Source organism: Ornithorhynchus anatinus, chromosome X1 (genome assembly GCF_004115215.2).
Source record: "Ornithorhynchus anatinus isolate Pmale09 chromosome X1, mOrnAna1.pri.v4, whole genome shotgun sequence".
In the NCBI taxonomy this organism is placed as follows: Eukaryota; Metazoa; Chordata; class Mammalia; order Monotremata; family Ornithorhynchidae; genus Ornithorhynchus; species Ornithorhynchus anatinus.
In genome coordinates, this window is record NC_041749.1 from 100,483,216 (window position 1) to 100,555,304 (window position 72,089).

The following is a 72,089-nucleotide window of genomic DNA, read 5'->3' on the forward strand; positions in this document are numbered from 1 at the left end:
GCCCTCTATACACACCCTACCCCAGCAGGTCTCTGTAAGAGAACCCCAACAAACCCCCGCCCCTCCTCTATTCCAGAGTTATCTTAAATACACAGACCACTGTGTACTCCAAGCATCCCCCAAACCTTATATCACCACTGCCCTCAATAGTGACGAACAGTTAAATGATGTCCAAGAAGTTAGACTTATAATCAAGTCTAGCTTGTCCTTTAGGAGGCCAAAAGAAAGAGTGTGGCACCAAAGGCCAACAGAAGTTTTATGGAGAAAATGTGGTTTCTAGCCTTCCATAATACAGTTCTGAGTTCTGGAATTACCATAAATACCACATCTGATTTTTAGAACTGGTCCCACATGGTTACCTATAAGACATATTCAACACCAAACGGCAAGACAGTATCACACATAATGAAGTCCCAGAGCACCACCAATCACCAGCATTGAAACAATGTTTTTAACATCACTCCTTTGTTTGGTCGGACATGTGAAGAGAATGGAGGCCAGGAGGATCCCCATATATCTGTTATGTGGGGGACTGCAAACAAACGTTGAGGTGAAGAGGTGCTTTCAGAAATTCAGAAGACAATACAAACAGAAATCAGAAAACCTTTGAAAGCAACATTAAGGGGAAATCAAATCAAGTTAAAGAATGTGCATGTGGGATGCCAGGACTGAGGAAATCAAAGACAACACAGAACAAAACCAAAGTAAGAACTTTTATGAATCTCTGAAGGCCCAAACACACCACTACAGCAACACTAAAGAATATAGATGGTCCCACCCATAACACAGACAAGGAGATAATCTTAAAACGATGGTGAGAACAGTGTTCTCTCTATTCTATCACCAATGATATTATTGATTCCCAGAAAATAGCCTGCCAGTATAGTCTTCACCTCTAAACTACAGTTAGAGACATCAAAAATGGTAAAGCTCCCAACTTAGACAGTATTTGTAGACCTTAGGGAGTATCTGTAGACCGTATGAAAGCATGTGCCACTATTAGCAGTCTAACAACTTCTAAAATACTTTAAATGAACTGATTATTAAATGAACTATTTGCCGTTATGGCAAAGTGGGGAATGTCTCTCATCATGAAGATAACTCAACCACGAACCTATTCTTTCAAACTATAAATTTGGCATCATCTCAGAGTCACTCCTCATTGAAAGTGAAGTTAGATCAGTTTTACACCATCGTGCCAAAAATAAGGCACCTGGCTTTGATGGGTTTCTTATTGAGGTGTTTCAGGCAGATGGAGAGGAATCAGTTAAAGTCCTCACCAGGTTATGTCAACAGGTATGGCTAACCACTCAGTGGCCATCTGATTGGAAGAGATCAGTTTATGTTCCAGTACTGAAGAAAGGAGATACAAATAAATGTGATAATTATCATACAGTTTCTTTGATCTCACATGCCAGCAAGTTACACAGTTACACAGCATCAAATGAAGACCTACATGGAGCATGAATTGCCCAGTGTTCAAACAGGATTCTGGAAAAGATGAGGGATGTGAGACATTATTGCTGATGTCCGTTGAATAACAGAAAGGGCAAGAGAATATAAAAAGGAAGTCACTGTGTGCTTTATTGATTATAGTAAGGCCTTTGACTGCATGGATCACGAGAAAATTTGGAGCACATTCATTCATTCATTCAGTAGTATTTATCGAGCGCTTACTATGTGCAGAACACTGTACTAAGCACTAGGAATAGGAGAAGCAGCGTGGCTCAGTGGAAAGAGCACGGGCTTTGGAGTCAGGGGTCATGAGTTCGAATCCCAGCTCTGCCACTTGTCGGCTGTGTGACTGTGGGCAAGTCACTTAACTTTTCCGTGCCTCAGTTCCCTCATCTGTAAAATGGGGATTAAGACTGTGAGCCCCACGTGGGACAACCTGATTCCCCTATGTCTACCCCAGCGCTTAGAACAGTGCTCGGCACATAGTAAGCGCTTAACAAATACCAACATTATTATTATTATTAATGCACAATCCGGCAACAGATAGAGACAATCCCTGCCCAATGATGGGTTTACAGTCTAATCGGGGGAGACAGATGGACAAAAACAAGACAACATAACCATGATAAATAGAATCAAGGGGATGTACACCTCATTAACAAAATAAATAGGGTAATAAAAATATATATAAATGAGCACAGTGCTGAGAGGAGGGGAAGGGAGAGGGGGAGGAACAGAGGTAAAGGGGCCTTAGCTGAGGGGAGGTGAAGGGGGGAAGGGGGAGGGGGCAGAGAGAGGGTGGAGGGGGAGCAGAGAGGGAGCAGAGGGCGCAGAGGGAAAAGGGGAAGCTCAGTCTGGGAAGGCCTCTTGGAGGAGGTGAGCCCTCAGTAGGGCTTTGAAGAGGGGAAGAGAGTTAGTTTGGCGGTGGTGAGGAGGGAGGACATTCCAGGACAGCGGTAGGATGTGGACCAGAGGTCGACGACAGGATAGGGGTGAACAGGGGACGGTGAGGAGGTGAGCGGCAGAGGAGTGGAGCTTGCAGGGTGGGCAGTAGAAAGAGAGAAGGGAGTTGAGGTAGGAAGGGGCAAGGTGATGGAGAGCCTTGAAGCCCAGAGAGAGGAGTTTTTGTTTCGTGTGGAGGTTGATAGGCAACCAGTGGAGGTTTTTGAGGAGGGGAGTGACATGCTCAGAGCATTTCTGTAGAAAGATGAGCCGGGCAGTGGAATGAAGAATAGAATGGATTGGGGAGAGACAGGAGGAAGGGAGATCAGAGAGAAGGCTGACACAATAATCCAGCCGGGATATTATGAGAGCCTGTACCAGTAAGATCGCGTTTGGATGGAGAGGAAAGGGTGGATCTTGGTGATATTGTAAAGGTGAGACTGGCAGGCGTTGGTGAGGGATTGGATGTGTGGGGTGAATGAGGGAGCTGAGTCAAGGATGACACCAAGGTTGCGGGCTTGAGAAATGGGAAGGATTGTCATACCGTCCACAGTGACAGGGAAGTCAGGAAGAAGACAGGGTTTGGGAGGGAAGATAAGAAGCTCAGTTTTGGATATGTTGAGTTTTAGGTGGTGGGCAGACATCCAGGTGGAGATGTCCTGGAGGCAGGAGGAGATACGAGCCTGAAGGGAGGGGGAGAGAACAGGGGAGGAGATGTAGATTTGGGTGTCATCTGCATAGAGATGATAGTTGAAGCCATGGGAGCGAATGAGTTCACCAAGTGAGTGAGTATAGATGGAGAACAGAAGAAGGCCAAGAACTGACCTTTGAGGAACCCCTACAGTTAGTGGATGGGAGAGGGAGGAAGAGCCCGCATAGAAGAGTGAGAATGAACGGTCAGAAAGATAAGAGGAGAACCAGGAGAGGACAGAGTCCGTGAAGCCAAGGTGAGAAAAGGTGTGGAGGAGAAGGGGATGGTCGACAGTGTCAAAGGCAGCTGAGAGGTCGAGGAGGATTAGGATAGAGTAGGAGCCATTGGAGGTCATTGGTGACCTTTGAGAGGGCAGTTTTGGTGGAGTGGAGGGGATGGAAATCAGATTGGACGGGGTCCAGGAGAGAATTGGAGTTGAGGAATTCAAGGCAGCGAGTGTAGACGACTCGTTCTAGGAGTTAAGGAAAATGGGCATGCCAGACCATTTAATTGCATTAGTATGGAACCTATATGCCAAACAGGAGGCTACAATAAGAACAGAATATGTAGAAACTGATTTGTTTCCCAGTTAGTAAGGGGGTAAGACAATGTTGTATCGTATCGCCTTATCTATTCATCCTTTATCCTGAACATATAATGAGAGAAGCCGGACTGGATGAAGACGAACAGGGAGTAAAGATTGGAGGGATGAATATAAACAACCTTTGTTATGCTGATGATACTACCCTACTAACAGAAAGTGAAGAAGATTTGAAGGGCTTATTATTAAGAGTTAAGGAACAGAGCAAAAAGATGGGCCTACATTTTAATGTCAAGAAAACAAAGATCATTACAACTGGAAGTTTAAACACATCTGTAGTGGATGGAGAAAAAATTGAAATAGTTGAAAATTTTTCTCTCCTGGGATCGATTTTCAATAATAAAACAACTAGTAGTCAAGAAATATGCCAAAGATGACAGGAAGACTTGCTATGAAGAGCCTGGAAAAAGTCATGAAAAGTGCTGATGAAACAATTGCTGCAAAAATACAAATTGTCAGTTCTATGGTGTTTCCAGTGATCTTAAAGTGTTCAGTGATCTGAAAGCTGGACAGTGAATAAACAGGATAGAAAGAGCATTGGTTCTTTTGAAATGTGGTGTTGGAGAATGCATTTGTGAATACCATGGACTGCCTGAAAAACAAATGGATTTTGGAGCATTTTGAATCACTGGTAGCATCCATTTTGGTTTTTGGAGGTTGGGTGAAGTGAGCCTGTGGCATGTCATGAAAATATAACTTTTTTTCCATTAGTAACTGTCATTCCATTCTATAATAGCTTGAGGGGTTTATTTTTGGTACTGTACTCAAAGCCACCCTATCCTTGAAAAAATAGAAAAATAAATATGAAACTGCATTTGAGTGCAGGAAAACTCTAGGCTGCAGCTAACCTGCAGTGTATACAATCCAGGCATACATCCAGTAGTGTTTGATGCCTTAGTCTACCTAAAACCTCCCCAAGATGCATCCTGTGTTTTTCAGTGCCTCACACTATGCCAAAGTCCAACTACCTAATTTGTCGGCTAACCTCTACAGGGAAGTAAAGTCCATTCTTCCTCTTCCCAACCTGAGATGAGGATAAGCAATCACCAATGAATAGATCTTGGAGGAAGTTCTGCCCATAATTTGTGACAGATTTTCAAGGCCTAAAAAGAGACATTTGAGTAGATAACCAAAGAAGTTGTCTGCTGTACTGTGCTTTCCCAAGCATTTAGTAGAATGCTCTGCAGACTTAAAGTGCTTGACAAATACTACTGATTGAGGCAAGTGGCAGAGTCAGGATTAGAACCCTTGTCTTCTAATAATAATAATAATAATGCTATTTGCTAAGTGCTTACTATGTACCAGGCACTGTTCTAACCACAGGGTGGATACAAGCAAATCAGGTTGGACACAGTCCCTATCCCATGTGAGACTCGCATTCTCAATCCCCATTTTACAGATGAGGTAACTGAGGTACAGAAAAGTGAAATGACTTCCCCAAGGTCACACAGACAAATGGCAGAGTCAGAATTAGAACCCATGACCTCCTCCCTCCTAGGTCCTTGCAATATCCACTACGCCATCTGACTCCCAGCCCTGTGCTTTTTCCACTAGGCCTTGGTGCTTCTCTATAGCTTCTTCTATAGTGCTTGTAAAATGACTTTATACTCCTTGTACATAGGTTCAGGAATTTATAACATGTAAGTCCATGAGAAAACAGCTATGGGAAAATGCAGTGCAGCTGACATAATACAGCCACTGTAGTGTGGGATTGGCCTGTATTAATATAGTGAAAATCCATTCCCAGCTGTTGCCTACTTTCATTCTAAAGTTAAAATAAGAATGTTGACAAGAAATGGACTTTAAGGCTTTGGAATTGCCCCCCCCCATTTTTCTTAAGTGTGATTTTGCTTTTACTCCTTTAGAGAAGCTATATGGAAATTAGAAGGTTGTTCACTAACAACAGAGAAAATCTCAACCCACAGCATTTCCTATTATAGAAATCTTCAGGATAGAAGCTCTTAAGGGAATTCTCTGTTGAAAATTATGAACTGTTTCTGTCTGACAAAGTGACATTTTCTTTATATGTGTGTTCACACGTTGACTTGAAGCAACATTATTTACTGATCATTCAATTTTCTTTCCATAAATACAAGTTCAGTCAATTATATAAAATTTCTCTTCTAAAAGTCATTAGTGCATTCTAGAAAAAACTTAAGATCCCTAACAGAATTCAAGGCTTTTCAAGCAAGATTGGTATTCAAAGATTCAATGCCATTAGCCATTAATGGAGGCTCTGTAAAAGCTAAAACAATTGACAGAAGAACTTTCAGCACTAATGCTGAACTTTCCAACGCTGTATGAAAGGAAAATTGCAAACAATTCTCTGAATAGTTAAAATGAAGTGAACAACTTGTCTACAAGAAGTATAGTGTACCAGTTTGAAAATATCAAGAATGACTACTATCCCCTTCTGAATGCCCTTGCAATTCCAGCCTTCTTTTCAACCCAATGAAAGGGTGTTTAGGGAAATAGCATTTGATCAGGATTGCACCTGGCTCACAACATATGCTTAGTTGGACTCTTTGATGAAAGTCAGCAAGTTCAGGGTACCCACTTTCTTGTCGTGCCTTTGGATTTGCCTCAGTGTCCCTCAAGATGGTATTCGCAGCCATGACTTTACACAAATCAATACAACAGTGGAAACTTAGTGGAAAAAGTATGGACCTGGAAGTCAGAGGATCTAGGTTCTAGTCCCAGCTTTGCCACTTGCCTGTTGTGTGACCTTGGTAGACAAGTCATTTAACTTCTCTGTGCCTCAGCTTCTTCATCTATAAAATGGGGATTCAATGCCTGCTCTTCCTTCCACTTAGACAGTGAGCCCCCTGTGGGATGAGGGCTGGGTCTAAATTAACTTATATCTCTGTTCCAGCACATAATACAGTGCTTCGCACATAGTAAACACTTAACAAATCTTCTTTTTTCTCTTCCTCTTTCTCCTCTTGCTCCTGTTCCTATTCCTCTTCTTCTTCATGAAATTCTGTTTGTCAATGAGGGAAATAACATTAGGATTAGAGGGTGGGGATTGTGATTAGGGCAAGTGGTGCGTACCTTTCTAACCAAATGTTGGATCTTCACAGACTACTAGTGATAGCTTAGTGATGGGTATCCCATATTTCCACTTCACAAAATCAAAGCTTCATGATTTGATGACACATAGGCATAAGTCATGAGTTAATTCAATAGAGCTAATAATGTTGATAAAACCACTTGATTTTATTGATGAAAAAACAAAACTAACAACAGCAAAACACTGCTTTAGATTGTTGCCTGGCTTGTATATGCAACTTTAAACAGATTTGCCCTGCCCTCAGCTTCACTTGGACTAAATAGTTATGATCACAGTCACACTATTAAAGACCAGTGGGAATCCGGTCTGTATTGGATAGAGCCTGGGCCTGGGAGTCAGAAGGCCATCGGTTCTATGCTAGCTCCATCACTTGTCTGCTGTGTGACATTGGGCAAATCACTTCACTTCTCTGTGCCTCAGTTACCTCATCTGTAAAATGGGGATCAAAACTCTGAGCCCCATGTAAGGCAGGGGCTGTGTCCAGCCCAATTTGCTTGTATCCACCCCAGCACTTAGTAAAGTGCCTGGCAAATAGTAAGCACTTAAGAAATACCATAATTATTATCACTACTATTCCTTTCTTATTTTCTGGCTTCCCTCAAATTGGTACATTCTCTCAAGTTCTGACATTCATATTGTTAGGTAATAAGGCATTCATGGAAGGAGAATTCATAAAGAAAACACTCAAATGGACACCTACATTTTAAGCAATGTTTTGTATGCCAGTCTCTGAAGAGGATAAGAAATTACTGTGATTGTGAATGCATCAAACAAGAATTGGAAAGTAAATACAGCATTCCCTTTTTCCAATGCTCTCCTTCAAGCTCTCTTTCCAGATAGTGCTATTGAATTTTAGGTATTACAATCGATCAATGGTATTACAAAATTCTTACTTCAAGATAATACTGTATACTTTACCTTGACGTAAGCAGTCCCTTTCAAAGGATTTTACTGACAAACTCATTTCAATCTAGCAAAGACAATGGAAGATCTATTTAGCAAAGATCTGAACCGTTATAATAAAGTGTCCCAGTGACGAATAGGATGTGAAAGCTAACACTTTCAATTATTGATATAGGGGGCTAAAACAGAAAAAAAAATCTGCATAATCAAAACTGTTTTAATGGACTAACAGCCACCAGATGCCTCAGTTTTCCAAAAGTGCAACTTCAGTCAGATACAGCTGTTAGACAACAACAAATCCAGGGGACAGTTTGACTGTCTTTTTCTGGAAAGAAAGGAATATTTGAGACACAGGGCCTTTCCAAATCAAATAGATGATTAGATACAATACCAAAGCCTTAAATGGAATAAACATATCTGTTATTTGGGGGAAAAAATGTGGGGAAAAAGTCCAAGGACAGGAAACAGATGAAAACATCAGCCTCAGTTGTGATTTCTCTCAAGCATGCCAGCCCTATAAAAAGCTGAGCAATCTGTCAATACATTTCAAAGGTTTGCCAGGAACGCACTGCCCATTTGCTACTTTGATCAATATCCAACAGTTAATTAGGTCTACAACCTTACTCCCCCCAGCTTAAGACTGTGGAGGAAGGAGCTCTCCCCATGATGGGAGCTCCTGGCTAGCCAGGCCCTCTGCTTTAAAGTGGGAAAATTAAATTTTGGCCAGAAAAGTTGCAATTCAGATTTACAGGATTCTGCTTCAGCCAACCAGGTGAGGGAATTGCTGCCCTCCTCCACCCATCCCCTCCCTCCAACTGTTCTTCACAGTTTCTTTCATAGTCCAAGTCATGTCTCTTGTGTTCCTCTGTGGGAAAATAAGGTGTAAAGGGGAAGGAAGCCACACAAGCTACAAAAGTACTTTGGTAGAAATGACTGTACTTCTGCTTTTCAAAGTGGTTTGGTTTTCATCAACTGAAAAATAGAGCAGACCTGAAGGGAAACTCTAGGAACATATATTTTTAAGGGTTAAGGAAAGGAAGTTTAAAGCTTAAAACTCACCTCCTACATTAAAGCTCACTTCCTCCAAGAGGCCTTCCCAGACTGAGCTCCCCCCTTTTTCCCTCTCTTCCCTCTACCCCCCCTTCACCTCTCCACTGCTAAACCCTCTTCTCCCCCTTTTCCCTCTCCTCCTCCCCCTCTCCCGTCACACCCCCTCAGCACTGTACTTGTCTGCTCAACTGTATATATCTTCATCACCCTATTCATTTTGTTTAATGAGGTGTACATCACCCTGATTCTATTTATTTGCCATTGTTTTTATGAGATGTTCTTCCCCTTGACTCTATTTATTGCCATTGTTCTTGTCTGCCTGTCTCCCCCGATTAGACTGTAAGCCCGTCAAAGGGCAGGGACTGTCTCTATCTGTTGCCGATTTGTACATTCCAAGCACTTAGTACAGTGCTCTGCACATAGTGAGCACTCAATAAATACCATTGAAGTTTATTGTCATTTTTTAAAAATTCCTTGGGAGAAGGTGGAGGAATACCTTTATCCCTTAGAATGTTTTAAAATTCAATTTAAACTTGGGGGTTGTAGGAGTGGCTTATTTTCTGAAGTTGATCTTTTTGTCATTCCCCCCACCTTCAAAGCCTTATTCATTTTTTAAAAAAATTGTATTTGTATTATGTGCTAGGCCCTGCACTAAGTGCTGGAAGAGATACAAACTAATTGGGTTATTTATCAACTTTTTATTGAGTGCTTACTGTGTGCCAAATATAATACTAAGCCTTTGGGAGAGCACAGAATAACAGAAGGGGTAGATGTGGTCTCTGCCCACAGTGAGCTCACAGTCTGGAGTGAGAGACTGACATTAATATAAATGAATTACAGGTAGGTACATAATAATAATAATGGTATTTGTTAAGCACTCATTTTGTGCCAGGCACTGCTGTAAGGGCTGGGCTGAATACAAGCAAATTGTGTTGGACACAGTCTCTGTCCACGTGGGGCTCACAGTCTCAATCCCCATTTACAGATGCGGAAACAGACACAGAGAAGTGAAGTGACTTGTCTAAGGTCACACAGCAGACAAGTGGCAGAGCGACAATTAGAACCCATGATCTTCTGACTCCCAAGCCCATGCTGCTTCTCGTAAATGCCATGGGGCTGAGGGAAGGGTTAATAAAGGGTGCAGATACAAGTGCAAGAGTGATGCAGAAGGGAGTGGGAGAAGAGGAAAGGGGGGCTTAGTCAGGGAAGGCCTCCTAGAGGAGATCTGCCTTCAGTAAGGCTTTGTAGGTGGAGAGAGTGATTTGTCCGTCAGATATGAAGAGGGAGGGCAAACCAGGCTGGAGTCAGAACATAGGCAAGAGGTCAGCTGTGACATAGATGAGATCAAGGCACAGTGAACTAGCTGGTGCTGGAGGAGTGACATGTGGTCCCCTTCTGGTCTCCTTCTACACTCATTCCCTTGGAGAACTCATTCTCTCCCACGGCTTCAACTACCATCCCTATGCGGACGATACCCAAATCTTCATCTCCCCCCCTGATCTCTCTCCCTCTTCCAGGCTCGCATCTCCTCCTGCCTTTGAGACAGCTCTACTTGGATGTTCTCCCGTCGCAAGAAACTTAACATGTCCAAAACCAAGCTCCTTATCTTCCTACCCAAACCCTGTCCTCTCCTGGACTTTCCCGTCACTGTAGGCCTCACAACAATCCTTCGCGCTTCAGACTGTGAGCTCATTGTGGGCAGGGAATACACTTACCACTTCTGTTTTCCGTCCTGTCTCACAAGCCTGTAACCTTGGCATTATCCTTGACTCTTCTCTCTCATTCAACCCAGATATTCAATCCTCACCATATCCTGCCAGTCCCCCCTTCACCACATCGCTAAACTCTGCCCTTTCCTCTCCAAACTGCTACCACGTTAATACAGTCACTCATCCTATCCCACCTAGATTACTGCATCAGCCTCCTTGCTGACCTCTCAATCCCCTGCCTCTCCCAACTCCAGTCCATACTTCACTCTGCTGCCCAGCTTATCTTTCTACAGAAACAGTCAGGACATGTTGCCCCCCTCCTCAAAAATCTCCAGTGGTTGCTTATCCACCTCCATATCAAACAAAAATGCCTCACCATTGGCTTTAAAGCACTCCATCACCTTGCCTCCTCCTACCTCACTTCTCTCCTTCTACAACCCAGCCCACACACTTTGCTCCTCTGATGCTTTCTCACTGTGCCTTGATCTCTCCTATCTCACTGCTGACCCCTGCACCATGTCCTACTTCTGGCCTAGAACACCCTCCCTCCTCAAATCTGTCAGGCAATTACTCTCCCCACCTTCAAAGCCTTACTGAAGGCATATCTCCTCCAAGAGGCTTTCCCAGACTAAGCCCCAATTTTCCTCATCTCCAACTCCCTTCTGCAGCCCCCTGATTTGCTCCCTTTGCACTCCCCCCGGCCCCATAGCACTTATGTATTTATCTGTAATTTTATTTATTTGCATTGATGTCTGTTCACTGTACTGATGTGAGATAGGAAGCATGGTGGTGTTCTTTACAGTGACAAGAAAATCAGGGGGAGGACAAGGTTTGAGTAGAAAGATAAGGGATTCTATTTTGGACATATTAGGTTTGAGGTGTCTGTGGGACATACAAGTGAAGATGATCTGAAGGTGGGCAGAAATATGAGACTTCCGTTAAGGAGAGAGATCAGGGTTGGATATGTAGAATTAAGATTCTGAAAATATCGCATCTCCACTGCATCCAGCAAAAACCAGTTACAAAATGGGTAGCCCTGGTAGCACAGTGTCTTTCGGTTTTCAGTACATTGTCTTTTATTGCACACAACCCTTTTAAGAGTTAGGGTCACACGGAACTCAAAGCTATACTTTGGAATGTTTGGAAGAATCCTATTAAACACTTCCTCCAAAGCAGTAATCCAGTCTTTTGAGAATCAGCATGACACTTATATGAATTATTCATAATACTCTGCAAGTTTCCTGCCAAGAGATGCACAGCAAGGGGTGTTATAAAACTGAAATTGGCATGTATAGGGGACAACTAATGGAGAAGATTTCAAAGGATGATCTCGCTGTTGAAAAACTTTAGACCTTTAAACCTTTCTCTTCACAGAAGAGAGCTTTCTAAATGTTCAGATTTTTTCCTGCCATTTTTATTGTTCATCAACCCAGGATTCTAAAATACTACACACTTTTAGATTGGGTTAATTAGAATGGGAAAAGTGTGTGAATTTTTTTAAAAAAGTTCTGGAAGTACACGTTGAATTTCATCTTATGATTTTGGCTACTTTACTTCATAAAGACAAAAGGAGTTGTACAGCTTGAATAATTTTACCCGTGACTGTTTTACAATCTATTTAAACCAACTGGATGATCATGTAGCATGGTTTGGGTCCTTGCAAGCTTTTTATGTGGATCCCAAGTTCAGCAATAAAGTGTGGCAGCAACATGATAATGGCAATTGCCAGCATAAGGATTAAAGCATTTGAGTTTCACTCATATTTGCAGAATTTAATACTTGGTTTCACAGTTCTGGATCTGTAAATGGATAAAGCTTATGTCACTGAGTATGCATCTTGCTGAGCAAAAATACTAAACCCACAATGGAGCTGAAACGAAGCAGTCACAAAATGAATACAAACTACAGACATTACTTATCTGGTCCTACAGAACAACTCAGATAAAAAGTCATTCAGGAGAGAATGAGGCCTGCCTGCAAATGGCATTATAAATCATGTAAAATGTATAACAAGGGATGGAAATCATTAATGCAAATCGAATGTGTGCTTCTGAGAATCATTCCCTTTATGTTACTTTAAAAAGAGTGATTAAATGCAGAAAATTTTCATTCATTCAATCTTATTTATTGAGCTCTTACTGTATTCAGAGCACTGTATTAAGTGTTTGAAAGAGTACAACAGTAAAGACATTCCCTGCCTACAATGGGCTTGTAGTCTAGAAGGGGAGACAGACATTAATAAAAATAAATAATAAATTTCATAATTATTATCATTGTGGTATTTGTTAAGTGCTTACTATGTGTCAAGCAACATTCTAAGCACTTGGGTAGATTCAAGTTAATCAAGTCAGACACAGACACTGTCCCTCATGGGGCTCACAGTCTAACAGGTATTTAATCCCTATTTACAGATGAGGAAACAGGCACAGATAAGTGATTTGCCCAGAGTCACACATCAGGCTAGTGGCAGAGCCAGGATTAGAACCCAGGTCCTCTGACTCATAAACCCAGGCTCTTTGCACTGGGATGTGCTACTCCTCAATTATGATCAATACTAAATTGTAATTTATTTTCATTTCAATTTATTTTGCTACTAATCAGTAATGAAATCTTTAGTTTTAATGAAGTAAAGAGAGTTGGACTATTTGCTACTCCACTGAAATGTTGAAACTTTGTAGAGAACAGCAGGAAACTAATAAAAAAAAATACCGTATCAGGCTGCAAAACTTTCCAGGGGACTCAGAGTTCTTGCCGACAATCTTCAGAGAAATATTAAGCAGATCTGCCAGAACAAGGTATGTTATATTTCAGGGCCTCATGCAGTTTCTGAAAACATGTGTCCCAAAACTCTGATGAATTTGATTGGATACCAATTGAACATTAGTAAATAGAAAAGACTAAAGAAATACAGTTCAAACTCTCCTAGGTGATTTTTTTTTTCAAATCAACACACTAGAATTATAAGTGACTGGGGATGGACTAAATAGGGTTAGAAAAAAAATGTAGATATTTCTAAACTTCCCTCTGGCTATTTGGAAATCTAGATGAAGTGGATGATTTTTCATCCAGGACAAGCATTGCTAGACTGACTAACTGGTAGTCAATTATCATCAAGAAGCAGTGACTTTACAGCCATTCCAACAACATCCCCAGTCTACAAATTGGGGAGCATGGGGATGAGAAGCAGCGTGGCTCAGTGGAAAGAGCACGGGCTTGGGAGTCAGAGGTCATGGGTCTAATCCCAGCTCTGCCACTTAGCTGTGTGACTTTGGGCAAGTCACAACTTCTCTGTGCCTCAGTTACCTCATCTGTAAAATGGTGATCAAGACTATGAGCCCCATGTGGGACAACCTGATTACCTTGTATTAACCCCAGCACTTAGAACAGTGCTTTGCACATAGTAAGCGCTTAACAAATGCCATAATTATTATTATATTCTGTGGGAACTCAATTAGCTCAACATGGCAGACCTAAACTACAGCATTGACCTTAATTCTTCATCAACCCAATCTGCAAAAAAATCTCAAGTACTATTATAAATAGAGGGGCATTAATCTACTTGTCCTAGATTTGTTCCTAGTTTCTCATTAAAAGATCTTCTCTACCGTTGAGTAATTTAATGTGGGCTTGGTGAATTTATAGTTATGGTCCTTGTGCACTCAGAATATGTTAGGCAGTCTTTAAATTAATTTTAATAATAGACAATTAACTAGAGTAACTTGGCTATTTTCACCAGACACTCCCAGTCATTTAAATTAATTCCTCCAGTTTCCAGGAATCCTAGTTAATCATAAAGTATATGCACTGGATTGACCTTGGGCACAGTCTTGTCCTATAGGAATAAGAACTCCATATAGGACAGAGACTGTCTCCTATCTTGTATCTACCCCAGTGTTTAGTACAGCGCATAGCACAAAGTACTTAAATACCCCAATTACTATTATTATTGTTGTTGCTATTATAGGGAAGAAAATACTTGATGATACTGAGATTATTAATAATTATTATCTGGTGACCCTAGATGTGGCCAGGAAGCACTTAGTACAGAGCTCTGCACACAGTAAATGCTTAATAAATATGATTAAATGAATGAGCATGCTTTCATTTTTAGAACAAAGTTTGAGGAAAAAATATTTGAGGAAAATATTTATTTAATCTAAATGATTTCATTTTCTGAAAAACAGAACCCACTGGAAGTAAAGTCCAAAATGACTGCTAATAGCAACATTGACTTTGGCATCAATCATTGCTCACCCCAGGAATTGGCCCAAAACAGTCACATTGATAAATTTGTCTGATGAAGCTAAAATCAACATGGGAGAGTCTTCCACATGTCTCCTAGCTGATTATAAATAGCAAACCTTATTTTAATGATTGTTTAAAACTACTTCTGACAATCACCTCCAAATCACTATTCAACTGCCAGCATTGTCAAATTAGATACAGAATGCTTAGGTGGGCTTCTCCTTGTCCTCTGAAATTTTCATTTATGCCACTCATCATGAAAATATTCAAATCAATTTATTGCACATCTAATACATGTAGAAACCATTAATGACATAATTAAATGTGGGCAAAGGACAGCCAAGAAACTAAAGATCTCAGCTGACTGGCTTGATATGGTGAAAATGAATATTTGCAATATGTTTGTTCATCTAACTTTTCTAATAGAAAACAATCAGACAGCTGGACTATAGGTCAATATCTAGAGCTTAAAGAACACTGTGCATTTGTTAGCTATCACACTGCCAGAAAAAGGGATCTGTAAATATAAGTTATAGTTATGCTGGGTCTAAACATGCTAAGAATCACTTTTGAATCTATGATTAGGTCTGTTGAACCAGAAGGTAAGAGGTAATTTCTAGTAAAACATCAACTATTATGTAGGCGATTGTCCAGTTTGCATTATCAAAGCCTTTTCCTTCTTCATTTTCTCCCTGTAACTGCCTAATTTTTAACTGGCTAATTACACTTCTGCCAACAGGAAGGCTGGAGAAGTTAAAGGAACTGCAACTAAAAAAGTTTGTTCATACAAATTTGCATCTACAGTGCCAAACCCACACAAGAGGGACTACTCTGGTACATCTGGGACTAGCTTTATGGTGTGATTCTAGAAATGAGAAATGTATCCTTCTGAATTATCCATTTTGACAGTGTAGATGTTGCTCACTTCATTGGAAAAATAACACAATCTTTCCTTTTGTCTAAATATTTCAAATAAAAGTATAAAATGATTGAATACAAGTTCTGCCTATTTGCAAAAGTTTTGAAAAAGTTATGCGTATGTCAGGGGATGCAGTTTGGTTTAACTGAAATATATGGCCACTTCATGGAGATACCATATGTACAACTTCTATTTTCTTAAATTAGCACCATTTAGATTAATGTTTAAATTCATGGAAATATTTGAGTAATGATTCCTGAATATAATCATCACAAGAAACCCACAGATGATCCCACAGCCAGATACACAGAAGCAGCATGGCTTAGGGGAAAGAGAGTGGGTTTGGGAGTTAGAGGACATGGGTTCTGGAGTTAGAGGACATGGGTTCTAATCCCCACTCTGCCACTTGTCTGCTATGTGACTTTGGGCAAGCCACTTAACTTCTCTGGGCCTCAATAACCTCATCTGTAAAATGGGGATTAAGACAGTAAGTCCCACATGGGACAACCTGATTAGCTTGTATCAGGGGAAGCAGCGTGGCTCAGTGGAAAAGAGCCTGGGCTTTGGAGTCAGAGGTCATGAGTTCAACTCCCGGATCTGCCACTTGTCAGCTGTGTGACTGTGGGCGAGTCACTTTGCTTCTCTGTGCCTCAATTACCTCATCTGTAAAATGGGGATTAACTGTGAGCCTCACGTGGGACAACCTGATTACCCTGTATCTACCCCAGCGCTTAGAACAGTGCTCTGCACATAGCGCTTAACAAATACCAACATTATTATTATTACCCCACTGCTTAGAACAGTGCTTGGCACATAGTAAGCACTTAAATACCATTATTATTATTATTATTACACAAGATTTACTATTTAGGTTTTTGTTGTGTGGTGATGGAATTGCTCAAGTTGCCAGGGTGGAGTTTGTTACTGTTCCAGTTTTACGACCCTATAGAAAGTTTGGTAGCATCACAGCTCTGTAAAACTTCAGTTTGAAGTAAAACCTGATGTCACGTTAGTTACCTCCATATTCTATCAAAAATTCTCCGTTAGGTTGTAAGTTCCTTGCAGGCATAGACATCATCTACTAGCTCTATACTACTTTCCCTGTGTTCTGCACACACTAAGTGTTCCTAATTACCACTGATTGGCCTTCTTGACGCTTTCCACTTCTTTGGCTATTCTAAGGGTCAGAGACTGTAGCTGAGCCGATTAACTTCTATCTATCCGAGTGCTTAGCACACAGTAAACACGTAGTAAATGCTATAATTATTACCATTCTCATTATATTGTTGGATAACATGCTGCCTAAGTAACAAAATTCCATGATAACATGCAGGTTTTTATGTAAGGTCTCTATGAAAAGTTTCCTTCAACAAAACTTCCCTGTGGGGAACATGGGATGAGAACAGTTGACAGTAGGACAGCCAAAGAGTTCATTCATTCAATCAACAGTATTTATTGAGCGCTTACTATGTTCAGAGCACTGTACTAAGTGCTTAGAATGTACAATTGGGCAACAGATAGAGACAATCCCTGCCCAATAATGGGTTCACAGTCTAAACGACATTGTGGACGGAAGTGTGGCACCAAAAGCAAGGGGGAGAGTGGCAATTCTAGCACAGACCCAGGCAATAGGGTATCATAGTTGAATGACCTCTGTGGGACCTTGGGCAAGTCACTTATTTTCTCCATGCATCAATTATCTCCTCCATAAAATAGGACTTAAGACTGGGAGCTGCATGTGGGATAGCGACTGTGTTCAACTCAAATCACTCGAATCTACTCCAGGGCTTAGTACAGTGCTTGGCATATAGTAAGCACTTGAATACCACAATTACTATTATTCTCTGCCCTATTTTCCCTCCTACTGAGAAGTAGTTGGGCTTAGTGGAAAGAGCAGGGATTTGGGAGCCAGAGGACATGGTTTCTAATCCCACCTCTGCCACTTGACTGCTGTATGACCTTAGGCAAGCCACTTACTTTCTCTGTGCTTCAGTTACCTCATCTGGAAAATGGGGATTAAGAGAGTTAGCCCCACATGGGACAATCTGATTACCTTGTAACTACCCCAGGGCTTAGAACAGTGCTTGGCATATACTAAGTGCTTAACAAATACTATAATTATTATTATTATCTACATGGCTTGGGTCAGTACCCCTAAGCCCTTTGATACTCACCACTTTCACAGCACTTATGTATCTATCCTTGTACTATAATAATGTTGGTATTTGTTAAGCGCTTACTATGTGCCAAGCACTGTTCTAAGCACTGGGGTAGATACAGGGTAATCAGGTTGTCCCACGTGAGGCTCATGGACTTAATCCCCATTTTCCAGATGAGGTATCTGAGGCACAGAGAAGTTAAGTGACTTGCCCAAAGTCACACAGCTGACAGGTGGCAGAGCTGGTATTAGAACCCACAATCTCTGACTCCTAAACCCATGCTCTTTCCACTGAGCCACGCTGCTTCTTGTACAATGTTACTTCCTCTACCTGTATGTGTTTGAGAGTCTCTTCCACAAGACTGTAAGCTCTTTGTGTGCAGAAATCATGTCTACCTACACTATTGTTATTTTCTCCCAAGTGCTTAGTACAGTGTTTTGCACCCAATAAGCATTCAATAAAAACCACTGTTTGACTGATTGACTTAATGGTAGAAATAATCACAACAGAGCACTATACTAGTTTCTTTGAAGGATTCAATCAAAATAGAAAGCATAGTCTCTACCCTCTAGGAATGTACAAGAAAAAATAGATGTGAGCTTACTGTGCAGCAGCATGGCATAGAGGAAAGAGCATGGGATTGAGAGTCAGAGGTTGTGGGTTCTAATCCCAGCTCCATTATTTATCTGCTGTGGGACTTTGGGCAAGCCACTTAACTTCTCTGGGCCTCACTTACCTCATCTGTAAAATGGGGATTAAGACTGTGAGCCCCAAGTAGGACAACCTGATTACCTTATATCTAGTCCAGCACTTGGAACAGTGCTTGACACATAGTAAGTGCTTAATACCATTATTATTATTGCTGTAGGGGAAGGACAGGGTTAATGATGATTAATAATCCAACTATTAAGCACTTACTTTGTGTCAAATGCTGTTCTAAGAACTGGATTGATAAAAGTTAATCAAGTCAGATGAAGGCCCTGTCCCATTTGGGGCTCATAGTCTAAGTAGGAAGGAGAATGGGTATTGAATCCCCATTTTTCAGTTTAGGAAACTAAGGTATAGAGAAGTTAAGTGACTTGCCCAAGGTCACACAGCAAGCAAGTTGCAGAGCCAGGATTAGAACCTAGGTCTTCTGACTTCCATGTCAGTGCTTTTTCTACTAGGCCATGCTGCTTCCCTAACCTTTAGCAGTCCCTGATGGGGGGAGATCCTGGTTTCTAAAGGAACCAATTCTCTCTTTTTTTTTAAATGGTATTTGCTAAGCACTTACTATGTGCCAGGCACTGTACTAAGCACTGGGATGGATACAAGCAAAATCAAGTTGGACACAGTCCCTGTCCCATGTGGGGCTTGCAGTCTCAATCCCCATTTTCCAGATAAGGTAACTGAGACCCACAGAAGTGAACTGACTTACCCGAAGTCACACAGCAGACAAGTGGCAGAGGCAGAATTAGAACTCATGACCTTCTGACTCCCAGGCCCATACTCTATCTATATGCCATGCTGCTTCTCTGAAATTCCCCAGATAATGGTAGGATTATGTGGAAAGAGTGGAGAAGACCTCAAGACAATACTGAGAGAGACATGCTAGTGCCAACTGGTGCTAGTGCCAAGATATAGGTGGAGTTGACCAGTTGGGAGCTGGCCTGTGCCCTTACTGTAGGAAGTAGACATATGCTGTGACAAAGATGACTATTTTTATATAATGAGAGGCTTATCTGAATGGTCATGTCAAAAATATGTATCACACTAGAGCACACTATAAGCTCACTGTGGGCAGGAAATATATCTTATATTGTACTCTCCGAAGTACTTAGTAATGTGTGCTCTGCATAGAGTGAATGCTTGATAAATACACTCGACTGACTGTGCAATAGAAGGAGGAAACCAAAATCTTTCCACCTCCTGGGAGACACTCACATGAAACAAAGCAGATAAAATGTGACCCTGAATCCAGGACAGGACTCCTGGAGTCTTTGCACTGGGATTTTGGGTCTCTCAGTCTTTGGGTCTGGTGTGAAAGAGGGGTGCTCTACCAGAAGGAAGTGACCAACACCTCTCCATCCTCTGGGCAAAACTCATGTAAACCGTGGGGGACAGACAAGGGCCTAAAGGGACCCAGGGCATACTCTCAGCTGTATTCACATAGTGAGTGTCACTTGCTGTGGGATAATTTACAGCTGTTCCAGGCCAATGTCCAAATACAATCCGTCACTTGAGCATGTGGATCAGGAGGAGGAGTCACTTGGGGTTCTGGCTGATGCAGTCCAAGATTGGCAGTCCTGTTTGATGTTTTCAGTCGGACTCCTATAAATTTCACCATCAGCAGTGCTTCATTTGAATACAAAGAAAAACTATTTATGCATGGTGGTGCTCTATGACAAATGAAAATAATTAGGGAGGTTATGAAGACTTAGGACAGTGCTCTGCACACAGTAAGCGAGTGCTTACCAGTTAATACCATCGATTGAAATCCAGTAATAACTAATTGATATTAGAAAATGTCAAACATCTTGCACTTTGCCTGTCAAATTGCTTAGTCAATAAAGTGTTCAACAAATCCATTTGAAATAGATGCTAATACTTTACAGCAAAAGCAAATCAATCAATTCCTGGTAGGGCATTTTCATTTGGTGCTGCTTCACTACCTTCACCATGACCTATTGTCATCCATAGTTATTATTAAAACTTAAAACATATTTTGATCACCCTACCTCCCTCCCCTCCCCCCTGCCCCCACCCAGACGATGACTTTCAGGAAGCAACAGCTATTTAAAATAGTGGTGACCATGTTGGAATTCCCTGTACCTTTGTATCTGGTTCATGAACTGTGGCCAAAGGTCCCAGGCACCCTAAGGTCACACAGGGAAAACAAATGACAAGGTGACTTGTTGCTTTTCATGAGGTTGTGTTTGTAAGAAACTGCCTTTTTCTAAATTCTGTTAGACTATTTCTGTTGGATTTTTTTGCTTGGTACTGTGCTCTGGGTAGCATATAAAATTAAAAATAAAACAATCTCACAGGAAAACAGTTGAATTATGGAGCTATAATTCCAAATTGAGTTTCTGGTGAGCACATAAACCATTTGAGCTTTGTGCTCGTGGTTTATGTTGTCATCAGAAGCACTCCCAAGAATTATAACCTCACATAATTCAGAATTGCTTGTTTATTCTATGTTAGCAGCTCTGAAAGATAAAATCTTTTAATGCACAAAATATATGTTGGAACATTCAAGACAGTGTTAGACATCATTAGAAAAATATCCTCCTTGTGCTTTGTAAAAGCCATAGCACAATCATTAAGTTGATTTTATGCTCAGTTGGAGAGACTAAGCCTATGACTATGTAGAAAAAGGTGAGATGAAGATGTAAAGTAATTATCCATTATATTTGATTCACATGAGGTGCCGACCTGGACAGTTAAGGCCTAAAATCCTGCTTTTCACTCCCAAGCAGATTTTTTTTTCCTGGAATGATCCAAAAACAGACTCACCTCTTTATTGCATTTTGCCTTCGACTGCATGACCTGCATTTACAAAAGAAAGATCTAAATCAACCCCAAATTTAACCTATTTGGGATTTTATGTCCACAACTATACCTTCAATTAGATCTAAAATGGGATTGGCAGACATCACAGGACATAATAAGCATCACATATGAAGGGCAGATGGCATCCTTCTGAATTAAATCAAATTTTCAAATGACTTTAGCATGAAACAGAGAATTATCATTATCCACCTTGAAGGTGACAAGGATATGGGCAGCCCTTGCTGGGTTAGAGGAAAGAAACAACCTTTGTGCCAAGCTGCACCTTCAAGCCCCCACTGCCATCTGGAAAACCAAGACAAGGAAAATGGATTCATTTATCAGCCTGTGTATAAGCAAAGCCCAGTCATGAATGAGAAAGTCTATGATTCAAGCATGAGGAGGAAAAGAAAACCACAGTTGAAAGAACTCTAAAACCAGTGTCAGAAATGAACACTGAACAGAGAACAGTTCAGGCGTGCAGAGTATTAGGAGACAATTTATCTGGCAATTTATCTGCCAGGAAGGAGAGTGAGCATAGAAGAACCAACAAGCAGGAAACAGCAGCTTGGGTCTCAGAAAGCTCACAGTTTTAGCCTACATAATTAAGTTGGAATCAGGGAAATGCATTTTTTGGTTAATGGAGAGAGAGAGAGAGAGAGAGAGAGAGAGAGAGAGAGAGAGAGAGAGAGAGAGAGAGAGTTACAAGTTGTAGTTTGGCTCTAAGAGAGGCAAATGAAAAAATGCTCTCCAGCACTTTTCTTCATCTCTTCACCTAATTCCTAAGCTCACTCCTCCCAAGATCACCTAACCATACCTCACACTATACCTCTTGTTCACACTTTTTCACCATTCCTTCCCCAAATACATGACTACAGTTCTCCCCCTATTCAAAGTTCACTTTTGAGCTTTGAAATCCCACTTCTTCCAGATAGCATCCTCTAATTCATTCTCATCACTCCAGTCACAACAACCCAACAGTACCCTTGGGATTTATATATTGCATTTCTATCCTCAGCACTTAAATACCTATGTTCAGTTATTTACTCAACTATTTTCATCCTGATAAATTAGTAGAACTTCCTGGTCCAACTATTTGTCATATTTTTTTTAAATCTACCTGCTCAGTTCATTAGACTGTAAATTCCTGTAGAGCAGTGATCATGAGTCTTGCTTCCGTAGTATTCTCTTAACAACTTAGTACAGTGCTATGCCCTCTCAGATGCTAGATGATCATTTGCATTTCTATTGAAATGACTCCCTTTCGATTGAAATGTGTTTTGTCAAAATCCTAAAATATGAGAACACATGTAAATTAGTCTCTTCCCCCAGATCCCTTAACTGAAAGTCAGCTCCACCATCATGGACAGCTCCCAATGATGACAGATAATAAAAAATGCTCAGTAGGTGCAAAGTACCTTTCTGAAAAGAAAAAAAAAATCACAGCAATAGTAATGGAGGGCAGGGAGCAGGGAGGGAAGGGGGAAGAGGGGAGGAGATAGAATGCAGGACTCCCTTGTTATCCCACCACCTGGGACTTGTAACCCAGCAATTTAGGGGGTGGAATTAAAGCAAGTTCCTTGAATGTTCTTTACATCAGTTTTCTAGAATGCAATCTTGTTGTGGGCAGAGAACATATCTACCAACTCTGTTGTACTCTCTCCCAAGTCCTCGAATAAAGTGCTCTGCACACATTAAGTGCTCACTGAATACCACTTATTTGATTGAATGATTCACTGGAGAACTGAAGTTACTCATTGAGCTGCTGACTGGACCAACCAATACCCAGAAGCCCAGGTCCTAGTGGATCTAGGAAGTTATGAATAGTAACTGGGCTCAACCATAAAATTTCCCAGGAAGAAACATACCAGGGAATCAAAAAGGGTGTGGTAAAATCTTTTGTTTCCATATGGTATTCATTCAATCGCATTTATTGAGCCCTTACAGTGTACAGAGCACTGTACTAAGTGCTTGGAAAGTACAATTCGGCAACAGAGACGATCCCTACCCAACAGTGGGCTCACAATCTAGAAGGGAGTTACTGATATTCAGAAAGTGAAACTGAATAAGAGGACTAAGAAGCCCCAAAGCACAATCCCAAAAGACAAGGCAGCTCCAAAGCACAAACCCAGAGGTTCTACTGGTGAATAGTGTGCCCAAATTGAAACAGACACAGTGGGCTACAGGGCTCAGGCCAATTAAACCAACCACCCTTCTTAGAATGAGCCCAGGCCCAGCACTGGTCCCTACTGGGCTCCAAAGAGCCAACTTTCCAGTCTTTGAAAAGGCATACAAGCCAACTGTTTGCATCTCCCAGTGGCATCTACTCCCTCCTAATCCTCCTAGACCTCTCATCTGCCTCCCCCCCATTATCCTGGCAAAGTTATCTAACCTTGGCTTTACTAGCACTATCCTCCATTCATTCTATTTCTCTGGCTACTCAGTGTCTTTCACAGATTCCTCCTCTACCACCCCCTAACTCAGAGTCCCTCAAGGTTCAATTCTGAGTCCTCTTCAATTCTCCATCTACATCCACTTACTTGGAGAACTCATTCACTTCCATGGTTTCAACTGCCATCTCTAAATAATTCCCAAATCTTCATCTCCAGCCCTAATATCTGCCCTCTTATATTTACTACCTTCAGGACATCCTTACTAGGGTGTCCGACTGACACATCAAGCTAAACATGTCCAAAACAGAACTCCTAGCTTTCCCGCACTAAACCTATTGTCCCCATCACTGTAGCCAACGCCACTATTCTCCCTATTTCACAAACCAATAATCTTGGCATTATTAATCTTGGCATTAATCTCGATCAACCCTCATATTCAATCTGTCACCAAACCCTGCCTGATCTACCTTTACATCTCTAGAATCTGTCCCTTCCTCTCCATCCAAACTGCTGCCATGCTGATCCAAGCACTTATCATATTCCATTTAGACTACTGCCTCAGTCTTCTCATTTACCACACCTGTCTCAGTCCTCTCCAGTACACTCTGATGCCAAGATCATTTTTCTAAAAATACATTCAGTCAATTTCTTCCCACCCATTCATCTCCATATAAAACAAACTCCTTACAATCTCCTTCAAGGCACTGTCAGCACTCTCTTTCATCTTACCTAGCTGATCTCTTATGACAACCCAACCCATACACTTTGCCCTCCTAATTCCAACCTACCCACTGTACCTCAATCTCATCTGTCTCTCTGCTGATTCCTTGCTCATGTCCTCCCTCTACCCTGTAACTCCCTCCCACTTCATATCTGACAGACTACCTCTCTCCTCATCTTCAAACTCCCACTTAAATAACACCTCCTCTAAGACAAGCTTCCCTCACTAAGCCCTTATTTCCCCTTTTCACCCTTCCTTCCACATAGTATCTGCACTTGGATCTATACCACTTCACCATTTGATAGTCACCCCACACTCAGCCCCCAGCACTTATGTACCTGTAATAATAATTGTGGCATTTGTTTTTTAAATCGTATGTCTTAAGTGCTATATGCCAAGTACTGTACTAAGCACTGGGGTAGATACAAGGCAATTGGGTTGGACGCAGCCCCTGTTCCACACAACATTCACAAACAATCCTCATTTTACAGGTGAGGTAACTGAGGCACAGAGAAGTTAAGTGGCTTGCCCCTGGTTGCACAGCAGTCAAGTGGCAGAACCAGGATTAGAACCCAGGTCCTTCTGAATCCAAGGCCCATAATCTATCTATTTAGGCCACACTACTTCACATATTCCCTATATTCTCCCATTTCTGCTACTGGTAATTCAATTCTTGTCTCCCACTCTAAACTGTCAACTCCTTGTCGGAGAGCATCATGGACTTTATTATACTGTACCTTCCCAAGCACTTAGTACAGTGCTCTGCAAACAGTAAAGGCTCAATAAATAGCATTGATTTAATGAGTCGCAGTCTCAGAACAACCTCCCACACAATTTGCCAACTAGAGGGAGAATCCAATGCTTCCTCAAAATATATTTTCTCCATGTCAGTGTTATTCATTCTCAAGCAAACATAAGCCAGTGCTTTATATTTGCACTGAAGCATATTTCTCAAAATAGAGAGAAGGACGGTCAGGTCAGGTCAGATTCACCTCAATTCTGGCTCAGCCAGTCTCTCATTTGCTGTGGGATCATTTCTGCCCTTCGTCTGGCCCTGAGTTCCTCTATTTCTTCCAATCCATTGATGATGACCTTTTAGATGAAGACCACACTTAAACCTGGTAAATATTAAATAATTAGTTACTGGCTCAGACACTGATTACTAAAGAGCTTCTGAAGGTAGGTGATTCACAAGATGGGAGCCAGCCTTCAGTAAGGTCCTCTTCTCTATTTCTCCTACTTCAGCTCTTGCAGCCATGGAAGCATAGAAGTGTAGCTCTGGACCTCTGTCTCCAGTGTCCCTGATGGGCTCATGGTCCCTTTATTCTGTTTATTCAGCCAGTCTATGTTTGTTTTTGGAAAAACAGTGGGATGTGGGTGAAAAGGCATATAGGGGTTAGGTTCATCCTTGGTATATTTGCTGGGTGAAGGATTGAAAGCAACATCAGTAAAGAAAGAAAAATCTTGATTTCCCCCCATTAGTGAAATCTCCAGAATGTTTCCCAGAATAAATGATGACTAGCCAATGAATAAACTATAGTAGGTACCTTTTCAATTCAATAGTTTAAGGTGTAGCATTTACAAATAACACAACAGTCTTAAATAAACAGGAATCTGTAGGACTTCAAAATTGATGAATGTTTTCCCAAAGACTAAAAGTGTTGTCAGTTGAGTATGTTGTGGCCTGTGTGACCTTTCCATAAAAATGTTAAGAAATTATGTTACTTGCAAATTATTATCAAGGAGAAATACTGGGTACTGGGGTAAGAACATTTTAAACATCTTATAAATAAAACAAAAGTTCAGATTTTAATTAGCAAAGGTTAGTAAACTGCAGGCTACAAATGGGAAGTGTTTTATTCCTAAGATTCTCAGGAAGAAGAGTTAGAGTGAACCAAAAGGTCAGTATAAACGTTTTTCAAATGAAATGTACAGAAAGAATGTAACCTTTTCTCGGCTCCCCTTCTCTCATCTCACTCCATCGGCTTCATCTCCAACTGCCTTAACTTGTTGAATTAGCCTCTCATTTCTAACTATGAACAGACCTCACCTTGAATTCCTACATTGTCTTTGGCTTCCAAATATAGACCTTTCCCTTTTCAAATACTTGGAGCATCTTTTTAAAAACTTCTCTCTCTGTTAATTCATCTGTTACCATTTCCCTACCCAGTCCATTATAGCTTCAGAATTATTCTTCGTAATAATAATAATGGTATTTGTTAAGCACTATGTGCCAGGCACTGTACTTAGTGCTGGGGTGGATACAAGCAAATCGGGTTGGACCCAATCCCTGTCCCACGTGAGGCTCATAGTGTCAACCCCCATTTTACAGATGAAGTGAGGCACAGAGAAGTGAGGTGACTTTACCAAGGTCACACAGCAAATAAGTGGCAGAGCCAGAATTAAAATGCATGACCTTCTGCTTCCCAGGCCCGTGTTCTATCCACTACACCATACCGCTTCTCCTCACCATCTTTTATTACACCCCCTTCCTAGCAATTCCATTTAGACAGCCTGATACACAACAACAGCAAATACTAATCACTTTTTTTGGTTAGAGCATTTCATTTTTTTTCCTTGTTTCATTAACTTCCAAGGCATACTACATCTAATACCACCCCAACATATTGCTCTGCACCTTTCCCCATCTCCCTCCTGCTTGCATACCTGGAAGAATATGAGACAGAGGAGGGAGAATGGTCATATGCACTGATCTTTCTTCAAACCATTGAACCAACTCCTCAGAGTATACCCTGTGCCTCCTCAGACAGTACTTATTGGTTGACTCCTTTGAGGCTCCCGCTCATGATTGGAGCAATAGATGAAGTGTTCAAGGAAAAAAAAAACCCAAACATCTGTTGCAGTCAAATATGAAGAACCCTCATTCTATGGAAATAACCCTCTCTTTTACTGACTGCTGAGTCACTTAATGGGAGAAGCATAGTTTCATACCTTTCACGTTGCCTTACTGTTTGACCATCATGCTCTGCCTTAGAAAAAAATCAAGTTCCCTATTTAAAGAATCAGGTGTTCCCTATTCAATTTCCTTCTTAATATTATTACCCCCTCCACGTGTATCCTCAGCCCCACCCCTGCCTCCACCTCACTCCATGAAGATTGCGGGTTATCGAACTGAGAAACTAGACTAGTTAAGCAATAAGTGATGAACCTTAAAAAACACCTGTCAGAAAGGTACCTGTTAAGTCATTACTATGCCCTACTTCTTCATTGCAGAATGAGGTCCTAAAGGGATCTGTAAAACATTCTCGGGCTATTCTTAGTATTTAAAAAAATGACATGTCAACTGAGGAGTGCACGAGGCAACGTTCATTTAATACCTCACCTATGTATTTCCTCTTCATGGAAACAGTATAACAGTCCTTCCCAGGTACTTTGGATGCCTGAACTAAATTTACTGATATCACTCAAGTATAGTTTTCTCATCAAGAGCTTGGAAACTTTCTGGTTATCAAACCTGGTCTGTGGCAAGTACTTTTCTTTTCTGCTAGACTTTTGCCACAGTGTGCTAAAATAGGGAAATACCTCTGTGTCCCTCAACAGAGTGCTGAGATTGTGATAAAATGATTTTTTTTAAAAGTTCTGTCGTGATGGGGTTTAAAGGCAAAGGCTTTAATGAACCTAAAGTAGAGAGTTACAAAATTATCTAGTGGATATATGCCTAGACCACAATTTAGAAAACATGGACTCTTCTCCAAATGATGAGAATTCTCAAATTAAGAGTAGGACACCAGTTTTTGAGATCATTTCCATTAGGAAGGATTTAATGTAGTAGCTGGTATTCAGCTTGATTTACTATACTGAATAAAATTCAATGGAAAGTATCCTCTATAGAATTAGTATAAAATTGCTTCTATTGAATATTTATCTTTGAAACAGGATAATTCAGTTCAGAGAACTAAAGAGCTCTGAAGAAGCAGAACAATCTAGTGGATAGAGCACGGGCCTGGGAGTAAGAGGACCTGGGTTCTAATCCTGATTCTGCCAATTGTTTCTGTGTGACCTTGGGCAAGTCACTTAACTTCTCTGTGCCTTTGTTTCCTCATCTGTAATGGAGATTTAATGCCTGTTCTTCATCCTATTTAGATTATGAGCCCCACGTAGGGCAGGGACTGTGTTCAACCTGATTAACATGCATCTACCCCAGTGCTTAAAGCTGTGTTTTACACATAGTAAGATTTTAATAGTATAATAATAATAATAGACCCAGGGTTCAGAAAATGGTCATTTCTTGATTAAGATTGTGATCAGTCTCAATATTGGGTAATGATAATGTTCATAATTCAAGCATTATCCTTTTCCTCCCTCAGCTTTCAGGGAAATTCACTTCTCATCAGCAATGTTGTAGCAGAGCAGGACAGGAAGAGAAGGTGAAACGCAAGCTGGATAGTGTTACTCAAGAATTACTCAGGTGTTTGAAGAGACAATCCAAACAATTGGCTACCATGTGGGCTGTATTCATTATTGGTAGATTATAATTACTCATGCTATCCACATTACCACAGATAATTGAGAAGAGGCAAAAATATCATAAAAAGGGAATGATATGCAGCTCAAAGTATCCTTCCTTCTAGTATTGGTTCTGTCAGAAGATGCAATTACCCATCTCTAAATGAATATGGCAATACTTGCCATTTAAGACTTATGGCTGAAATGGAATGATTACTAAGAAATTATTCAAAAAGCCTGTAAGCTTCTTAGAAAGAAGATACTCCATCAAATATGCTGTAAATTATAATACAGCACCAGGAATAGTTCTTTGGGTCCTTGATTAACTTCATAAACTACAGAATTTGCCATGAAATTGAAGCTGCCTCATTTTACTTTTCATTACAAGGATGCAGAAAATCACATCAGCACTCTCTAAAATGAAGGAAAAATATTTGCCAAAGGTAAACTACTTTCTATTCCTATGAAGATAAGTGCAGAGAAACTGTCAAGAAAAATTAATCCAAGTGCTGGCGGGATCTCTTGGGGAAGTGCCTTCTCCTCAAGCTCACACCCACCACGAATCGTTGCTATATGAAACAAAGTCACGATTCCAATTTCAGTATGTTCATCAGTCTCACTCACCACAATATACAGTGTTTCCCAGTTGAAGTACCTTATTTCATTTCACTTGAATTCACCATACTATTCACTGGTGCAGAAATTACTGCTTCTGACTCAGTGTGATCAGAAAATCTTGTGGTTTTTTTCCCTTTGAATTTTTCATTAAAGGGAAGGGGTTGACTATGAGTGGATTATTTCTTGTGTGATATTAATTGGCTAAACATAACTTTGATCTGAATCCATCAAAACAGCATAGCCAATAGATAAAAAAGACTCAAATATTTAATCCTTCATTAGGGAATAGGCAGCAGCATACTACATAGTCTTCATATAAAATGACTTTACAATTAATATTTAATTGTGATATTCATTAAAATCTCTTTCTCTGGTGAATAATTCTTAGTGACAATTTATCATTCTGGTATGAAAAATGCTGTGGCCTGAATATTAAGTAGCCTCTAATATCTCTCATTATTCATTTTTAGTTAGGAAAAAAGGAAGCACAGAAACTCTTATTTAAAATTCTGTCTTTCTTACACAAAGCATATCTAACTCCTAAAGCAAGAACACCAGTAATCTGTATTTTATAGCCTTCTCCAGCTAGAATGTTATTTTTTTTTTTTGAGTTGTAGATCCCTTTGCTAAGTGGTTCCCCTACTCATTCCTTCTGCACTAGCTCCTGTCCACTACTTACCTTTCCTTATTGGGTCTAGGATTAGCTGTTCTAGAAACAGTCCTTTACCCTATCCAAAAACCTCACCTCCACTTCTCTTCCTGATGAGTTTTTCAGCCAATCTATGTGAAGATAATTGAAGTCTCCCACTATTCTGACATGCCCCAGTTTTACATTTTTCATTATAAGGGGAAAAAACAAGAGCCCTGTCAAATAGGAAGTGCTTATATAGGGACATAGCAGGATTTCGGGAAGAGCCTTTTTACACCCCATTCTAAGAAGTGTATTTGTACCAATGACTGCAAGAGCTGAGCAATCACACTTATAAGGAAGATAAATGATCTCCAGAAAAGGAAAATTTAAAAGAAAACCTGTTTAGTTCTCCTGTCTCCATATAGGCACTAATTGTGGAGATCAATAGGGAAGTGAATTAAAATGTAAATGCTTACAACCCTTACAGAGTCTATCTCTCAACACTGGTCCTGGTTATGAATGGGTACTTGACAGTGAAGTACAGCAAGTTCAAGTTATGAACCTTTAAAATTAGAGTTCAGGTGAGTAGAACATTTGGCTGGTTTAGTGGAAAGTGGATAGGCTTGGCAGTCAGAGGTTGTGAGTTCTAATCCCAGCTCTGCCACTTATCAACTGTGTGACTTTGGGCAAGTCAGGTTCTTTGTGCCTCACTTACCTCATCTGTGAAATGGAGATTAAGACTATGAGCCCCATGTGGGACAACCTGATTACCTTGTATCTACCCCAGCACTAAGAACAGTGCTTGGCACAGAGTAAGCACTTAGCAAATGCCCTTATTAGTATTATTATTATGACCTTATCATTCTAACTAAAGAGGAGGGGGTACCACAAGCCATAGAAAACTCTGATGGCAACCTAATTGCTCAGATAAAAGAGTGTATCTAAACATGAAAAACCTTAGTCAAAGTGGAATGAACCAAGAAAAAAAAAGAATAAGCTTCTGTTATAACCCAAACAGCACTCATATGAGACCTAAGGGCAGCTGATCAAATAGAAAGGCCATACAAAGTTTCAGCAGTTAGCAAGGTGCAATATGCAAACTCCATCATAGGTTAAGCCTAAACATTTTTGTACTGTCTTATGCTGTCAAGTCATCTTGGATGCATAGTGACTCCATGGACAGATCTTTCCCAGAATGCTGTACTTCCATCTGCAATCATTCTGGTAGTTTATCCATAGAATTGTCTTGGTAAAAATACGGAAGTGGTTTACCATTGTCTTCTTCCACTCAGTCAACTTGAGTCTCTGCCCTCAACTCTCTCCCATGCCACTGCTGCTCAGCACAGGTGAGTTTTGACTTGTAGCAGATTGCCTTCCACTTACTAGCGACTGCCCAAGCTAGGAATGGAATGGGTATGGTCTGCTTGACTCTCCCTCCCATAGCTGAGCCTGGTAGAGTACTGGAAACTCTCCCGGTGTGATCCTGAGAGGGGACACATTGTTGACATATATGAAAGAAGAAAACCCTGAGAATTTATTGCTACGGTGGTCTCTCACAGCAGTCAAAAATATGAGATGTGGTGACACAAATGCTGTCAGACATGTCAGGTATGCAGTGAAACATAATGACATTATTCATACCATTTTGTGGAATCAATCAATAGTATTCATTGAGCACTTAATTATTATTATTAACATTATTATATGTGTTAAGTGCTTACTATGTTCTAAGCACTGGAGTAAATACAAGGTAATCAGGTTGGACACAGTCCCTATCCCACATAATAATGGCATTTGTTAAGCGCTTACTCTGTGCCAGGCACTATACTAAGAACTGGGGTGGATACAAGCAAATCAGGTTGGACACAGTACCCTGTCCCACATGGGGTTTCACAGTCTCAATCCCCATTTTACATATGAGGTAACTGAGGCACAGAGAAGTGACTTGCCCATGGTCACACAGCAGACAAATGGCAGAGTAAGGATTAGAGCACGGGCTTTGGAGTCAGAGGTCATGGGTTCAAATCTCGGCTTGGCCATTTGTCAGCTGTGTGACTTTGGGCAAGTCACTTCACTTCTCGGTGCCTCAGTTACCTCATCTGTAAAATGGGGATTAAGACTGTGAGCCCCACGTGGGACAACCTGATTCCCTTGTGTCTACCCCAGCGCTTAGAACAGTGCTCGGCACATAGTAAGCGCTTAACAAATACCAACATTATTATTATTAGAACCCATGACCTGCTGACTCTTAAGCCTGTGCTCTACCCACTAGGCTGTGCTGCTTGTCTAATGGGGCTCCCTGTCTTAATCCCCATTTTACAGATGAGGTAACTGAGGCACAGAGAAATGAAGTGACGTACCCAAGGTCAAGCAGCAGACAAGTGGAGGAGCGGGAATTAGAACCCATGACATGCACAACACCATACTGAATGATTTTAAGAGTACAGTATAATAGAGTTAAGAGATGTGATCCCTGCCCTCAGAGAGTTTACCATCTAGTGGGGAAGAAAGAGATTAAAACAAATTACAGATACAAGGAGTGACAAAGTATAAGAATACATACATAACTGCTGTGGGGCTGGGAGTGGGGTGAATATAAAAGTGCTGAAGTGGTACAGACTCATGCATAGGGAATGAACGAGGGTGAATAAGGATGGAGAAATGAGAGGTTAGTCTCAGAAGGCTTTTTGGAAGAGATATGACTTGGTGACTATATGCCAATTTTCCCCACCATAGAGTGTTTCTTCAGGGGGACCCTGGACGCTCCTACCTCGTTCCACAGCTTTTACATTTCCCTTCCAGGGCCCTGTTACTAGGCATTGCTTATAAGCAGTGGAACTCAGTGGCAGGAGCCACATTAGAGGAAAGCTGGACAGTGAAAATAAAAATACCAGATCTGAAATCTTCTAGTGCCAAATCCATACTGGACAAAGGACAGACAGGATGGAAATTAGAATTTTCAATAGGAAACTGGGTGAATGGCCATCCTATGAATGTCCCAGTGGAATGACAACATTCAACTATCCTTGGTACCACAAAGAGTAACAGAGAGAGTGCCAGAAGCATCAGATGGATTGCGAAGGATGTTGTGATGTTCCTGTTAGTGAGTTGTGAAACTCATCCTTAGCCAAAGCCTTGAAATTATCAATCACTAGTATTTATTGAGCACTGTACTAAGCATTTTGGAGAATACAGTAGAATTCTTAAACATGACCCCTGGCCTGAAGGAGTTTACAATCTGGTGTATATTGAAAGGTCTTCTTTTCCACAGTAGCACTTTTGAATTTTTATGACAATATTCTTTATAGTTATCTTGCACTTCAAGACAGCACCTGAGCTGCATTCTGTGTGGGGGATTTACCTGGGCTCGCTGAGCAATACACACAGCTGCTGCTGAAATAGATACATCATGGTCTGAAAACAAATCTCAAATGCATCAGAATAGCAATCTGCTGAGAAGCAACAGGGGCATATACCCCAGCAGGTCACAATCTGGGGGTAGGAGCGTGGTCTTTGAGCAGAGTCAGGTACTCCAAGTAGCCAAGAATGGAAGACCTTAAATCTGGCACTTAGATATGCTGAACTGTCTGGACTCAGGTTTAGGGTATGCATCAAATCAGTGCATACCAAGCTTTTGGTGAGGACAATTATGCTTTTTATGTACATTATTTATGATTTACTTGTTTCAATTCATAGTATTTTATTAGTATAAAATGCTAATCATGACTCATAACTGTTAATAGGGATAACTGTATTTATTGTGCTTTTAGCCCTTTGAAAACTGATATCTAAAAACTAATTTTAAAACCTAACTTCTAATCCTGTCTCCACTTGCCCATTGTGTGACCAGCGACAAGCCACTTATCCTCTCTGTGCCTCAGATTCTTTATCTGTTAAAGTGGAAATGAAATATCTGTCCTTCCTCTCCCTTAGATTGGGAGCCCCACCTAGGACAGGGACTGTGTTATCTGGTATCTACCCCAACTCTCAGTAGAGAGTTTGAGACGCAGAAAGTGCATAACAAATACTGCAATAATCATTATTACTAGTAATAATAATAATGCTGGTATTTGTTAAGCGCTTACTTTGTGCAGAGCACTGGTCTAAGCGCTGAGGGATACAAGGTGATCAGGTTGTCCCACGTGGGGCTCACAGTCTTCATCCCCATTTTCCAGATGAGGGAACTGAGGCACATTAGTAGTAGTCGTAGTATAGAAAGTAGTATTGTATTGCTTCAGAAAGTTATTATGTATTGTGGGACTGCATTAATGCACTTTACATTATTTTTTAATGGGAAGCTGTACTTGGTTTGCCCTCTCAGGGTCACAATGTGGGAGAGTTTCCAGTACTCTGCCAGCTTTAACTACAGGAAGGAGAGTCAAGCAGAGCAGCGTAAAGAAGCAGCGTAGCTCAGTGGAAAGAGCACAAGCTTAGGAGTCAGAGGTCATGGGTTCTAATCCTGGCTCCACCACCTGTCAGCTGTGTGACTTTGGGCAAGTCACTTCACTTCTCGGTGCCTCAGTTACCTCATCTGGAAAATGGGGATTAAGACTGTGAGACTCACGTGGGACAACCTGATTACCCTGTATCTACCCCAGCGATTAGAACAGTGCTTGGTACATAGTAAGCACTTAACAAATGCCAACATTATTATTATTATTAAGCAGAGGCATATCCATTCCATTCCTAGCTTGGGCAGTGGCTAGTGAGTGGAAGGCAATCTGCTACAAGACAAAACTCACCTGTGCTGGGAAGCAGTGGCATGGGAGAGAGTCAAGGGCAGAGACTCGTTTACTGCGCGGAAGTAGGCAATGGTAAACCACTACCAGATTTTTACCAAGAAAACTCTATGGATGCACTACCAGAATGATTGCAGATAGAAGCGGCGTGTTCATGATTCGACAGCATAAGACAACAACATATTGGGTTTAGAGTCTTTCACTTAACAACCAATTTTCATGGAGCCAACTGAGAATACACACTAGCTGAGGTTTTTCATTATATATGTCCAGTTCAACTCAGTATGCAGAAGTTTGAAGGCTTCTATAATAAAGTGGATAAAATTTTTCAAAAAAGTAAACATAAACCATAGTAAAATGGGAGCTTTACTGCTGTGATATGTCAGAAAAATCATGACTAGGAATTCTTCAGTGGGAATTAAGAAACAGATGGAGGAATGTCCAAGGAGCCCTATTGGTTATCATTCCTGAGACTAACCATCTGTATGTCATAAAACAATTCAACCTCATTGGACTTGGTAAATACCCCAGTGGAATCTCTCTGAACCAAATTCATTTCGTAGTGACATACATGAAAAGAATGCTTTTGCATTCCAGACAATACTTCTAGTCATCAAACCACCCAAAACTGGAGCTGATGCCTGGTAATAAATGAAACATCATGGAGGAGATGCTGAAAATGATGGTAAGAAGGTGAATAAGAACATCACAGGCAAAAAAAAAATGTATAAAGACTAGAGATTGCTTTGCAAGGATATTCAGAAGTAAAAGGGTTAGGGAAAGTTCAGAACGAAGTGCAGAGCAATGGTGAAAAAAGCAGATGCAAAATAATCATAAGAATTAAAAATCTGAAACACAATATCCCAGTGGCACTGAAAGATGAAAACTGAGAGGGATGACAAGTAGACTCAAGAGGGATGGAATAAGTACAAAATTATGTTGTGACGTTTATTCCTCCAAAGTCACAATGAACCAATGATGACGAGATACTGTCCGAGAAGGTACCTACCTCACACTCATCCAAAAGCCAATCAATCAATTAATCCATCATATTTATTGGGTACTTGCTGTGTGCAGAGAACTGTACTAACTACTTGGGAGAGTACGATATAACAGTTTAACAGAGTTGGTAGACACGTTCCCTGCCCACACTGAGTTTACAGAACCAGTGCCTGAAGTGATTTTGGCAGACGTTGAATACTGAATGCGGCTCACAAAGTAAAATGTAGAAAAGACCCTGGCAGGGATTATATATAGCTAAAGGATCTCAAAATAGGAAGACAAATGCATGTAAGTCCCTGGCACAGTGCTTCATTTTATGCATTCTGAACAATTACACTCCAACAGCAGGAAAAAGGACAAAGATAAGACTACTGATGAAGAAAGGACACTTTGAAGACCTATGAGACCTCATTGAACAGCATTTGTTTTATTAATACTCTCTTCGTCAAATACATAAAAAGCCATATCAAGGATATGACCCTAAACTGCACACCGACAGATTGCAAGTCAGACACAGCTCACTTTTGGACCACATCCACTCCATTGGCTGGCAAAGAGAAAAATATCCTGCAGTGTGGCCAGGAACTTCAATTTATTGGGTCTCAGTTTCCTCAATGGTAAAATGAGGATAATAATCAATCAATGACTTTTATCGTGTGCTTCCTGTGTGCAGAGCACTATACTAAGACCTTGGGAAAATGCAATACAATAGAGTTGGTAGGCTCCATCCTCTAGACTCACTCTGCATCACCCAAGCCATCTACTCTCACCTAGAGTCACTCCCATCCCTTCCATCCCTAAATGAGAAAGTACAGGCCCTCAAACCCACCCTCTCTACGAACCTCAGCTTCCTTGTCCCCATATCCCTTCCTCTTTCATGCTTCTTCAACCCACAGCCCTGGATCACTACCACAGTCTGTTCTTATGCTCCTGCAGACGTATGGCTGACCCGGCTAGTGGAACTCCAAGTTCTGGGCCAACTTCTCCCACTACAGACTCACCCTTTCATGCTTTAACTCACCTCGATTTTCTGCTTAACGATTCTACTATCCCTCCCTCATTGACTCACACACCCCCAACTAGGTCTTCCAAACTTTCAAGTCCATCCTGAAGCACCCAACCCTCTAGAACCTCCCCCATCCCCTGCCCCTAATAACCTCGTTAACTACTTTGTTAGTGTCATGAGCTTCTCTCACACAGTCAGGCACTTATTCTATAAGTCTGTCCCTGGTACTATTTCACCCCATCAGGCACTCAAAGACAAGTCAAATCACAGTAAAAACCAAATCACCAAGGTACATAGTGGAAAGCTTCATTCAATTTTCTTTCTAATTGAAGGGGTAAATGCATATACCTACACATACACACACACACACACACACACACAGAACTACCCTGTCCGACTGTTTTTCCCAAATTCATGCAGATGGTCCCTCATCAGAGGAGCTCAAGGAGTCTGGCTGCTTGCAGCACGTTGTCCGATGCAAGTCTTTAGGTGGTACTTGGCGGCCGTGCCGTCGGTGTCTCGACTTAGGTGGTCTTTGCCGCTGCCCGGGGTTGGATTCTTTAGCAGATGGCAACCACCTACTTTAGTTGTTTGGCCCCTTTGTTCCACGGTTGTTCAATGTGGCGTGGCATGAAACCATATGAAATGACTGACCCAACAATCTGGCTCTTCCCCTTTCAGTCACTTGTGTCAGTTGTTTCAGAGGGGTCGTGGTGGGTCCTCATTTGCTGCTTCAACTTGCCTGCTGATTCTAGCTCCTTACCAGGCAAAACCAGGGGGGATGGCTACTCCTCCCACCGCGCCCACCCTGTGGGCTGTTTTGCAAGTTAGCTTATCTCATGTACCTCCAGCAGTTCTCCTTTTGCCCCACAGCAAGATGGTTCAGTGCCTGCTCAAGGTCCTTCTTCTATGTTATCAGTTCCTCCCCAAATTCCTCCTTCTATTTGTTGTTCACGGGGTCAAATGATGGTAGCTCATAAAATGGCTTCTGTGTTACAAAATGGAGTCACTCGTGCTCACCAGTTAATAAAGTCAAAGTCATCAGGCATGAGTTTCCCCAAGTCTTCCCATCACCCCCTCAACATTCTACTCCTACTTTCTCATCTATCTCCTGGGTCCCAGCTGTCTCCCAAGAGAATATCTCCCATCTGCTCTGCCTCTGATCCTATCCCCTTCTAAAAATAATTCTCTGCTACCTTCCTCCCCTCCCTTATTGTCATCTTCAACCTCTCATTCTCCAAAGGCTTCTTCCTCTCTGTCTTCAAGCAGGCACAAGTCTTCTTCATTTTAATAAAGTCCACTTTTGACTCCATGGTTCTATCCAATTATCACACCATCTCCCTGCATTTATTCCTAACCAAAGTCCTAGAACTGGTTGTATAACAATAATAATAATAATAATGGTATTTGTTAAGCACTTACTATGTGCTGAGCACTGTTCTAAGTGCTGGGGTAGATACAGGATGATCAGGTTGTCCCATGTGAGGCTCAGAGTCTTAATCCCCATTTTACAGATGTGGTAACTGAGGCACAGAGAATTTGTGACGTGCCCACAGTCACACAGCTGACAAGTGACAGAACCGGGATTCGAACCCATGACCTCTGACCTCTGACCCCATGCTCTTTCCACTGAGTCACGCTGCTTACATCTGCTGTCTTATTTTCCCCTCCACCAAATCTCTTTTTGGATTTTCTGAAGTCTGACTTTCAGCCCCTTCACTCCACTGAGACTGATCTCTCCTAGGTCATCAGTAACCTCCTTTTTTATGGTATGTGTTAAGTGTTTGCTATGTGCCAGGCACCGTACTAAGCACTAGGGTAGATACAAGCAAATCAGGTTGGACACAACCCATGTCAAACATGGAGCTCACAGTCTTAATCCCCATTTTACAGATGAAGTAAATGAGGCAGAGAAATATCAAGTGACTTGCCCAGGGTAATACAGCAGACACATGTAGGAATCTGGTTTAGAAACCAGATCCTAGCCAAGTTCAAAGAAGTCCACTCCATTCTGATCCTTCAGCTCTTGCCCTCCTACCCAACCTCACTGATCTCTGACTACAATTAAATCCATACCCTCCACTCCTCTATTGCCAATTTACTCACAGAACCTTGATCTCATCTAGCCAACTGCTGACCCCTTGTCCTCTTCTTACCTTGCACCTGGAACTGTCTGCCCCTCATATATGGGAGTCCATCACTTTCACCACCTTCAAAACTTTCCTAAAAATCACATCTCCTCCAAGATGCCTTCCCTGACTAAGGCTTCATTCCCCCATGCATCCTCCCCTCTTTGTTGCCTCAGCACTTGGCCATGTACCTCTTAAGGATTTTGATATTCACCCCTGTCCCACAACATTTATATACATACCCATATACTGTACTACTACCCTTATCTTTAATTTACCTTAATGACTTCCTCCCTCTGTAAACTGTAAGCTCCTTGTTGACAGGGGTCATATCTACAAAACTCTATTATATTGTACTTTCCCAAGTACGTGGTACAATGTTATGCATCAGGAGGAGCTCAGTAAATACCATCGACGGACACTGACTGATTGATTGATTCTTGATCTCTCTGCTGCTTTTGACACCTTGGACCACCCCTTCCTTCTCCAAACTCTCTCAGGCCTCAGTTCTGCTGACACAATACTAGCCTGGCTCTCCTCCTAACTCTATGATTTCTTATTCTGAGTTGTTTGCTGGGCTTTCCTCTGACTCATGCTTCTAACCGTACACAACCCCAAAGCCCTGTTTTGGCTCTTCTACTCTTCTTATATTGTATTCACTTTCTTGGGTAACTCACCCACTTATATGGCTTCAGCTACCATGTCTATGCTGATGATAGATATCTCCCAATTCTAATCTTATCTGCAATCCCACATCTCACATGCCTTCAGGAGATCTCCACTTGGATATCTTGCCAGCATCTCAAACTTAACATGTCTAAAATAGAACTCCTTAGCTTTCCTCTAGACAGTAAGCTCAATATGTGCAGGGAATGTATCTGCTAATTCTGATGTATTGTATGCTACCAAGTGTTTAGTACAGAGCTCAGCACTTAGTAAGTGCTCAATAAAACCATTGATGGATTGATTGATATTTCTCTAACTCCACTACTTTCCCTGTTTTTCCCACCTGAGTGAACAATACCACTACCAAGCTCCCCAACCCAGAAGTCCACAACTTTAAAGTCTTCCTTGAGTCTTTACTACATTGTCTACTGCCAAATTCTGCTGATTTTCCTCCCCAATGTCTTTCAGACTGGGCCCTTCCTCCCTACCCAAATTGCTATCTGTTTGCCTCAACTAGACTTTTGCAGCAGCCTCCCTGCTGGTCATCTAGCCTCCAGCCTCCTATACTCCAATCTATACTCCATGGTGCTGCATAGATCATCTTCCTGAAGCACCACTTGGACCACAGCTCTCATCTCCTCAAAACCCTCCACTGGTTCCCTGTGTCTCTTTTCATCAAACAAAAGCTCCTCGGGCTCTCCCCCATCTGTCCCTACCTTATCTTTCTTCTCTTTGTACTTGTTATTCTCCAACTTGCTGTTTTTATTCATCCCAAGCTAATCTTCTAGCTGTAGCTTGTGAAATCTCTTGCTTTCTTCCCCTCACTCATGCCATTCCCTTGGCTTGGAATAATAATAATAGTAATAATAATGCTAATAGTGGTGTTTGTTAGGTGTTTACTTCCTGCCAGGCACTGTACTAAGTGCTGGGGTAGATACAAGCAAACCGGGTTGGACACAGTCCCTGTCCCATGTGGGGCTCACACTCTCAATCCACATTTTACAGATGAGGTAACTGAGGCACAGAGAAGTAAAGTGACTTGCCCAAGGTTACACAGCAGGCAAGTATAGGAAACAGAATTAGAACCTTCTGACTTCCAGGCCCTTGCTCTATCCATTATGCCAGAACCGCTTCCCTCTCCACATCAGACATACCACAGTTTTTCCCACAGTCAAGTCTCACTTCCTACAACAAATTTTCCCTGAATAATTTTCCAGGACCCTGAGCCATGCACATATAATAACAATGGTATTTGTTAAGCACTTGCATATTTGTCTTGTCTTATGTCATCTAGTTGTTTCTGACCCATAGTGACACCACGGACACATCTCTCCCAGAACACCCCGCTCTCCATTTGAAATCATTCTGGTAGTGTATGATGATGATGATGATGATGATAATGGTATTTGTTAAGCACTTACTATATGCAAAGCACTATTCTAAGAGCTGGGGGGATACAAGGTAATCAGGTTGTCCCAAGTGGGGCTCACAGTTTTAATCCCCATTTTACAGATGAGGTAACTGAGGCACAGAGAAGTTAAGTGACTTGCCCAAAGTCACACAGCTGGCAAGTGGTGGAGCCGGGATTAGAACCCATGACCTCTGACTCCCAAGCCTGGGCTTTTTCCACTGAGCCATGCTGCTTCTCTATAGAGTTTTCTTGGTAAAAATTCAACAGTTGTTTACCATTGCCACCTTCCACACAGTAAACTCGAGTCTCTTCCCTCGACTGTCTCCAAAGCCGCTGCCACCCAAGCATGGGTGAGTTTTCACTTGTAGCAGATTGCCTTCCACTCGCCAGCCACTGCACAAGCTAGGAATGAAAAGGGTCGGCCTCTCCTTGACTCTCCCTCCTGTAGCCGAGACTGGTAGAGTACTGGAAACTCTCCAGGTGTGACCCTGAGAGGGCCTACATACATTTAGTCTTATTTATTTTGAGCATTTGAATTGTAAACATTTTTATGTTTTTCACCCCCACTAGAATATAGGCTCTTTGTGGCTAAGGAAGCATCACTTCTTTATTCTGTACTTCCCAAGTACCTAGTACAGTACACTGTACCAAGTGGATACTCAATATATGTCTTTACTACTACCACATATTTCTACTATTCCAATCCCCGAGCACCCAGGAGCTAAACCTTATCATAGCCCCCAGTGCTTCCCCAAAAAAGTCCCTTTCCCAGATCCTAACTCTGGGGTTAGGGATGCAATAAATAATAATAATAATTGTGTTTTTTTAAGTATTTACCACATGCCAAGCACTGTACAAAGCACTGGGGTAGATACAAGTTAATCAGGTTGGACATGTCCCTGTCCCACATGGAGCTCACAGTCTAAGTAGGAGGAACAGATATTGAATCCCTATTTTGCAGATGAGGGAGCTGAAGCCAGAGATGTAAAGTGACTTGCCCAAGGGGACACAGCAGACAAGCAGTGGAACTGGGATTAGATCCCATGTCCTCTGTCTCCCAGGCCTGTGCTTACATGATTTGTGGGATACATCACTTTGATGGCCAGATTATCACTTGCTCATGTTTCCCCAGAATTCAAAAGTTTCCAATGGTTGCCTAGTCCCCTCTGCATCAAACAGTAACTCCTGACAATTAATTTTAAGGCACTAAATCGGCTGTCTCCCCTTTACTAATTCATTCTTCTCCCACTACTCCCTAGATCACACTCTTTATTCATCTCAAGCCAACCTACCCATGCCTCATTATCTTCTCCCACCCTCCAACCACTTACTCACACCCTCCTCCTACCTGTAATTTATTTTGGTGTCTGACTCTCCTGTTAGATTGAAAGGTCTTTAAGGGCAAGAATTCTATTGCACTCTTCCAAATGCTTAATACAGTGCTCTGCATATAACAAGTGTTCAATAACATTTTTTTTTGATTGACTGGAGTGAGTGTGGGGAGTCAGGGCCCTATGGTGGGAAAGCTCATTTGTTTGTCACCATCTGAGAGAGGCTAAACAAGCGACATTCAACTGACCAGGTTTGGCCTGGTGGAGTTTGCCAAAGGGCAACTCAGGACACTCACTGCTCACTCAATTATTTATCACCTGTTGCCAGGGGTTAAAAAGCATAATGTCTGCCTCTGCTCAGCCCACTGCTTTTGAGTTCTGCCTTGACAAAAATTACAAGTGTCAGATCTTCCTAAAATTTAGATGATAAAATATAAAACGTTATGAAGGTCTTTCAGATTGAACCAGCCATTTCCTTCAATGTTTTTTATCCTCCCTTATTTACCTTGGGTAGATATATTGAATGGCTGCCAAGGTGACAGATGTGAAAAACAAAGAAAAGTGATAAAACTCCACAGTCTTGAAAGTCAAAGCCATATGGGCACAAATAATTGAAGAAAATGGCTGAGTATTCATGGAGAAGGCACATTTTCTTGGAGGGATTTTAGAATCAATCTTTTTTTTTTTTTTATTGAATGCCCACTACATGCAAAATGCTAAACTAAGCAATTGGGAGAGAACAACAAAAGCAAGACACCTCCCTCAAGGATCTTACAATCAAATGGGGACATAGAGAGATAAATGTTTGCAAATAGTGAGAGCAGGAAGAAGAATAGATAGTAGTTAGGATGAAATAGCTGAATAAATAATCAATAATAATTTTAAAAATAAATATACTTAGGTATATATGTACTGAAGATATGAATAAATACCAAATTGTTAAGGGCCCATGTCATATTTCCACCTGTGTATTCTTTCCCAGTGCTAAATAAATATTACTACTACTACCACCAATCAATCAAAAGTATTTATTAATAATAATAATAATGATGGCATTTGTTAAGTGCTTACTATGTTCCCAAGCACTGTTCTAAGCACTGGGTGGGGGGGGGGAATACAAGGTAATCAGGTTGTCCTGCATGGGGCTCACAGTCTTAATCCCCATTTTACAGATGAGGTACCTGAGGCCCAGAGAAGTTAAGTGACTTGCCCAAAGTCACATAGCTGACAAGCGGTGGAGGCGGGATTAGAACCCATGACCTCTGACTCCCAAGCCTGGGCTTTTTCCACTGAGCCATGCTGCTTCTCAATTTATTTATTGAGATCTTACTCAATCTCAAAAGATTCATTGAGATTTTGAATATAAAGTTTTATTGAGATCTTACTATGTGCATAGCATTGTACTAAGCAGTTGGGAGAGTGTAATACAACAGAGTTTGTAGGCACCTTCCCTGCCCACAAGGAGCTTACAGTCTGGAAGAGGAAACAAACATTGATATAAATAAATGATTTATAAAATATAATATTTAGATATGTACATTAGTGTTGTGGAGCTGAGGGTGAGGTGAATACCCCTACTACTACTTAAGAGTTGCTGCTGAGATGACACAACTGAGGTGTTGTGAATTAATTGGGGTAGTCTTCCTGCAGGAGGTGGGATTTTACGAAGACTTTGAAGATTGGGAGAGCTGTGTTCCAGCAGATTAGTGGGCAGGAGTAGTTCTAGGCTGGAATAAAAGTGTGAGTGAGGGGTCAGTGGTGGGAGAGAAGAGCAAGCAGTTGAAAATTTGGATTTTGACCTATATTGGGGAAATTTTGCTCTTCGAGTTCATTCTAACAATGATGGCCCCAGGAACTAAAAATATGTAATTTTTGGAAGCATTTAGCACTTGTTTCACTCCAAGTCCATCCAGGAAAACTTTCTGTCAGTGCTCAGTTGATTTTGCGGGTTTTAACCCAGCCTCAGTATTATCTCTCTCCCAGTGCCATTCTGAGAAAACAAAGGCCATACCCAATTGAAAAAGCTAAATAGAGGGAAAAGCAGAGCTAGAACTCTTGTTTATAACCTCAGTGTAAAGAATAACCCAGAGGAAAGGAAGACAAAATCCATTTCTACTTCCCCACCTTGGGTTTAACAGCCAGAACGCAAATATCAATTACAAATTCTTACAAATCAATATCAACTAAAACCAAAACAGAGGAGATGAGCATCAGCAGGCCCAGGCAGCAGTTGTCAATCAAGCAGAATTCCAATCTCCTTTCACTGACTTGAAAATAAGGTTGCAGATATTTATTATGTGAGTTTTCTTCCAACAAACATTGGGTTTACCCCATTCCGTTACAGTCAGTGTCTTCTAATAACAAGGGAGGCAGAACCCACAGAGATGAATAAAAATGCTGGTGTGATTTCCTTTGATCAATGACCTTATGTCATTTGGAAGATGTAGCCAAGAGGTCATAAAAGTTATTATGTGAGGTGACATTGGAATAATACATCTGGAGAAATCATCACTTGTAATTGTCAAGGGTATTGCCTGAAGCAGTCTGCCTGCCTGCCTAGCATCTGCTAGGTCCCCCAATTTAACTGCAGTGCCTCCCTCTTTACAGCTAACATCATGGAAGCAGGAGCAATTTTGGATTATTTGCAAAGAAGATAACAGGAATTGGAAATGTATAAAATTGACAGGAACTGGAAATGTACAAAGTTGTGAAGTGGAATGGAAATGGAGTAATACTTTTCTCATACCTTCCCCTGGCACCTAAAATGTTACATAGTAATAATAATTATGGTATTTATTAAATGCTTATTATGTGCCAGGCACTGTACTAAGTGCTGGGGCAGATAAAAGCAAATCAAATTGGACACAATCCCTGTCCCCTGTGGGGCTCACAGTCTCAAGACCCATTTTACAGATGAGGTATCTGAGGTGCAGAGAAGTGAAGTGACTTGCCCAAGGTCACACAACAGGCAGGTGGCAGAGCTGGGATTAGAACCCATGACCTTCTGACTCCCAGACCTATGCTTTATCCACTATTCTCAGAATGGGAACCAAGAAACTAGGTATCAAACCAAATGGTTTGTAACCTGAGATAAAAAGTAAGTGCAAGGTAGAATCATAGCTAACTGCCCTCTTCTGTAAAATAGACTGGGCTGTAGGTGAGGAGGGGAGGATAAAAGCTGTGTTTTAGTGAAGCTGAGGAAGAAAGACATTCCAGGTTGGAGTTGGTCGCAGCAGAGGAAGAGGTGGTGAGTAATGGGTCAGAGAGTTGGGAGTGATGGATAGTTAGGTCAGGTAAAGGAAAGTGAAGTGTATGTACTGGGGTGTAGCAGTACAAAAGAGCAGATAAATAGATAAATCAAAGGAGCCACTGATGGAGAATCTTGAAGTGTTTGCTTTATATAAATTCACCTCTGAATTTGAAATCTCCATACTGACTGGACTTAATTTTAAGACACACAGCCCAGCAAGTTTTCAATGACCATAAAGGGCTTTGAGAAAGAAGTTTTCATGGGATTAATTAATTAAATGGCAAGCTTGAGGTAACTGTTTGCTTTTTAGAACTATAAAGATAGAAAATTCAGTGAGGAGCAGGCAGGCAGCTCTTTAAACAAATAGGATGTCAAATTATAGTATTTCCACATTCTCTTTATAGGACCTGCCACCAGCCTCCACCAGGGAATAGGTTAGATGGCTAAGAGAACTGTCCCTTTCCTTAAACTGCTGCCCTATCATATTGATCTGTTTTCTAGACATTAGATAATGCTTAACATTTTTCACTTTTTATTACCTGAGAAGTGGTTGCAATCATGTGAACCATGAGGATAAATTTGAACATCTCATTTCAAGTCTCACTCTGAAAGGGAGGACTGTTTCGTACAACAACCATGAAGTGATTCTTTAAAGGGGGAAAAAAGTTGGCTCTTAAGAAACAGTTTCTACCCTTTAAAACAGAGGTTTCCCAAGGAAAATTGGGAACTAAAATTCTTTCATCTTCTGAAGACCTTAACTCCTTCAGGTGTAAACTCTTAAAATATGTGACCTACCTAAGGTGACACACTAAGCCAGTGGCAGTACAAGGGTTAGAACCCGATTCCCCTGATTGCCAGTTTCATGATCTTTCCATTATCTCATGAATCCCAACATAAATCCAATAAGGTAGATGTGGAATAAGGTTTTATCTCTAAATTAACCAATCATAGATGTGGCTCAAGCCTAAAGTGTGAATGTCCAGTTGCTGTTTGCATACTTCTGCCTTCCAATATGCAGATAAATCCTATCCAGAGTGAATCAATACACATTTAGGCCATTTCAGAGTGGGGGTGTTGTGGGGTAGATGGACTATCTAAGAAGACTTGGCAGAATAATGTCAACCGCATCCCCAAATCCCAGGTTGAAATGCAAGTTGAAATTCAAACCATCAATCAAGAAAATGATGTGAGTGAAAAAATGAACAATATGCACAGTACCCACCTGACCACTGGGAAGCCTAAAATATTCCCAAAGAGAAAGGTATTATTGTGCTTTAAGATTAATTGAACCAATAATCAAAGTTTGTGTCAAATCCCAGATGGTGCAGTCACTAAAATAAATTTGACAGAAGATGGATGAAAATTGTGGGCAATTACTGTCTATAAAGACTCAATAATTATGGCAAAAAGTAATCTGAATTTTCCATTGCAGTGAAATCTATCAAATAATTTTGGTGGTTATTATCTTGATTATGAGATAAAACTCACTTCAGTCATGTCAACCTGTCTGGAGCTTGAACATACAGAGTACAGCATGTGGATTGGAAACAGGCTGATGTAATGAGCCAGACTGAGTACCCTTATCTTTTGCTGTATAGGGGAAGTTAAAAGTTGTTCATATTAAATGGGGGGACATATTAGTGCTTAATGTGTGATATTTTATCTTCTGTTGCAAAGCACTTTGCTGAGGTAAAAAAATAACCTATGGATCTAAGGTGAAAAATCCTTCAGCTGGCAAATGATCGACTATTTGCTGTTGGTACCAAAACTATTTATTAACAATAATTATTGAGCAGTTACTGTAAGAACAGCACTGGAGGGAACAAAGACAAGTAAAAGACACAAATCATGCTCTCAAAGAGATTACAACCTAATGGAAAGTTTTATACTGTAGTTGAGTGAGACAATAGATTAAAATAATAGGAAATGAATGAATCCAACTAAATAATAATCAGAAGCAACATTACCTAGTGGATAGAACACAGGCTGGGAGTCAGAAGGATCTTGGTTCTAATCCAGGCTCTGCCTTTTGTCTGCTGTGTGATGTTGGACAAGTCACTTAACTTCTCTGTGCCTCGGTTACCTCACTTGTGAAATGGAGATTAAGACTGTGAGCTCCATGTGGGACATAGACTGTGTCCAACCAGATTACTTTGTATCTACCCCAGTGCTTAGTTCAGTGTCTGGCACATAGTAAGTACTTTACAAATACAAGTTTTTTAAAAACTAAATGCATATAAATTAAGGAGAAAGCATGTGGTCTCCTGAGAAGCAGCCTGGCCTAGTAGCAAAATCACAGGCCTGGGAGTCAGAGGACCCGAGTTTTAATCCCAGGTCTGATATTTGCCTGCTGTGTGACCTTGGGCAAGTCACTTAACTTCTCTTTTCATATCTGACAGACAATTATACTCCCCACCTTCAAAGCATTATTGAAGGCACATCTCCAAGAAGCCTTCCCTGCCTAAGCCCTCATTTCCTCTTTTCCCTCTCACCACCCTACCTTAGCCCCACAACACTTACATATCTGCAATTTATTTATTTATATTAATGTCTGTCTACCTCTCTAGACTGTAAGCCCACTGTGGGTAAGGAATGTGTCGGTTATACTCTTGTGTTGTACTCTCCCAAGTGCTTATCACAGTGCTCTGCACAGAGTAAGAGCTCAATAAATATTATTGATTGACTGATTGATTCTCTGTGCCTCATTTTCCTCATTTGTAAAATGAGGAGTCAATACCTGTTCTCCCTCCTTCTTAGACTGTGAGCCATGTGGGACAGGGATTGAGTCTAACTTGATTATCTAGTATCTACCCCAGTGCTTAGTATAGTACCTGGCACAAAGTAAGTGCTTAACAGATGCCACAGTTATTATTAGTCTGAGGTGGCTGATGGGATGGCATAATTTGGAAAATGTGTTTGGCTGGGTGATAGATTCACCATAAAATGTCTTCTGGAGGAAGCAGTTTTCTTAGAATAATTTAAAAATGAGTGGGACAAAAGGAAAGGCTGTGTTCTGGGGAAGCTGAAGGAAGAAGTGCATTCCAGGTTGGAGTTGGCTGGTGGAGGGGGGAGATGACGAGTAATGGGTCAGAGAGTTGGGAGTGATGGATAGTTAAGTCAGCTAAGGGAAAGTGAAGAGTATGTTCTAGGGTGTAGCAGTAGAAAATAGCAGATAAATCAAAGGAGCCACTGTTAGAGAGTCTTGAAGTGTTTGCTTTATACAGGAAGCAAAGAAGAGCCATTAGAGGCTTGGAGGATAATAATGTGCTCTGACAGGCATTTGTAGTACAAAATAAACACTTGAATTTTCATCCATAGATTTCAGGATTTTAGTAGTAGGAGTGTAGTAACCCGTCAATGGGTAGGGATTGTCTCTTTCTGTTGCCAAATTGTACATTCCAAGCATTTAGTGCGGAGCACATAGTAAGTGCTCAATAAATACTATTGAATGAATGAATGAATGATAATGGTATTTATTGAACACATTGGGTAGAATGTACTGTACTGAGTGTTTGGGAAAGTACACAAATATACAAACTATGCTCCCCATTGACAAGGCCAAAAAAGTGTAATGACAGAAATATAATTGAAATATAACAATCATTTTTCCAGCTGGGAAAATGTCCTGGCAAAAATATGTGGGATTCTTTGTTTGTGAGTGTGTGTTTGTGCAAGTGTGTAAACTGACTTTAATCACCAAGGAAAATAGTAAATGCAAAACAGCAAATCAATCATATTTATCAAGTGCTTACTGTGTGCAGAGCACTGTACAAACAGCTTGAGAAAGTACAATATAACAAAATTGGTAGTCACGGGCCCTACCCACAAAGAGATTATAGTCAAAATGTAGAACACTTTTACAATTAGATGCTCAGTGTTCTCCCATGATTTTTTTGTTTGTTTGAAAAAAGACTTTAACCCTGGACAAATTAAACAAAAAACAGAATCTGCTTTAAAATTCCCCTGAACATGATGTATGTTGTGCTATACATTGGATCATTTTTTTCGTGTGGGCTGAAAAACATAGTTGGTTAGAAAACAAAATGTTTCCTGGATTAAGATCAATTTTGATCTGATTATGTATTACAAATGTCCCTGAATTTCATTAGAAACTTGGATTTTTATTTTTGTTGCTATGGCTCTCTATTTTAATAGCCAAACCAAAACATAACAAGCTCTAAATTATTTAGTTCCTATAGTTACCTGGAAACTTAGCATCCACTCATGTGCTCAGTGCCCAAAAGAAATCAGGATAAATTTTCATTAAATATACCTGTCGACCAAAGAAATGAACCCACTCTGCCTTTTTAGTTTTTTGCTCCTTGCTCAGTTTTCAGAGTACTTGTTGAATAGCAACTTTTAGCAGGATGACTAAAGTAGATTTGTGGGTTCACTAAGCCCTACAGAAATTTATTCATTCAATTGTATTTATTAAGCACTTACTGCAGAGCACTGTACTAAGTGCTTGAGTAGGAACAATACAACAATAGACAGTGAAAATCCCTGCGCACAACGAGCTCACAGTCTAAAAGTGGGAGGAGACAGACTTCAATACAAATAAATAAAATTATAGATATATGCATTAGTGTTGTGGCGAGAGGAAGAGCAAGGGAGTAAATGGGGGCATCGCAGAAGGGAATGGGAGATAAGGAAAAGTGAGGCTTAGTCTGGGAAGGCCTCTTGGAGGAAATATGCCTTAGGTAAGGCTTTGAAATAGGCAAGAGTAATTGTCTGTCAGATTTGAGATTTGATTTCACCTCCTCCAGGAGGCCTTCCCAGACTGAACCCTCCCTTTTCCTCTGCCCCTCCTCCCCTCCCTATTCCCCCTACTCCCTCCCTCTGCTCTACCCCCTTCCCTTCCTCACAGCACTTGTGTATATTTGTATATATTATTCATTACTCTATTTTATTAATGATGTGTACATATCTATGATTTTATTTATCTAATTTGATGGTACTGATGCCTGATTACTTGTTTTGTTTTGCTGTCTGTATTCCCCTTTTAGACTTTGAGACCATTGTTGGGTGGAGATTCTCTATCTGTTGCCAAATTGTACATTCCAAGGGCTTAGTACAGTGCTCTGCACAAAGTAAGTGCTCAATAAATACGATTGAATGAATGAATTTGAGGAGGGAGGGCATTACAGGCCAGAGGCAGAATATGAGCCATAGGTTGGCGGCTAGACAGGCAAGATCGAGGCACAGTGAGAAGGTTAGCACTAGAGGAGTGAAGTATGTGGGCTGGGTTGTAGGAGAGAAGTGAGGTGAGATAAGAGGGGGCAAGGTGATGGAGTGCTTTAAAACCAATGGTGAGGAGTTTTTGTTTGATATGGAAGTGGATAGGCAACTAATGGAGATTCTTGAGGAGGTGGGGTGACATTTCCTGAATGTTTTCATAGAAAGATGATCTAGGCAGTGGAGTGAAGTGTAGACTGGAGTGGGGAGAGGCAGGAGGTTGGGAGATCAGCAAGGAGGCTGATAGGGTGGATAGGATGAGTGATTCTATTAACATGGTAGCAGTTTGGATGGAGAGTAAAGGGCAGATTTTAGTGATGCTGTGAAGGTGGTACCGACAGGATTTGGTGATGGATGGACTATGTGGGTTGAATGACAGAGAGGAATCAAGGATAATGCCAAGGTTACGGGCTTGTGAGATGGAAAGGATGGTGGTGCCATCTACCGTGATGGGAAATTCCAGAAGAGGACAGGGTTTGGGTGGGAAGATAAGGAGCTCTGTTTTGATCATGTTAAGTTTGAAGCAACGGGAGACATCCAAGTAGAGATGTTGAAGGCAGGAGGAGATGCAAGCCTGGAAGAGGGAGAGAGATCAGGGAGGAGTTGCAGATTTGGGTGTCATCTGCATAGAGATGATAGTTGAAGCCATGGGAGCGAATGAGTTCTCCAAGGGAATGACTATAGATGGAGAATAGAGGTGGACCCAGAACTGAACCTTGAGGGACCTCTGGGGAGTTAGGGGGTGGGAGGCAGAGGAGGAGCCCGGGAAGGAGACTGAGGATGAACACCCAGAGAGATGAGGAGAACCAGGAGAAGAAAGAGTCAGTGAAGCTAAGGTTGGATAACATCTCCAGGAGAATGGGGTGGAACACAGTGTCCAAATCAGCTGAGAGGTTGAGGAGGACAAAGATGGAGTAGAAACCGTTGGATTTGGCAAGAAGGAGATCACCGGTGACCTTTGAGAGGGCGGTATCTGTGGAGTGAAGGAGACAGAAGCCAAATTGGAAGGGGTCCAGGAGAGAATTGGAGGAGAAGAATTTGAGACAGCAGACATCTCTGTCACATCCTGGTTGAGAAGGTCTCATGCTGCTGCCACCGTTTGAGTCCTTAACGGGCTGGATCAGGGGCTACTGGGAGCTCCAGTGCAAATAAGTTTGGTTCAGCTTCTCTCCTGCATGATGGAGCAGGGGAGGACTCACAGTAGTGATGCTTGTTTGAGGCCTTTCTGGGATGGAGCAGGGCAAGAGTCCTGGTTTGGGAATCAGGAAATAATTTACTCATCTCAGCTCTACCATTGGCCTGCTGTGTGACATCAGGTCTGAGATCTGATAAGAAGATATTTCTCATTGATTATTGCTGATTCCCAATTTTTCCTACATTACTGGAGAGGGATCTTCAAGTTACATCCACTGTTTATCATGAATTGAGATTTCCCCCACGTCTGAAGCATGATAGGATTTTCTTCAAAAAGAACTGTGGCCCAGTGGAAAGAGCATGAGCCTGGGTGTCAGAGGACCTTGGTTCTAATTCCAACTCCACCACTGGTCTGGTGTGTGACCTTGGGTAAGTCATTGCAATTCTCTGTGCTTCAGCTAACTCATCTGTCAAATGGGAATTAAGACTGTGAGCCCATGTGAGACAGAAGCTGTGTACAACATGATTTTCTTGCACCCACCCCAGCACTTAGTATAGTGCTTGAGACATAGTAAGTGCTTAACAAATACCACAGTTATTAATGTTATTATCATTATCATTATTATTATGATGATGATGATTTAAATATTTTATTGTCACATTTCTGGGTTGGGGGGGGTCTTTGGTCATTGTGACCTCTGGTCTCCCACACTTAAGAGAGGGAGGAGGAAGTCAGGAGAGCCACTTCTTGGTTCTCTTCCCTGAAGTGTAAACCTAACCAATTAGCAAAAAAGACTGGGGAGGAAGTAAAGTGACAGGAGGAAGAAGGAGAATCTGCTCCATCTTGGAGGTTAGGAGAAGCAAGCTGATGGGTCTGAGAGATCAGGAAATGGGTAATTTGTCTATGGGCACTGTGGGGCTGAAGGTGAGGTAAATATCAAGTGCTTAAGGGGCAAATAGCCAAGTGCATAAGTGACTCAGGAGGAAGGATGAGGAGGGTTAATGAGGGCTTTGTTGGGGCAGGCCTCTTGGAGGAGATGTGATAGATGATGAGCATCAAGGATTTGCTTCTTTTTCTGCAAGTCACTTCCCACTCTGTTCTCTGGCAGTTTCAAAAGCAATCTGTATGTCACTGTGAAGCACCCCAACATCTTCCTCAATTATCTGGGAAGATCAAGAAAAGGCAGAGGTTGGAGATTTTTTTTAAACTGAATTGCATGCTATCTGGGGCTGTGTAGAATTGTGCTTAAATAGAATTGCATGCAGATAATATCCCTTTGTTTAGGGACATTAATCCAATCATCTACTGGGTGTTTAATATAAATGAAAAAAAGTCTAAATGACTATCTGGTGAGAAGGGGAGTTTGCAACTTGGATGTTTTACCATTAGGAACACTGTATAATTAGATTGCACATATAACTTAACAATGTGATGTGCTTACCCTGAGACTGATGGCAAGATTTTGGCTCCATGTTGAAAATTTTAAGTGATAAATGCTTATTTTTGGCATAGAAAGTCACACTCTTTTTAGATAGTGCTTTTCCAACTGAAATAATTCACGACAATGATATGCACAGAATGTACACTGCAGATAAACTTCCTACTGCCATCTGCAAATTGAACATAAACAGTAGGAGGTCATCACATCTCAAATATGCATTTTATTTTAGTGCAAACCATACAGCAGCAGATGTTAGCAAGAGGAATACTAGAGCTTTTTTTCCCCTAATTTATTCATTCATTTTACCCACCCCTCAAAAAACAAAATGCCATCAGAAGTGATCTCTAGACTGTAAGCTCCTTTCTAGACTATAAGCTCCTTGTAGGCAGGGTACATCTACCAACTCTGTTGATTTTGTACTCTCCTAAGTGCTTAGTAACAGTGCTCTGAACACAGTAAGCACTCAATGAATACCATTGATTTTTTGATTGATTTTAACTTCAGGAGCTGGAGTTGAACTTTCTCATTGCAGAAGCAATATGCATGCTTTCTTGAAAGAGTTTGTAACTATTAGTAGATAAAGACTGGTACTGTAACTGTAGTAATAATCAAAACTTTGAATACTTCCTATGTGCTGACTACGGTACTAAGTACTGGGATACTGCAATTGTAGCATGTTGTTGACCAGCAGCTTGCCTCTCTGAATGTGGCCTAGTCCCTGGTCCTGAATCTGTGGCCCCTTTAAAACATTTGCCCCACCCAATCAGACTGAAAACGGAGGCCTATGACATTGCCTGCAACTGCTGTCCATAGCATGCAGCTGCATTCTTGGACTTTCCAGTCTGTTGGAGAAAATAGCATGAAAAGAACCCTTCAGGCACTTTCAAGTAGAAAATCCATGAGAGATAGAGGGAGATTTTACTTTCCTTGGAACCAAAGGACCAGCCTTCTCTAAATTGGGCAAGGGGACACATGCTCTAATGGAATGGGAGAGGGAGCCTGTGGGCTTCCACTACTCTGGACTCATCAGACCTTTAATCTAGCCATATTTGGGGAAGGCATTTTCAATGAAGCTGAGGGGAGAAGTGACATAAATGAAAATGAAACCACGTTTGCTCAAAAGGAGCTGCTGCTCTAATGGTGCTGTAGAATGATGCTGCCATTCTAATGGTAGGGATGATAGAAGAAACAAGGTCAGAAAGAATTTGAGTCAAATACCTTTGACCAGAAACTAGAAGGACTACACATGTAGGCTTATATCCCATAGGTCGCATTCAGGTCCAGATGACTGAAGGGGATCACAGGGACCCCAAAATACTCCAAAATATGGCCCCCAGACTGAGCTCATGCTACTGCCCAAAGCAACCCTCAGTGCCGGGTAGAGCATGCTTTTCTCTAACTCATTCCCCCTCCTGTAGTGGAACCCCTTTCCCCTCCAGGCACTGTGACCTTTTGATGGAGACCAACCCAACAGACAAAATGGCCTGCATTTGGGCAGGAGAACATGTTGGTCAAGAGGAACCTGTTGGGTTGATGAGTTGGTGAGGGTTCAGGGAGTGGGCAAGTTAGGATAGTGGGGAAAAAAATCTGTCTGCCATCAGCACCTGCTTGTGCTCTTTTTCTTTCTCCATCAATCAATTAGTGTCATTTATTGAGTACTTGCTTTGTGGAGAGCACTGTAGTAACCACTTGGGAGAGTATAATGCAAGAAAGCAGACTCAATTCTTGCCCACAAGGAGCATACAGTCTACAGGTGGAGACAGACATTAAAATGAATACAGATGGGTATGTACATAAATAATGTGAGGGTGGGGGTGGGGTGAGTTGTGGGTGGCGATGGGGTGAGGGCATGAGGGTGGGGCTATTTAGATTGTGAACCCTGTGTGGGACAGGGACTGTGTCCAACATTTTAAATTTATATCTATCCCAGTGCTTAGAACAGTGTTTGACACATAGTAAGCACTTAACCAATACCATAAAAAAAACCAAGGTGCTTAAGAGGTGCGGACCCAAGTGCATAGGCAAAACAGGCAGGTCCCTTGGAGGAGATTTGATTTTAGGGTTGTTTTGAAGTTGGGGAGGCTGGTGGCCTATCAGATATGAACGGAGAGGGAATTCCAGGCCAGAAGGAGGATGTGGCCAAGGGGTCTTTGGCCTCTCTCTCTCTCTCTCTCTCTCTCTCTCTCTCTCTCTCTCTCTCTGTCTCCAGAGGCTGCTGTGTTCCAGGGAGGTCTCCAAATTTCAGATCAGGGAAAAGCACACAAGAGAGATCTGTGAAAGAAACTGCTCCAATTTTTCCCCATGTCAAGAATTTAGAGATTCTCCTAGGGATGCAACAGCTATCTTCAGGGAAACCCAGGTGGGTGCAACCCCAGGCCGGGTTACTGGTCTTAAAGGGGCAGGGCCAGTCTCTTCTACTCAGAAGCCCGTGGACAGCCAGGAACTAGGCCTATCCATCAGTGATCCTGCCTACTAGTTAACTTGTCCTCTTTGACATCTGGCCACTCAGCCTGGTGAGAAGGCAGAGAGTGTTTCCGGGGGGGTGGGGTGCTGGGGAAGAGAAGAATGCTGGGTTGTGTGTACCACTAGAGGAGCCTGAAAGTTCTCAGAGATTAAGGTATGCCCCTCCACCCTAGGTAATAATAATAATGTTGGTATTTGCTAAGCTCTTACTATGGGCCAAGCACTGTCCTAAGCACTGGGGTAGATACAAGGTAATCAAGTTGTCCCACATAGGGCTCACGGTCTTCATCCCCATTTTACAGATGAGGTAAATGAGGCACAGAGAAGTTAAGTGATTTGCCCAAGGTCACACAGCTGACAAGCGGTGGAGCCAGGATTAGAACCCATGACCTCTGACTCCCAAGCCTGCACTCTTTCCACTGAGTCACGCTGCTTCTCCAATCTGTTGTAAGGTGGGAGATAAGATCATTGAACTTTCAGGGTGAACTTTCTCTCTCTCGCTCTCTCATGCCACTGATCAGTAATGTTGAACACAGTGTGATGTGATGTCCCAATGTCCATTAGCCATATACTTGATGGGAGTTGAACTAGCCCTGCCCACAATCCAACTAACAAATTCCTAAAATCATTATTTGCATTTCTGGATAAGGGATGAGGCAGATATGGGGAGTTCAACAGTGTCAAGTGTAGCTCATGTATTTAGGAGGATGAAGAGAGCAATTTGGTATTGTGGGAGAGGAATTGGTTGGGAAGATAGAGAGATTTGAGTATAATGTTTGATTGCAAATTGAGGGGATGATGGTGAAGAGGAAGAAGAAAAAAAAGCAGGGTGAAACAACATGTTCTAAGTTACTTCACACTAGGTCATGAGGAAAAAAAGGCAACGTGTTGCATTTTGGAATATTTAATCACCACTGCATTGTATTATCAGTTGTTATCATACTACCACTGTTAATATCATAAAGTGATATGCACATATATTTTCTTTGTTGACAAGTATAAAATGGACAGATTGACAAACATACTTTTGAATTATAAAATATAAAGCACAATGATGATGTTCTTTTTGATACAGTGTGTGTATTTTTAATTGTTTAGAAAAGTATTCTACATACAACTGTTTCTAAAATATAAGTTACATTTTAGATACCATGTGTCTAACCATCTGCAGAATTCTAGCATAATGCTTGTTCCATGAACTAAATTATTCAGTGGGGAGTACTACAAGCAATTAGCAGGTTTCCATGTGTCACGTTCTTCCATTAAGACCATAGAGACAAAGAGCACTTGGTGAAGAGAAAAAAACAAACATAAATATGTATCTTTAATAGATACAGTAAGAGACATTGTTCTCCATTCTGAGAATCGGATAATTCCTCTGGAATAGCTTCTAAAAGGAGGTCAAGATTGAAGGTATAGAGTGAGTCAGTTACCCCAGTGGAATATAAACTCCTTGAGAGCAAGGCAATATATCATATATTCTATTTCCATTGTACAGAATATTATATGGTTAGACATTATGCACCTAAAACCTTAATTTTGCTGACACAGTTCTCTCCTGGTTCTCCTCTTACCTCGTAGGCTGCTCTTTATCAGTATCTTTTGCCAACTCTTTCTCTGCCTCCCACCCCCAACTGCGAATGTCCCTCAGGATTCTGTTGTCTGTCCTCTTCCCTTCTCAATATACATTCACTCTCTTGGTGAGATCATCTACTCCCACAGAGTCAACTACCACCTCTACACACATGACCGCCAACTGTACTTCATTAGCCCTGACCTCTCTCCTCTACAATCTCATTCTTCCTCCTGCCTCCAGGACATCTCTATGTGGATATCCAGACATCACCTCAAGTGCATCATGTTCAGAGATTAAACTCTTCATGTCCCCTCCCTTCACCTACTTTTTTTTCCATCACAGGTGATGATACTACTTTCCTCCCCATCTAAGAATTTGGCAACCTTGGCTTTATCATTGACTCCTCCCTATCTTTCAACCCCCATATTCAGTGTATTGCAAAATCCTGTCAGTTCTTCCTCTACAGAATTTCCAGAATTCCCTCCTTCCTTTTCAGCAAAAGGGCCACCACACTGGTCCAAGTGTTTGTCAAATCCCATCTAGACTACTGCATCAACATCCTCACTAATCTCCCAGTCTCCAGTCTGGGCTTCGCTCCATTTGAAAGATACTATTTTGCAAGGGTACTATTTGGATTGTGTCTTGTTCCTGAAGATTTTCATAAAAGAGTATAAGAGACTTTAAAAGACATTGCTTAAAATAAATGAAGCAAGCATAAAAGTAAATGTAAATTTAGTTAGAGAAACTTTCATACTTAGGAGAAAAATCATGATGCTGAAATGGAATGCAGATTATCACAAGCAGGACTCTCCTAAAAGACAAGGTTATAGAAGGCATTGCACATGCTTAACTTTGGAGGAAAAGACATTCCAAATCCTCCCCAAGAAACAAAGTATAAGTCTCTACTAATGATATTGTGCAGTAGGGTTGGGAATTTGAAATCTTGATTCAAATGGAGAAAACAAAAGCTCATCACAGGCATTTAGGAGCAGAAATATGGTTCAGAGTGAAGAACAATAGAAATTAAAAAGATATTTTTAAACTGCAGTACTAAAACTTGTAGTTGTGCTATTCTTTAGGGAGAGCATGATTATTCAAGGTACAATCTAAAGACTGTATGATGAAAAATATGTTGACTTGGATGACATATTTCAACATATTTTTTAAATGCAAATTGCAATGATAGATGAAATGGGGAAACTTTTTACAGAGGGTTCACATCAGTGTAACACGCTGAACAAAAGTGATGAATGAAATTCAGTAAGGATGTGTCACAAAGAGAATTTCATTAACCTAGTGAGGTTTGCTCCCGGTTTATGTTTAATAGATGGGTTACTTAAAGGAATCCTACTAACTAGATGCCTAGTACTCTGAGATTACTTATATTAAGTGCAAATACATGAAGGTCATTTGGATATGGAAGAATATTAGATAAGAGTGACGGAATCTATGTATCTGGCAGAAATTGATAATGAGAGAGAAAACTGCACTTTTACAAAATATGTCAAAAATATATCAATAGGCATATGCAAAATATGGTGTTAAGCACTCTGTGGCAAGCAATGTTCTAAGCGCTGGGTAATTAATTAATTAATGTTGGTATTTGTTAAGCGCTTACTATGTGCCGAGCACTGTTCTAAGCGCTGGGGTAGACACAGGGGAATCAGGTTGTCCCACGTGGGGCTCACAGTCTTAATCCCCATTTTACAGATGAGGTAACTGAGGCACCGAGAAGTTAAGTGACTTGCCCAAAGTCACACAGCTGGCAAGTGGTAGAGCCGGGGTTCGAACCCATGACCTCTGACTCCAAAGCCCGTGCTCTTTCCAGTGAGCCACGCTGCTTCTCTATAATGTTGGTATTTGTTCAGTGCTTACTATGTGCCGAGCACTGTTCTAAGCGCTGGGGTAGACATAGGGGAATCAGGTGGTCCCACGTGGGGCTCACAGTCTTAATCCCCATTTTACAGATGAGGGAACTGAGGCACAGAGAAGTGAAGTGACTCGCCCACAGTCACACAGCCGACAAGTGGCAGAGCTGGGATTCGAACTCATGAGCCCTGACTCCAAAGCCCGTGCTCTTTCCACTGAGCCACGCTGCTTCTCATATGTATGAACAGGTATGAACAGGGTATGAACAAGGTAATCCAGTTGTACACAGTCCTTTTCCCACATGGGTTTCATAGTCTAAGAGGGAGAACAGGTATGAAATCCCCATTTTACAGTTGAGGAAACTGAGGCACAGAGAAGTTAAGTTGTTGCCCAAGGTCACATAGTAGGCAAGTGGCAAAGACAGGTTTAGAATACAGATCTTCTGATTCCCAGGCCCATGATTTTTACCTTAGGCCATGCTGCTTCCATATGGATTGGGAAATACTAAGAGAGCTGGGTCAAGGCATGAATTAAATTGAAAACATAAGTAATACCTTTATTAAGCCATGTCAATGAGCTATACAGCCCAGTATTTAGACAAGCTGCATGGCTCAGTGGCAAGAGCATGGGTTTGAGAGTAAGAGGCCATGAGTTCTAATCTCGGCTCCATCACTTGTCTGCTGTGTGACCTTGGGCAAGCCACTTAACTTCTCTGTGCCTCAGTTACCTGATCTGTAAAATGGGAATTAAAAGTGTGAGTCCCACGTGGGACAACCTGATTACCTTATATCTACCCCAGCGCTTAGAACAGTGCTTGGCACATAGTAAGTGCTTAACAAATACCATCATTATTATTATCATTCTCTGTGCCTCAGTTACCTCATCTATAAAATTTGGATTAAGACTCTGACCCCACGTGTGATGACCTGATTACCTTGTATCTAGCCCAGCATTTAGAATAGTTCTTGGCATATAGTAAGTGCTTAACAAATACCATAATTATTATTACAATTATTATTATTATTCCATTAGTCACAATAAAGAATACTTATAGGAACGGTTGCCCTCCTTGAATTCCATCTAACAACCCATCTATTCCAATTAGTGCAGATTAGTATACTAAATACTTGGGAAAGTTCAACAGAATCAAGAAGTTCTCTCTGGTCCTCATGGAATTTATAACCAGTAATAATGATAATAACAATAGTCATAATAATAATAATGATAATAATAATATTTGTTAAGTGCTTACTAGGGGCTGAGCACTTTACTAAGCACTGGGGCAGATAAAAATGGAGTTAAAATGCAAGAGAAAGTTCCCATCATGCTGAAGCAGAAGATTGAGATCTGGAAGCAGTAGAAATTGAGAGGGTTGTAGTTTCAAACTTACCATTTAAATAGTTATTAGATAAATCTACTGCAAGTTTAGTTACTTCAGAACTATCACAACTTTGAGGGGCATTGGGATAGTGACAGGGATATTTAAAAGCATTTCTGGGTAATGATGTTGATGATAACTGATTAGACTTCAGGATTGAGAACCTGCAAGAAGGAAGTGATTATAAATTTAAGGGTTTGTGCACTTTTCTTCCAGTTGCATTTCTACTGAGCCTCAGAATACATCGAGCAAGTAAGCGGACAGGGGTGAGACATCTAAGGAAGTGTGTACAATGCTTTTAGACATGTGCAGGACCTAACTAAGCCGATGCTGTGCTGTGGCACCATGATTCCCAGATGAGTGCTCTTTCCACTGCAACAACAGCAGGGTCACATCTCTGGGTAATATTATAGCCACAATAGATGTCTACTTTATTTTACCCAACTTCAGCAGTTGTGGAACAGTTCCTGAACCTTTCTTGCCCATTCCTAGTACTGGGCAGAATTCATCAAAGATCAGAAATCTGCTTCTCTGTTTACAATGGTCCAGCTTTCAATTTTAAATATACTGTTATTTTAGACCTGGATTACCATACTTTTTTAACCAGTAGACCAGTCCTTTGTTTTGTGTGGTGAGCCAGCAATAAGCTGCCTTGTTAGAGACTGTATGTGAACCCGCGATCAACAACAAAAAGGAACAGACTGATGAAGCCACTGATGCGCTCTACTTGAGGCAGTTGATTGCGGGCCTGTGGGGCTGGAGTCCTCTCGAAGGTTACCAGTGACTTCCTTCTCTCTGAATCCAACAACTCCTACTCCATCCTAATCCTTCTCAACCTCTCAGCTGCCTTTGACACTGTGGACCATCCTATTCTCCTCAACGAGTTATCCAACCTTGGCCTCACTGATTTCATCCTCTCCTGGTTCTCCTCTTATCTCTCTGGCAGTTCATTCTCAGGTTCCTTCGTGGGCTCCTCCTCCCCCTCCCATCCCCTAACTGTAGGGCTTCCTCAAAGCTCATTTCTTGGTCCCCTTCTGTTCTCCATCTATACTCACTCCCTTGGTGAACTGATTCAATCCCACGGCTTCAACTATCATCTTTATGTGGATGATACCCAAATCTATATCTCCTCCCCTGTTCTCTCTCCCTCCCTCCAGGCTTGCATCTCCCCCTGCCTTCGGGACATCTCCACCTGGATGTCCTCCCACCACCTAAAACTCAACATGTCCAAGACTGAGCTCCTTAGCTTCCCACCCAAACCTTGTCCTCTCCCTGGCTTTCCCCTCACTGTGGATGGCACTACCATTCCTCCCATCTCACAAGCCCGCAACCTTGGTGTCATCCTTGACTCTGATCTCTCATACACCACACACATCCAATCCATCACCAAAACCTGCCAGTCTCACCTTCACAACATCGTCAAGATCCGCCCTTTCCTCTCCATCCGAACTGCTACCACGTTAGTACAATCACTCATCCTATCCCGACTGGATTACTGCATCAGCATCCTTTCTGATCTCCCAACCTCCTGTCTCTCCCCACTTCAGTCTATTCTTCACTCTGCTGCCTGGATAACCTTTCTACAGAAATGCTCTGGGCATGCAGTATGGCTCAGTGGAAAGAGCCCGGGCTTGGGAGTCAGATGTCATGGGTTCGAATCCCAGCTCTGCCACTTGTCAGCTGTGTGACTGTGGGCAAGTCACTTAACTTCTCTCTGCCTCAGTTACCTCATCTGTAAAAAGAGGATTAACTGTGAGCCTCACGTGGGACAAACTGATTACCCTGTATCTACCTCAGCACTTAGAACAGTGCTCTGCACATAGTAAGCGCTTATCAAATACAAACATTATTATTATTATTATGTCACCCCCTTCCTCAAATATCTCCAGTGGTTGCCTATCAACCTCCGTATCAAGGAAAAACTCCTCATTATTGCCTTCAAAGGTCTTCATCACCTTCTCCTTCTTACCTCACCTCCCTTCTCTCCTTCTACAGCCCAGCCCACACACTCTGCTCCTCTGCCACTAACCTCCTCACTGTGCCTCATTCTCGCCTGTCCTGCCGTCGACCCCTGGTCCACATCTTACCTCTGGCCTGTAATGCCCTCCCTCTTCAAATCCACCAATCACACTTCCCCCCTTCAAATCCCTACTGAGAGCTCACCTCCTCCAGGAGGCCTTCTCGAGACTAAGCCCCCCTTTTCCTCAGCTCCCCCTCCCCCCACCTCGTCCCGACTCACTCCCTTTGCTCTACCCCCCTCCCCACCCCACAGCACTTGTGTACATAGTACATATCTATAATTATGTTTACTTATATTAATGCTTCATTCATTCATTCAATTGTATTTATTGAGCGCTTACTCTGTGCAGAGCACTGTACTAAGCACTTGGAATGTACAATTTGGCAACAGATAGTGACAATCCCTGCCCACCAACGGGCTCACAGTCTAAACTGGGGACACAGACCACAAAACAAAACAAGTAGTCTGGCATCAGTATCATCAAGATAAATAGAATCATAGATATATACACATCATTAACAAAATAAATTGAGTAATAAATAATATATACAAATATACACAAGTGCTGTGGGGTGGGTAAGGGGGAAGAGCAGAGGGAGGGAGTAGGGACAATGGGGAGAGGAGAAGGAGCAGAGGGAAAGGGAAAGGGTAATGCTTGTTTTACTTATTCTGATGTGTATATATGTCCCTATTTCTGCTTATTTACGTTGATGCTATTGATGCCTGTTTACTTGTTTTGATGTCTGTCTTCCCCATTCTAGAATGTGAGCCTGTTGTGAGCAGGGATTGTCTTTGTTGCTGAATTGTATTTTCTAATTGCTTAGTACAATGCTCTGCACACAGTAAGCACTCAATAAATACGATTGAATGACTGGAGGGAGACTTTCTCTCCCTGTTCTACCCAGTAATGGGCCTGGACCAATCAGTGACTGCCATGTGATGCCACAGCTGCGATGCCTTAAGCAGATAAAAGGCAGTTGCTTTGAGTCCCCAGGAGGGTACACATAAAGGAGTTCAGAGAAGCAGTACAGAGGAGAAGCACGAAGGAAGGACACTGAGAGCAGCACTGGAAAGCAGCAGAAGGCAACAACATGTGGAAGCAGAAAGAAGAAGCAATGGCAGAACAGGCTCCTCTGACCACAGACTGTTATTGGACCCTTGGGTGGTGGAGTGAGTGAGTGTATGTATGTGTCACTCCCTTGCACACTGGTAAAACTAAGTAAAAAACTTCCCACAGTAACCTTGGTGATCAGAGGTGTGGTTTGAATTCTACTATGTGTCACTGAGGCTCCCCTGGTCCAGAAAGGTCCTGGTTGGTACAAACTGGGGGCTCACGACAGTTTGAAGTCTGGGGTTTTGTTCCTGAGGAGAACAATATCACATGATTTAGAGAAGTAGTGTGGGCTAGTGGAAAGAGCACGAGCCTGGGAGTCAGAAGACCTGGGTTCTAATCCTGGCTCCATCACCGTTCCTTCATCTACAAAATGGGGATTCAATACCTGTTCTCTGAGACTTAAACTGTAAACCCCATGTGAGACCTTGTATCTTGTATCTACCCCAGCCCAGTATAGTGCTTGACACACAGTAAGCACTCAACAAATACCATAATTATTCTCTAGACTGTAAGTGTGGTGTGGGCAGGGAACATATCTACCAACTTTCTTATATTGTATTCTCCCAAGTGCTTAACGCGGTGCTCTGCAGAAGTTCGTTACAGTGCACTGGAGAAGAAGCGTGATATAGAAGAAAGAGCCCAGGCCTGGGAGTCAGAGGATATGACTCTCATCCCGGCTCTGTAATTTGCTTGCTGTATGACCTGGGGCAAGTCACTAAACTTATCTATGCTTCAATTTCCTCAACTGTAAAATGGGGATTCAATACCTGTTCTCCCTCCTACTTAGACTGTGAATCCCAAAAGGGGTGGGGACTGTGTCTGATCTAATTAAGTTGTACCCCAGTGCTAAGAACAGTGTTTGACACATAGTGAGCACTTAGCAAATACCATAAAAATTGCTAAATAAATACCATCGATTGATTGAGTTCCTTCTGTCTTCTGCCAGATGTTTACTTCATTGCTTCAAAAAAACTTGCATTGGATAGTAGTAGTGATAATAACAGTAGATGTTCTTGTAGTCATTGTATTATTAATAGCATTATTGAGCACCCAGTTGGTGTGGTGCACTGAACCTGGAACTTAATCGTAGAATAATAATAATGTTGGTATTTATTAAGCGCTTACTATGTGCTGAGCACTGTTCTAAGCCCTGGGGTAGACACAAGGGAATCAGGTTGTCCCACGTGGGGCTCACAGTCTTAATCCCCATTTTACAGATGAGGTAACTGAGGCACAGAGAAGTTGTGACTTGCCCACAGTCACACAGCTGACAAATGGCAGAGCTGGGATTCAAACTCATGACCTCTGACTCCAAAGCCCGTGCTCTTTCCACTGAGCCACACTGCTTCTCTAACAAATAACAACAGTGACACCTTCCCTGTCCACAGGGAGCTTACACTCTATTGGCAGAAACTAACCTAAACACATTAACAACGAGTGAGGTCAAAAATAGACATATACATGAATGCCGAGGAGGGTATGAATAAAGCAGCTTGGCCTAGTGGATAGAGCATGGACCTGGGAGTTAGAAGACCTGGGTCTGATAGGGTATGGGCCTGGGAGTCAGAGGACCTGGGTCCTAACCCCAGCTCTGCCACTTGTCTGCTGTGTGATCTTGGGCAAGTCCCTTAACTTCTCTGTGCCTCAATTCCCTCATCTGTAAAATGGAGGTCAAGACTGTGAGCCTCCTGTGGGACATGGACAGTGTCCAACCTGATTAACTTATATCTACTCCAGCCTTAATTCAGTGCTTAAAACATCTTAAGCACTTAAATACCGTTAAAAAAGTGTAGAGTTAGCTGGACATGATATTGCTTAGGGTTCTGGGAAATTAACTGGGAAAAACTTGTTGATGGAGGTGAGATTTTGAGGAGGTATTTGACTGTGGGGAGATTTATGGTCTGTCCAGTGTAGGGAAAGAGGTAGTTCCAAGCTAAGGAACAGCATGAAATATGGGATGGAGGCAGCAGAGCCAAGAACAAGATAGCAGCTAGAAGATTGGCTTGGGAAATCAAGTTGGGGAATAGTGGGAGAAAAAACTAGATAGATAAGGTGGGACTAGGTGGTGGAGATCACTGAAGATGACTGAGAAGTGTTTTTTATTTGATGCGAAGAGACACTTGTCATTTCTGCCTTGACAACATCTCCAGAATCTATCCCTTCCTCTCCATCTAAACAGCTACCATCTGGTCCAAGCATTTGTCATATCCCACCTTGACTTCAGGTTCAGCCATCTCCCTGCCCACATTTCATTCTGCTGCCCAGATCATTTTTCTATAGTATCTTTCTGTGCACTTCTCCCGAATCCTCAAAAACTTCCAGTGTTTGTTCATCTATCTCCACATCAAAGAGTAATGCCTCACCAGTGGCTTTAAGACACTCAATCAGCTCTCTTCTCCCCGACCACACCTTCACTACTCTCCTACTACAACTCAGCCTGCACATTTCACTCCTCTAATACCAACCTATTTACTGTTCCTCACACTCATCTCTCTCACATCCTTCCTTCTGCCTGGAACTCCTCCCCCTTGATATCTGACAGACTACCACTTTCCCTGTGTTCAAAGCCCTATTAAAATAACATCTCCTCCAGGAAGCCTACCCTGACTAATCTCTCAGCTCCTCACCCTATTTTGCCTTGCTACTGTGTCACCCTTGCACTTGACTCTATATCCCCTAAGCACATATGTACTCCCCCTACACCCCCCATCCCCACAGCACTTATGTATTTACCTCTGTACTTGGTTCTTTCCCCCACCTGTAATTCATCTTATTGTCTGTCTTCCCTGCTTTATTTCAAGCTCCTCGGGGGCAGGGATTGTGGCTACTTACTCTATTGTGCTTTACCAAGCTTAGTACAATGCTCTGCACACAGTAAGTGTTCAATAAACACTATTGGTTGATTGATTGAAGCCAGTGGAGAGTTTTGAGGAAAAGAGAGATGTGGGCCAAGTGATGCTTTAAGACCTTTAGGTTTAAGAGGATGCAGAACGTATCTGCTATTTCATTTATAACAATGAAAAGATATGTTATCTACAGGGGCTTCCTGTTAGATGTTTTGGATTGGTAATGAACTAACATGTGAATGGAATGCTGTTTTCTATGTTAAATGAAAAGCCATACTACCTCCCAGGATGGAATGAAAAGCCCCAACAACAAAAAAAATCAAAAAGTAAGGCAAAGTATATTGGCATTCTGGGCTTCACTGCCAAGAGCATATACTGGGGCAGACAATGAAGAAGCAGAAACAGCCTTCTGAGTTTTAAAAAAAAAATCCTGAACTCTGTCCAGACCACCTAATGGCTTGAAGTAGTCCTGGGAGACAGAGTGAATTTTACTATATAGTAGCGAGTCTGTGAAAGCCCACATTCTAATTGGTGCATTTATATATCTTTATCAATCAAGCATGGCTGCCATTTGAAGCCCCAACCGAAGCCATATTTGTTTGTAATAATGGATATACTGCTGATTACTGATATTCATTTCTTTTCAAAATAGACAGCTGCTTCCTCCCCATCTTCTGACCTTCCTGCCCTGATGTAGGCTAGATTTCCTAGGCAGAAAAGCTAGCTTCTAGATAATGTTAGCTGCATGGAAACCACATGTAAAAAAAAAAATACTAAAAACAGGAATAACATAAAACTAGTAAAAACCTATTTTTCTCCCTCAAAAATCAAACAGCTCTCTGTTCAGGAAAGGAAGTGAAACCACACATCATCTCTGCTCAACGTCTATCTCTTACCACTAGGAGTGCTTGTTAATCAAAAATCCCCCAATCCATGTAGATTCTAAGGAGCTAGAAAGGAATAACCACTTAAAGGAGAATCTCCTCAAGTGAGGTCACTTAAACAAGTTGTAAATTAAGTGACAGCAGAGGGTGTTCCAAACCTCCATCTTGGAGATAAAGAAACATAGTGGTATGGTATGGAATAAGAACTGATTAGGGGTTTTGTGTTGCTTAGAAGGCTCAGCAGGAACATTTATGCCCTATCCTGTTCATTGTAATGTCAGAGTCAGGCTATATGCTAAGCTTAGGAAAGTAAGCTTTCTTAAAAAAAATGCTTTACTGCTCTCCCACAGAACTAGAATTGATTTAGAAGTAAATTTTCTATGATGCATTATTTTATAGGAATCCTGACCAATTAGCTGGAATTATATGTTCTGTTAAAAAAAAAGGTCATAAAAATATCCTTGACTAGCATTCCTAGAAACACTCCACATGCCCCCAGCTCCCTCCCCCACCCCTCCCACCAGAACAAATACTGCATAAAGATTGCATAGTTAAATTTTGCTCTTGCAATAGTCAAGGCCAAAAGATGAGGGGAAACAGAAGCTCCTGGGCCATTATTTATCACAATGGGTTCTGCTAGTCTGTTTGTTTTTGAATGCTACCTTTCAGATATTACCAAGTGCCAAGCACTGTGTACTAAGTGCTGGGGGTAGGTACAAGATAATCAGCTTGAACACAGTCCCTGTCCTATATGGGGCTCACAGTCTGGAGGGAGTAGGATTTAATCCCCATTTTACAGATGTGGAAACTGAGGCACAGAGAAGGTAAGAGGTGTACATCTCCTTGATTCTATTTATCTTGATGATGTCTTGTTTTTGTATTGTTCTGTTTTGCTTTGCTGTCTCCCCCACTTAGACTGTGAGCCCGTCACTGGGCAGAAATTGTCTCTATCTGTTGCCGAATTGTGCATTTTAACCTCTTAGTACAGTGCTCTGCACATAGTAAGCGCTCAATAAATACTGTTGAATTAATGAAGTGGCTTGCTCAAGGTCACACAGCATTGGCTGGCACAGCAAAGAATAAAACCCAGGTCCTCTAACTCCCAGTCCTGGGATCTTTCCACTAATAGTAATACTAATATTAATTCTGGAATTTAATAAGTGCTTACTATGTGCCAGGCACTGTACTAAGCACTGGGTTGGATATACGCACATTGGGTTGCCTTTTCCCATGTGGGGCTCACAGCCTCAACCCCCAATTTACAGATGAGGTAACTGATGCACAGAGAAGTGAAGTGACTTGCCCAAGGTCACACAGCAGACAAGTGGCAGAGCGAGGATTAGAACCCATGACCTTCTGACTCCCAGGCCCGTGCTCTATCCACAAGGCCATGAAGCTTCCTCTCTGAGTTGGGATTCAGAGCTGATATATACACAATCGAAGGGCAGTTAATAAAAATGGTTAGGATTTGTTAAATGCTTAGCATAGGCCAAGCATGGTACTAAATGCTGAAGTAGATACAAGATAATTAGATTGGATGCAGTCTCTGTAGCTTCCTGCACTCACGATTAAGTAGGAAGGGGAACTTAATTCCTTAATTCCTGTAACAGGAACAGGTATTTAATTCCCATTGTCCCAATGCAGTTGATCTCAGGGCCTATTAGATAACTGATTTTCTTCATATTTATGATAGATGTTACAAATTCTGGGGCAAAGTTTGTCTTACCCCCTAAGCAACAAAAAGTTTTCATTGTACTGGAATGTTACTGGTGTGATTCCTAAAGTTTTAAAATCATTCTACATTTTAGAGATAAATTTGCTTCACAGTTTTTCATTAATGTTCCATATAGAGAATAATTAATGACTGTGAGAAGACCATTAGATTAAATCACAGACTAGAGACCCAACTCCATTCAAGAATCTCTTCATTTGCATTTCAAGTCACTGTACTCCTCGCATATTATCTTTATAAAAAATTTAGCTAATCTCATCAGTACTCTGTGTATAGTAATCAGTCGTATTTACTGAGAGCATTCTTTGTGTAGAGCACTATATTACTTGTTTTACCGGTTAACTGGTTCTGATGTCTGTGTCCCCCATTCTAGACTGTGAGCCCGTTGTTGAGCAGGGATTGTTTCTATTTGTTGCTGAATTGTATTTTCCAAGCACTTAGTACAGTGCTACAGTGCTTAGAGCAGCGTTTGGCACATAGTAAATGCTTAACAAATACCATCATCATCATTAATAAATATGATTGAATGAATGCTAAGCACTTGGGAGGGTATAGTACAATAGAATTGGCAAATGTTCCCTGCCCACAATGAGCTTACAGTCTAGAGGGGGAGACAGTATGGAGTGGTGGATAGAGCACAGGCCTGGGAATTAGAAGGTCATGGTTCTAATCTGTTGGAGTTCCTCAAGGGTCAGTTCTTGGCCCTCTTCTGTTCTCCATTTACACTAACTCCCTCGGTGAACTCATTCGCTCTCACAGCTTTGACTACCATCCCTACGCAGATGACACGCAGATCTACATCTCCGCCCCTGTCCTCTCCCCCTCCCTTCAGGCTCGCATCTCCTCCTGCCTCCGGGATGTCTCCACCTGGATGTCGGCCCGCCACCTAAAACTCAACATGAGCAAGACTGAGCTCCTCATCTTCCCTCCCAAACCCGGTCCTCTCCCAGACTTCTCTATCACCGTCACACACTTCAAATTTATCCTTTCCTGCCTTAACTCTGCCCTCTCCTCCGCCAGGCAAAGCTTCTTCTCCTCCCTCATCGACACCCATGCCCGTCACCCCCGCCGATTGTTCCGGACCTTTAACTCTCTCCTTAGGCCCCCTGTTCCTCCCCCTCCCCTATCTCTCACCCCTAATGATCTGGCCACCTATTTCCTCACGAAAATCAACACGATCAGGTCTGAGCTCCCCAAAGTCACCCCTCCGCCTCTCCCCTCCCCCCCCAACAACCCCCTCCCCTACTTTCCCATCCTTCCCTGCAGTATCCTCAGAGGAGATCTCCTCCCTCCTCGCAAGTGCCACCCCCTCCACCTGCGCCTCGGACCCCATTCCCTCTCACCTTCTTAAAACCATCGCCCCTGCCCTCCTCCCTTCCTTAACTTCTATTTTTAACCACTCAATCTCCAAGGGCTCCTTCCCCTCTGCCTTCAAGCACGCCCACGTCTCCCCCATCCTAAAAAAACCCGTTCTTGACCCCACTTCCCCCTCCAGTTATCGTCCTATCTCCCTACTACCCTTCCTTTCCAAAATCTTAGAACGAGTCGTCTACAATCGATGCCTAGAATTCCTTAACTCCCATTCTCTCCTAGACCCCCTCCAATCTGGCTTCCGTCCCCTCCACTCTACCGAGACTGCTCTCTCTAAGGTCACCCATGACCTCCTTCTTGCCAAATCCAATGGCTCCTACTCCATTCTGATCCTCCTTGACCTCTCTGCTGCCTTTGACACTGTTGACCATCCCCTCCTCCTCCATACCTTATCTCACCTTGGCTTCACGGACTCTGTCCTCTCCTGGTTCTCCTCTTACCTCTCTGGCTGATCATTCTCGGTCTCCTACGCTGGAGCCTCCTCCCCCTCCCATCCTTTAACTGTTGGAGTTCCTCAAGGGTCAGTTCTTGGCCCTCTTCTGTTCTCCATTTACACTCACTCCCTCGGTGAACTCATCCGCTCTCACGGCTTTGACTACCATCTCTACGCAGATGACACGCAGATCTACATCTCCGCCCCTGTCCTCTCCCCCTCCCTTCAGGCTCGCATCTCCTCCTGCCTCCGGGACGTCTCCACCTGGATGTCGGCCCGCCACCTAAAACTCAACATGAGCAAGACTGAGCTCCTCATCTTCCCTCCCAAGCCCGGTCCGCTCCCAGACTTCTCCATCACCGTGGATGGCACGACCATCCTTCCCGTCCCGCAGGCCCGCAATCTCGGTGTCATCCTTGACTCGTCCCTCTCGTTCACCCCACACATCCTATCCGTTACCAAGACCTGCCGGTTTCACCTCTACAATATCGCCAAGATCCGCCCTTTCCTCTCCACCCAAACGGCTACCTTACTATTACGGGCTCTCGTTATATCCCGGCTAGACTACTGTGTCAGCCTTCTCTCTGACCTCCCTTCCTCCTCTCTCGCCCCGCTCCGGTCTATTCTTCACTCCGCTGCCCGGCTCATCTTCCTGCAGAAACGATCTGGGCATGTCACTCCCCTTCTTAAACACCTCCAGTGGTTGCCTATCGACCTCCGCTCCAAACAAAAACTCCTCACTCTAGGCTTCAAGGCTCTCCATCCCCTTGCCCCTTCCTACCTCTCCTCCCTTCTCTCTTTCTACCGCCCACCCCGCACGCTCCGCTCCTCTGCCGCCCACCTCCTCGCCGTCCCTCGGTCTCGCCTATCCCGCCGTCGACCCCTGGGTCACGTCCTCCCGCGGTCCTGGAACGCCCTCCCTCCTCACCTCCGCCAAACTGATTCTCTTTCCCTCT

General features: G+C 42.0%; 2 non-coding genes across 2 annotated transcripts; both read right to left on the reverse strand.

Moving 5' to 3' along the window:
* Positions 1-31,458: 31,458 nt before the first annotated feature.
* Positions 31,459-31,595, reverse strand: LOC114807172. Its single transcript, XR_003755225.1, has one exon. It is a non-coding gene; the product is annotated as a small nucleolar RNA SNORA7 (small nucleolar RNA).
* Positions 31,596-41,415: 9,820 nt separating this feature from the next.
* LOC114807014 lies at positions 41,416-41,553 on the reverse strand. Its single transcript, XR_003755067.1, has one exon. It is a non-coding gene; the product is annotated as a small nucleolar RNA SNORA7 (small nucleolar RNA).
* Between the last annotated feature and the right edge of the window lie 30,536 nt (positions 41,554-72,089).